Here is a 51,574-nt window from a genome sequence, read left to right on the forward strand (position 1 = left end):
TCTTATTAAAGTCACCTGGAAGAGGTATTTTGTCAAAATATAGCTTTTGTTACTAAATAATTATGTGTTTTGATGAGTACAATATGAATAATAGTTAACTAAGGTTCTAAACATTTAATTTCCATTTTATTAACAAATTTAAAGCCCGACCCGAGAGGGCGCAGTTCGTGAAGTCAATCGAGGCGCGAAATTTGAAGCACGACGGCTCGAAGTGTATGCTGCACAGCGTTAGAAAATACGTCGGACGGGCCACTTTGCAAACTGACCACATTTTCAGTTGTTTGGCTGCCTCCAGCAGCAATACACCTGGTCGACATTGCCGGAAAATGCAAGTAATAAACTTTTTTTCGAAACGTACAAACTCACGACTAGGACTTCATGTACTTGCACGTACGTGTGTTCGATGTTCGACTGACGTCACAAAAGGGGTATGCGGAGTCACCCCCAAACAACTTATCTGTTTTGTAAACATATAAAACGTTACAAAAAATTACTCAAACAATTATTTTATTGAGGGAAAAAAATTATATTTCCAGGTGACTTTAAGAATTTGGTTTTGGTGTTAAAGACACTGGACACTATTGCTATTATTGTCAAAGTCCAGTCTTACAACTTGGTGTATCTCAACAAATGCATTAAATAACAAACCTGTGAAAATTTGAGCTCAATTTGCCATCGGAGTTGCGAGATAACTATGAAAGAAAAACACCCTTGTCACACGAAGTTGTGTGCTTTCAGATGCTTGATTTCGAGACCTCAAAATGCTAAACTTGAGGTCTCGAAATCAAATTCGTGGAAAACTACTTCTTTCTCGAAGACTACGTCACTTCAGAGGGAGCCGTTTCTAATAATGTTTTATACTATCAACCTCAGCTCCCCATTACTAGTATGTTTAAAAGAAGAAGAAAAAAAAAGTCAGCTCCATTCCTGTGATACACAAACTAGCGAAACCAGGCAAAATAAACATGACCTAGCAACCTTTACATAATAACTCGTCAAATTTGAATAATATAATAGGAGGCCTATTCAACCAACACGCAAAACCCCAAATGTAGAATTCGGTGTATTCACCAAAACAGCTGGTATTCACCAAAACAGCTCGTGCACATTAAAACCCATTCAACCAACACAAACAGCTACATCAGTTTATAGATTATGGTTTTTCCACATTCGTCACATTCACATTCAACAGCTGTTAAGGTGTGTCACTCTACCATTAATAGTCCAACTATGGTTCAACTCAGAGCTTGATGACTGAATTTCTTTGGTGCAACGTTCAACACTATTTGATGCTGTTTTTCAAGCCATCACTATATAGTTTCTTCCAATTTAAGTAAGTTGGACTATTTACATTACAAAAAGGAAACCAGGAGTATAGGATTTGTTATGATATTTCAAAAGTAACATTGTATTTGTTCTGAGAGCCACAACCGGTAGTGGTATACAAATATTGACTGCTTCGAGTGCTATGGTTAAAACAATGACTCCCGAGGTGATCCCCGGAGCGTTCTTTTTTCCCGAGGCAAACCAAGGGAAAATAGAAAGCTCTGGGGATCACTGAGGGAGTCATAGTTTTAACCATTGCACGAGTAAAAGCAGTCAATATTTGTTTTATAACACCCCAAACATTTCTAAATACTATACTATTATTATTAAGTTACAGACCTGAATGCTACAATCCACGGACGACGCGAATACAAATTGCAAAAACTGTTACTGAGCTACATGTAGTGCCGTGCAATCCGAAATGGTTACAGACTAGTAATTTATCATCCTCGTACACTTAACGGACGTCTGGGTACTGCACGCCGTGTGCTAGTCTTCGGACTAGCGCACGGCAAACCGACGCACTATCACACGGCAGTCGTCTAGCAAAACTAAGACATGTCATGTGACGCGCTCTAAACCAATGAGCAGACAGAATACTTGTAAGGGTGTTATAATACTCTTTATTCAAAGTGTAGAATAACACACTGATAACTTAACCAAAATACTATCGTTCATGTATGATAAGCTTCCATGATGTTAAGGGATGCCCTTCCGGCAACTCTGTCTTTATACAGCAGTAGGCATACACAACAATTTAATTGTTAAAACAATTAAGTTGTTGATTATTGACTCCTACGTTTTCATATAAGCACAGCTGCCCACATGCTGACAAGTTAAAAACATTTTGACTATTATTTTAGACTCTATCCTATTATTTACAAAAACAATTGACAGTTAGTTATTTCAGATAATTTAAGAAACAGCAATAATGTATGTTTTGTTTAAAGGAATTCAGTGGGAAGTACACGCAAACTTTTTCATTGCAGGATTCTGATTTTAAAAAGAGTTACATTAAGGTTTTTTTTTCGTAGACAAATCGACATTATTGCGTTTACAAAACTATGTATGTCTCCCCTATTTTCTACTGCTGTTTTAAACGTTGAATATTGCTTTCACTTTGTGTTTGCTTCTTTCTGTGTTGTGATATTTTGTGCAATAAGGGGGAAACCAAACTAAGGGATAACCCAGCATGCCATTAGCACTCAAATTTTCCATTTAAAAAGATGGTCAAGAGAAGCAATTTATGGTTATAAAGTGCGCTACTCTACACTCCGAACTTGAGTCTGATGATGCCCTAGACCGCTTGGATTATTAAATTCCCTTTTTCACATTTCCTTGCATTTCCAGGTCAACAATTTAAGCTTTTTTACAAAGCAAACGAGATGGCTGAAAGAGTGACAGTTGAGTCAGTCTTAAAGAAGATCAGCCAGAGACATCTTGAATGTCACATCGGCATGGACCGCTTCAAGGAGCCCAAAATGCTGGAGTGTTCTCATTCATATTGTCTGGAATGCCTTCAACAACTTGCAGAAACAACCCCAACTAGTCGTAAGTTTATATTATGCCCAGTGTGCCGTGCTGAAACTTCATTGATTGGAAAAGAAGTTTCTGACTTACGTACCGATTTCAAGTTGACCTCTATGTTAGATGATATAGAACAGCATGAAACCGAACTACAAAAAGAAATTCAACCACCTGGTCAGGGGTCTGATTCTAAATGTAGCAATCATACTGGCAAGGATGTTATTATGTACTGTGACTCATGCAAAGAGTTGATATGCACAACTTGTATTGCAAAGGACCACAAAATGCATGATCATCTTGAACTGAATGAGGTTATTGACAACTGCAAGAAGAAAGCCAATGAGATACTAGCAGCAGTAGGAAAACATCACAATTATTTCAAGATTGCTATGAAAGACATCGGTACATCTCGCAAGACATTAGATTCTATGTTTGTTGCCACCAAAGCAAAGATCTCCAAGAAGGCAGATGAGGAGATTGCCAAGGAGTCTACAAGGATCAGAGAGGAAGAGAACAAACTGATTGAAGAATTAACCAAGACTTATAAAGACAAGGCCACAGAAATGGAAATTGCAGAAGCCACAAATAACAATGAAATGACAAAAGCACAGAACGGGAAAGTTTTGGTTAATCAACTCATGGTTAAGGTGAACTTTTTTGAGAATCTACGTCTCATAGAGAATCTCTTGCAAGACCTAAAAGACTACATAGAGATAAAACCTAAACAATTACCCAGTAACTTGACTTTTGACCTTGAAGATGATCAGAAATCATTCGGGAGACTGAGAATCAAAGAAAAACAGAAACAAAAAGAAGCAACTTTTGCTGCAGCTACAGCTTGCAAACCCCGGACAAAACTGACATGGACACTGAAAACAGAAATGACAAGATGTATAAACAGCGACCAACAAAAGCAAACAATCTGCGCATTGGATGCTGCTTCATATTGCAATAGCGATGTTGTTGTCTGTAACTACAACGGAACCTTGATCAAAGTATTTGCATCCAGCAATCAATCCAAGGTCATCCCAAAAGAGCTGTCAATTGCCGGTCTCAATAATCCAAGTAGAGTGACTGTGAACAAGAAGGATGAGCTCATTGTTGTAGATAACACTGCAGTTAGGATCTTCAATAGAAAGTATATTGGTCTCCATCAGTTCACACATATGCATCCATTCTTCCAGCCATCCTGTATAGCAGTCGATGACGACAATCTGATATCAGTTGGATATGAGTTTCAGGGTGAAATCAATCAACACAAATCAGATGGATCCCTCATCAGAACTCTGCCTGCTCCAGGGATTAATAATAACCTGACTGTCCACAAACGTCAACTCATATACACCAAGACCAAGAATGGCAAACAAATTGTATCAATTGACTACAATGGTGGCATTGTATTCTCAGTAGATATCAATCAGTCCACTTGGCCCTGTGGTTTATGCAGTGACAAAGATGGCAGCATCTTCGTGGCTGTATTTGACAAATCATCATCGAGTAAGATCCAGCATTACAGTCATGATGGCGAGTACATGGGCTGTATCATTAAAGGCTGCGCTCGTCCAAATGCTTTAACAATCACACCAGCTGGTGATCTAGTTGTGGCTTCAGGTGAATCAATTCAAGTCTACTGCCACGACAGACAGCCATGGAACTAACTCATAGTTCTCTACGTGCACGACAGTTGCCAACACCGTCAGTAAGAGAATATTGGATCGAAAAGGCCACATTTTAAGTACTTGAACCAACTATTGTCGATAATAGAAGAGTTTTGAAAGAGCAGTGGCAGCAGACTTACCAGGTAAAATGTCATTGTTTATGTAGTTCTGAGCATTGTGACATTGCAAGTCTGCTGCCACCAAGCGTCTCAAAAGTCCCCTATTGATCGTCTTGCTGTGGCACAACAATCTAGACAAATCAAATGAAGAGAAGGCAAAAACTTTTCTCTATTGCCCTGCTCAATCAACACCAACATGTTTTTAGAAGATTGTAATCCGTTTTAATTTTCAACTCGGAAGGCAGCATCAAGTCTTAGGATATCCTTTTTGTAATGCTATTACTGCGAATTAGAATAGTTTGTTTTTTGTTTTGTTTTTCCAGTTAGAGTTTGAAGATTTTCTAAACAATGACTGTAGTCTGCAAAATGTAAATACTTTATTTTTAAATTTTAACAATTTTATTGTGGTAAAAAATATGGGCAGTCAAAATGGGAAAAGATGGCCTTTCAAATTGTTTTGAACAAAAACAGATTGGGTACACAGCAGAAATTACATCTGAATAACCACTAGTTGTAAAAACACGGCCATTCCATTGAAAAACAGCTTAACTAAAATTACTTAAAAACATGCCTACAATAGTACACCTTTGGAACAGGCGCCCCCGTTTACATAGTAGTTTTCCCGTTTACATAGTAGTTTTCATTCCAAGTAAATGCCTGTGAACAGAACTCGGGAAAGTACTATGATCAAGTATACAGTTTTAAAACACATTGGCGTATAGGGTCAAAGCAAAAATTAGCAGGCCAACCCTCTTTTTCGGTTATGTGCTCATGCTCAGAACTACGTAAACAATGGAAGTTTATCTGGTAAGTCTGCTGCCACCCAGCGTTCCAAAGTTTATAGACCACACGGATTCTTGAAGCTGTTTAATTATTTTTTTTCCTCTCTATCCTTTGGTGTATTGTGTATGATGATGAAAAAATAATCGATAAAAAAGACGTCTGAATCATAGCATGAGTATAAAAAAGGCAAACAACTTGGAAATTGTCGCTTATAATGTGTCACAGTTATTATTTCTTATAATCGCGTTGTATTGAGTTATGCCAATTTTTTGTAGATTAGTAAAAAACAAATTATTGAGAATTACCACATCTGTATCAAAATAGCTGTGCGCAGTTGAAAACTTTCGAAGTAACTTGCGCACGCGCAAAACTATTATTCGAGGTTGATACGTCAGGCTTTTGAGAACCAAGACTAAAAAATAACATAATTACCTTCTTTGTTTCAAATTCTTAAATTTGAACATTGTATCAATGATTTCTTTGATGGAATTGTGATTTACATTAATATTGAAACGTCAGGCTTTTGAGGACGAACCTACTAAGTTAGCATTGTCTTCTTTGTTTCAAGTTCTTACATTTTGAACACCACGCGAATTTGTTGCAATTTACTGAGATTGGGCGGTGAGTGGACTAAGTCAGGTGAGTCGGTGCGGGCGCTGTTGGTGAATTGGCCGCGGTGTGCGTGAAAGGGAAAAGAGAAACGTCTTGCACCAAGACTAACCATGACGGCGCGGCGGGGGTAAGTTTTTGTTAAAGGAACACGTTGCCTTGGATCGGTCGAGTTGGTCTTTGAAAAGCGTTTGTAACCGTTTTTTATAAACTGCATAATATGGGTAGAAAGATGTTGTAAAAGTAGAATACAATGATCCACACAAACATGCCTCGAAATTGCGTGGTTTTCCTTTTACCTCGTCGACTAACACGCCATTTATGGGGGTCAACATTTTGACTCCCATAAATGGCCGACCATGTTAGTTCGCACAGTAGAAGGAAAACCACGCAATTTCGAGGCAAACTTGTGTGGATCATTGTACTCAACTTTTAAAACATCTTTCCAACCATTATGCATTTTATAAAAAACGGTTACAAACGCTTTGTTTTGACCAACTCGTCCGATCCAAGTTCCTTTAACCGGTGTACAAGGTTCCAGCGCAGGTACGAAACGGCCGCGTGTTCGTGAAAACAGTGACAGTTGTTTCGTAAAATACTCGTCGTAAATAATGTTTGAAGATGACAACAGAACTTTGAGAAGAGGGGAAACAAATATTATGTTGCCAAGGTATACCAAAACAATTGTTGCATGATGTGATTTCGGTCGATGGGTTTTGTACACCCTCGGGGAAAATGGCACCCTTGGCTTCCTGGTCCGGGGCGCCATACCCCTGGCAAAACGCCATGGACCGGCCCCGTCAACAGCGCAACAGGTTATTATTCATATTTTTGCCTGGTTCTGGGCACCATCAATTAGTTCCCTTGTTGGGAGCATTTCCTATGGCCAAGTTTCCTTTTACCTTTTTCAACGCTCTTGTTATGCCATAACCAAAACAATAATATTAAAGATAGCCCCATCAAAGTGTCGTTAGTTTTAGAAATCTCAGCACATCATCCCAGTTTAGCTCTTACCAGGGGCCAATTTCATAGAGCTGCTTAAGCAAAATATTTGCTTAAGCACGAAAATAGCTCGCTTATTTTACACATGTTACTGGCCAAAATTTCCTGCCATGTACATTGCTTTTGACTAGTATTAAGCTGTTGTTTATTTAGAATTGCAATTGAGTGGAGTCTTGGCCGGTAATCTGATTTTACTAAGCAATGAATTTTTTGCTTAAGCAAAAATTTTTGCTTAAGCAGCTCTATGAAATTGGGCCCAGCTGTAAAGGGATTACTCCATCAAGTATAAAGTATCAAGAAATACCAGCGTGTGGCATAGGGGCAGACTGGTAGGGGGCAGGCACATGTGACATAAATGTATACGAAAAGGAGCCCTAAATATATTTGGCACTTCATCTTCCCCAGATCGTTCGACCCCACATTAACTGTTGGGACTTCACAGACAGTTTTGCGGTCTTCTGCCAAGCCGAAAATCTGTCCCGTAGATTCTGTCCTCATACATGGGCTGGAAGAGGAGGCGCTGTCAGAAGATGTTTGTACACTGTTCGCCATAATAGATGGGATAAAATCTCCTGCCACGCCGGAGCTGAAAACGTGATTTCGAAAAGGGCCATCCACAAACTTGTCTGTGGGGCCATCCCTTTCCGAAGAGCGCCCCCAAGAGTTCGGCTGTTTGTAAACATTAGGCTGGTACTAAGATAAAAATGTATGCATCTGTTTTCATTGTGACTGTTCCAGGTACCAGACAACGATAAATGACTGCGTGTACTGTCTGAATCAGAAAACCCAGCATATGGAATCAGCGTATTGCAGACACCTGAGTGACATCAATCACACCCCCACCTAAAGTTCCAATAATGCAGGTATTGTTATCTTCATAACACCGCTCCTCCTCGGTTTCAGAATATAACGTTCACGGTTTTCTTTTTTTCGTGAGCTTCACACATTTTCAATCAACAAAGTCAAAAGTGTCACTGTGGTGGTTAGAATAGTTGCGATGATGATTGATGATGGTGTTTTTTTTTTGCAATTCCCCCAAAATGGAGTTGCATTGCCATTGGTTGGACAGCTATGACAGGATTTCTTTAAATTTAATTAATATAATAATAACACTAATGTTACTGAAACAACATTAGAGCGCTTAATATATTATGTTAAACATAAAACATATGTTTCTAATCTTAGGTTAGCGCTAGTGTAGTATATATATAACCAGATTGACAGAACGGATAGGTTTTATTGAATTAATGAGGTAATGATTAAAAATAAAAAAAGGGTCCAGTTGAACATGTTGAATTGACCTTTGAAGGTCACAGGTGTGGAATGCTTGTCATTGAAGAATATTGGGGAAGCTTGTTCCAAAGTTAGTATATTAAAATCGTTTGCAGTACACGCTGATAAAAGTTAGTAAAACATAGGATTTGATTTTTGAACTGCTACCGTCTACGAAGTTTTTATTACATATTTTTGCTCAAATTACAAATAAAATCTTTAATAAAGTTCATTCTGAAGAAAAAAAATTGCAATCCCCTGGATCCTCCTGGGGGTCGTCTGTCGTCAGTATTTCAATGGGAAGATCGAGGGTTACGAACCTCGGGACAGGAGAATCATGTTACGACTGTAGAGTTTGTAAAACTGGCCTCTGCTGAACAGGTGTAGTGTTGTGTAAAAAAATGTGCAATAGAGAACAACTTTTGGTATTGATAGAAAAAGCATTATTCCTCTTTTTCCTCCCTTTCTAAATCTATTTCTTCAGAAAACTGATGACCTAACTGCTCAGCAGATTGAAAACTTACCTATTGATATCAGCTCCAACAAGCTTCTTGGTAAGAAATTGCACGGGGTGTGTACAGAAATTGGTGGATGTCATGTGTGTATTTATTACTTCAATTGTACGTGTACAGGCCTGGTACTTCATGGAGGCAACAAAGGCGATGGCCTCCATGCCCCCTGGTCATTGCCTTGGTGCCCTTGAAGGCTCCAGTAGAAATGTCCTTATAAGGTGCCCTTTACCGAGGAGAAAATGCCTTGGTGCCCTTGCCCTTTCAAAATCAAAGCATACAGGCCTGAATGACATGTTTCACTCTAGAAGGGTTCTTGAGAAAAAAAAACAACAAGGGACCAAAATACAAGGTGTATAAGCAACACTAGAAGTTGATTTTTTTCCTGAATTTTTGGCACCTACATGTACAAATGTATATGTAAAAATACACAATATATACCGGCCTGTATGCTTCGTATTGAAAACAGAAAGGGCAAGGGGACCGAGGCATTTTCTCCTCGGTAAAGGGCACCCTATGAGGAAGTTGTCAATTTCTACTGACATCTACAAGTACATGTAGCATTTTTAGCATTTATTCAAGGGCACCAAGGCAATGTCCATGGTAGCAATTGCCTTCGTTGCCTCTGTGAAGGATCAGGCCTGCATTTTAGACTCACTATATGTTTTGTGCTAATATTGAAAAGGAAAAAGGAAAATGTTTCTTGACAATAAGCATTATCAACTGAATACAATCTGTGACCTGGTGACAGCATTTTATCAATGCTGAAATTGTTTACTGACATCATTTTGTTTCTCATATAATTTTGTTTTTAACAGATTGGCTGATAAATCGCAGACATGTTGATCCGAAGTGGCAGGCAGCGGCTCTAACCGTCAGAGAGAAGATCAATCTGGCAATTCAAGACATGCCGGAGGTGGATGAAATCAAGGAGCTTCTTGCAGGAACATGTGAGTTTGTTTGGAATGCAAGTTACTATTTGATCAGACGTGTTGACAAGTCGTTAGAAATGTTTGTTGCGGTGATAGCGATCCGACTCTCTCTGCAATTCTCATAACACTGCCATTATGTTTGTGAGACTACTGCACTCGCGACTGTGGTCTCATTTACAGGAAGCCAGGAGCCTGGAGCAGGATTAAGAGCAGTCTTTTGTTCCGACTGGGGGGGGGCAGAGGGGGAGATACTGAGTGTTACGCTTTTTAACATTCATAAATACCTCGGACAGTTTCGCCTATTCCTATTGGTGGAGATCGCATCACGTTGGGGTGTTTAAATGGTTGATAATGACCAGTTGGAGCTGTTTATGACACGTTGTTTTTGGATACGCTTGTGCAGGTTAGCCCACAACCTCGTTTCAAGGGGTGATAGATCTCGCCTTGCAATTTTAGCCCATGAATAGGAGGATGCATACTACGCGCACAAATGCAAACCCCAAAACTGTCTCAGTCATTAAAATGCAACACACATACAGAGCTCAAGGCTCGGGCCTTTATCGCACGGCCACAACCCGTCTGGTTTTAAACGGCAGTTTAAGAACTCGTCGCTACCCTTTTATTTCGGCATTTATTAAAGACTACAACTTGTCTTCACTATTTTTCCTTTAATTTTGTATCACTTTTCCTTAAAAAAACAGGGTATACTTGGCTGAAATTATTTACAAGAAATTGATTAATTATTGATATTTTCATAAAAACTCAAGGCTTAGCAAATTTTGTTTTCTTCTTCTCATTATTTCAGATATCAATTACTTCCACTGTGTGAGGATAGTTGAGCTTCTCAAGGTCTCAGAGTCTGGTTCCAAGAATATCTTTGGTTATTACTCATCACAGAGAATGAAGGTACTAGACGGTTATCTCTCGTAATTCTCACATTCAAATCAATGTTTTTCCCTGGTTAATCAAGGACCAGGCTTTATACTTCACTGAGGCAACAGAGACTCAATTGGTCATCGAAGTTGCAAGAGAAAAATAAAAGACAACTTGTTTGCATAAATTTGTGTGCTATCGGATGCATAATAAAGGGCTTCAGGTCTGAAGTCTTTTAATAATATTTGAGTGAGAATGTACCTCTTTCTCAAACACTACGTTACTTTAGAGGGAGCTGTTTCTCACAATGTTTTATACTATCAACAGCTCTCCATTGCTCTTTAACAAGTAAGATTTTACGCCAACAACAATTTTGAGTAATTACCAATAGTGTCCAGTGCCTTTAAAAGTGTGACCACTTAATCGCAAAAAACAAGGAATCTGTCAATCTTAAATTTATCTTATCCTTTGGAAGGACTGGCAAGAGATCATTAGCCTGTACGAGAAAGACAACATCTATCTGGCTGAGGTAGCTCAGATGTTAATTCGGAATGTCACTTACGAGATTCCAGCCCTGAAGAAACAGACGGCAAAATGTCAACAGATTCAAACGGTTAGTAAAATATATCAGTTGCATCCGTAACGGAGTGATCGTTTTAGCAACTTTTTCTGGTCTGTTTACTGGAACTTTATGGTGCTCCACAACTTTGAACTTCAAAGTTTTTGTGGGATCATCCTTTCTTGCAGTAAGGCAGGAGGGGCAACTAGACGTGGTGCAGTCGTTTGTCATTTGGATGTATAGTGCGCACACAGACCGGGTCCGTTTGTAGCACGTTCATTACATTCACAGACAGGCACAACTCATTACCAGAATTTAACTAACTGGGGTCACACTATAGACATTAGGCAGGGGAGTTTCGCATGCGAACGGATATGCATACACATCGATAACTAAAGGTATCTGTAACCTACTTACGTGTAGCGAGCAAGATATCAGTGTCGTCTGCTTGTATAGCGGATAGCGAGTAGTGTATGACTTAGGATGATTAGTCTCCAAAATGATTACCCTTGTCTTTCTTTAACTCATTAGGAATGCCAGAGGAAGGAGAAGGATTATCAAGACAGTGCGGGAGCAGCTAAAGCAGAGTACCATGCAGCCTGTAGGAAGCTTGGAATTAAGGTAATGTAGGTTCTTAATATCATTGACATGATTGATATAATTCTGGTGATGTAACAGAGGATGCCTCATAAATAAACTAAATAACAATAATAGTATAAAATGACGTCTTCTATAGCGCCGGTATCCACAAAAAGTGCTCATGGCGCTTGCTTCAATAAAAAGTTCCCTCTTGGTTGTCCTGCAGCGGTGCAAAGATCAAGAAAATGAAAACAAAATCCAATGGCTTTGGAATGTTACTTAAATGTAACTGTAGCTCGCAAGCCTGAGGAAACAAGTAAACAATGGTGCTTGCTACATGTACATGTACATGTATGTAACCAAGAAACGTCAGGTTTAACCCCTTCTCATCCTCCATAAGTGTAATGGGTTCTTTTATATGTGTACTACTAATCCTAATACACAGGACCTACGGCTTAATGTCCCATCCGAGAGACGAAACAATTAGGGTACAGCATCTTGCTAAAAGATACAAGTGTCATGACCGGGACTCAAAAAGTGCTTTACTGGCATCAGTGCTAGGGTCAAAGCAATAAAAACAATAGATAAAACATTCTTACTGTAATTTTTGGTTTTGTTAAAAGGGAGAGAAAGTCAAGAGAGAACTTCTGGAGAAAGTGAAGACTCTGCCCGAAACGTTCTCGGCAATCACAGAGAAGGTCGTTGACCTTTCTCATGTGGTGGAGTTCTACAATACGTTTGTGCAGTTTACGATAGGCAGGTAAGGGTTGAAGTATTATTCCATTCTAACATTTTAGATTCTTTGAGAGGAAAGCTGCTTTATAATCATACAGTTAAGTAAATACTATCTTTTTTTTAATGAGACATCGCCAAACTTACAAGGTGGGAGTCACTTGAGGGCTACACTTTACTGATTAAGGCTATCGACCCAAATCAACTGTCGCCAGGGACATGTTGTCACCTACATGTACTCCTGGGGCTGAAACAGGGTTACCCCCTTCACTGTCCAAAAGGATGTGGGCATGGGTATTATACACTATAGGAGCTTGGTGTTAGAGCAGAATGTACTACCTTCCCAATTCTTTAATACAAGGCAATTGTGGTTAAGGGCCTTACTCATAGGCATAAGTGTCATGAAATGGGATTCAAACCCACACTCTACTGTTGACAACACCAGAGCTTGGGCCCAGTGAACTAGACTGCTCGGCCATGACACGCCTCGATGCATGCCATAACTTCCCAGTTGTCATGATGAAGCTCTTAAAGGCAGTGGACACTATTGGTAATTACTCAAAATAATTGTTGCCATAAAACCTTTCTTGGTGACGAGTAATAGGGAGAGGTTGATGGTATAAAACATTGTGAGAAACGGCTTCCTCTGAAGTTGCATAGTTTTCGAGAAAGAAGTAATTTTCCATGAATTTGATTTCGAGACCTCGATCAGGTTTAGAACTTGAGGTCTCGAAATCAACCATCTAAACGCACACAACTTTGTGTGACAAGGGTGTTTTTTTCTTTCATTATTATCACGCAACCTCGATGACCGACTGAGCTCAAATTTTCACAGGTTATGCATTTGTTGAGATACACCAACTGTGAAGGCTTGTCTTTGACAATTACCAATAGTGTCCAGTGCCTTTAAGCACATCGCCTGAATGTGAAGCGCCTTGGGCGTCACGGAGTCATGGATAGGAGAGCTATATAAGAAGCCATTATTATTGTATTTTGCATTGACAGCTGTGATGAGAGTGGACAGTCCAAAATCGAAGTGCTTCCGATGCTTAAGTTCATTCTAGAGAACGGCAACTGCACCGTTTACCAATGGCAGACAGGAAAGAAACCAAAGTCTGTCGAGGAAGTCTCGCTGTCGTTTCTTGAGGAGGAGGAAGAGCAGAAGGAGGATGAGGTTTGTTTTTAAGTGTAGATTTAAATTAAGGGAAGATACTTTTGAATTAGAGTTGCTGTTACCAAATTATTCTTTATTTTCTTTATGAGAAATCATCTAATATCTCAAGGCCATGGACGGCCATTTCAAGGCGAGGGCTATGAGGGCTAGCTACACTTAACTGATTTGGGCTGTCGACCCAAATCTCCTGCCACCAGGGCCACATTGCCACTAGACTTGATTCCAGTCCCATTCTCGTGTGAGAGGTCCTTAAGCTATTACCTCAACTTACTATGAAACAACCCGTAGCATACAGTACAGTGCGCGCTCGCCGTCAAAATGTGGTCCCGAGAATGGGATTGACGAGGTCATTTCTTACTCTGCACGTTGTTATGGGAAAATCTCCCCAAATGGGGAGATGTACAAAACCAATGGGAGCGTGGAAGCGCTGCCCTGCCGGTAAAATGTTCATTATGCTCTGTGACATCACAGTAGAAGACGTTGTAAGGCACGCGTCTATACGCGGCACGCACGTGGGGTGTCAGTGTCATAAGTCGTTTTATTGCACTTCCCAAAATTCAAATTTTGCAAACAAAATCGACCCTAATGTATGTTACAGCGTATTACTTAAATTCAAATGAACATTTAGTGCTTTCTTTTTTATAATTAATTGGTTATTAAAAAATGTATTTCAATCATCAACTAAGTACTAACCCACAAGTGACAAATGAACTAGTCTTCTTTTTGGGTGCGTTTGATTGGTCAAAACGTATTACGTAACAATGTTACATACTCATAAGTGAATACATTTACATACCAGGCGACTGCGACATCGTCAAGTCCCTGTCCCGCATGCGGAACAGGTTTTGGAATGCAGAGCATCACAAAACAGTAGTTTCCTGGGGATGGCACGGGATTGGGACTTGAGTCAAGTCTACATTGCCACCTACTCCTAAGGCTAAAACAGGGTTACCCCCATCACAGTCCATAAGGATGTAGGCATCAGAATCATCTACTAGGAGCCTGGTCGGTAGAGCAGAATACTTTACCTTCCCTACTTTTTAGGAAGCGTTTATGGTTAAGTCCCATGCTCAAGGGTACAAGTGTCATGACAGGGATTCGAACCCACACTCTGCTTCTGACAACACCAGATTGTCTATTTATAGACTCTCATATAAGGAACATCTGAAACAAGTCTGTACAAAGGTGCAAACAAGGAATAATGTTCTCCTTTTTGCAGTGGTTCCGTCGCAGGTCAACCTGAGGGTGGTTTTACATGGCTTCTTCTCTGTGACCAAGACGGATAATAGTTTGATTTAATGAGTGAACCAAACAACATAATTACATTTCAAAATCTTGTAGATCATTTGTTGTCAAAGTTCAGTCACGTTCTCTGTTCTTCAAGGGGAAAGAAGCAGAAGAGCTGAAATCAAATAATATTGTTTTGTCCATCTCTGATTCAAAGCCAAATAATAATAATATTAATAATAATAAGCAGTTCTTGTATAGCGCATAATACAAAAGAGTCTCTATGCGATTCTCTAATTAAATTTGTTGTGGTTTTGGTTGGAAAGACACTATTTGATCATAGAGCTCCACGATTCGATTTAGGTTTCATTTTGTTGAATTTGTCTTAGATTTCTAAAGAGTGAACCAACAATGAAGTTGGACAGGAACAAAATAATTGTGAATAACATAGTTGACGTCAAAAAAAAAAAAATTATCTCGGCTCTTGTAAAATTCTTCAGACGGCTTATAATTGGAGATGAGGAAAAACAAGTATTTGAGTTAACATTTGTTTATTACTCAATTCACAATTATTTTGTTCCTGTCCAACTTCATTGTTGGTTCACTCTTTAGGAATCTAGGCAAATTTAATGGAATTAAGCCTAAAATAAATTATGGCGCACCATGATCAAATAATGTCTTTCCGATCAAAATCCCAACAAATTTAATAAGCTGTAATTTCTTCCCAGCGTGCCATCCAAAGAGTCAAGACTTAAAACACCTTCTCGATAAGGATGTCAAGTATTCAATTGTATATTAATGTTGTGTTGTTTTTCCACACATGGTATACTCTACGTGTTTAAATCAAATTTCTGGTTTGTTTGCCCTCAATTTAACTCTTTGGTCAGTGCCAAGGTGGTATAATGTATGCACATGTATGATCTATTTCATGTGTTCTAAAAGTGGCATATATAAGCCTTTTTGAGGTAAATTGTGGATGGGATAATAGTGTTGGTTTGGTTTGGGTGTATACACACAATTTTACCCAAACCTTATAGTGTTGTAGCATATTGTCCGCCATATCTATAAAAAAAAAGGCGTGTTATCGTTTATGTACCATCTTTTTCAAATTTGTACAGGCTTGTTATTTTATGCTTATGATGGGATACACCAAGTGAGAACACTGGTCTTTGACGGTTAGCAAATGTGTTCAATGCCTTTAAACGGTTAAACAGCCCCACCCCAATTTAAGTCGTTATGGCTCACACAATGTGTCCCAATGGCCCCTATTTTTCTCCTGTTTTACACAGATTGACTGGGGTGATATGGATGGCGGAGAGGCTGATGGGATTGATTTTGGAATCACGCTTGAGGAAGGAGGATCAGAGGTCATCAACTTTGACATAGAGGTCAGTTCCTTTTTTAGTGTTTTATGAAAGATTATTACCTTAAAGGTAGGGTCATGGATAAGTAAATAAATAGGGTAAATACTCCAAAACCAATTAATTACCATTCATAAATACCTCAGACAAACTCGCTATTCCTATTGGTGGAGAGCACATCACATGTGTTTAAACCTTTGATAATGACCAGTAACCGGTTGTGAGCGGATACTCTGCGCTAGTCTTGGTGCAAGACGTTTTTTGTTATGGGCGATGCGGGCGCTGTCGGTGAGTTGGCAGCGCTGTGTGTGAAAGGAAAACAAGAATACGTTGCACCAAGAACGGAACGAACGGAACCGGAAACTGTCGGAAATAGGCGTCTCATCAGTCATAACAATGCAACACACAGACGTCGTACATGTACATACAGAGCTCAAGCACGTCGGAAACGGATAAGTTTTACAGAGTTTCTTACTTTATTACGCCTTTTAACCAAAAAGGCATTTATGAATGGAAATAAAAGAGCAGTGACTCGTGCTTTAAAAACCATTTAAAACCTTGCAGGGGTGTTTTAATCGGCAGCAAAAGAACTCGTCGCTACCCTTTTATTCCCTTATTACAGCTTACTTTGTGAGAAGCTCTGCAGCTGTTTACAGTATTAGCTATATTTTCAAAGTAAAACAGTTTGAATCATTTTGTAAGTATTACCTCGTTGCACTATGATGATATTATTGTTATCATCATTATAATTTAGGTGGCTGATGAGACAGCGGATAACATCTCTCTTGCAAAGGATGATGGGATAGCAAGAGGCACGGACTCCTTCACACTCCTGGATCATCCACCGACAAGAAATAACTTCACTAATGATTTACTAGAGGCAAGTGATATTAATTTATGAAGTCTTATAAATTTTTATATGATGTAAAATTTGCTCCAATTTCACTTTTCCTGACGAGTAGAAAGAAAACTTAGGACGATCTTGGCACTTCATGTAATCGGGCCTTTAATACAAAAGCCTCTTCACACTATTATATTCCCCGGGAAGAAATAGCCACCCCTTGTTAGTCTTTCAGGATAAAGAGTAACAGATAACGATACACGAACAGCATTCTCCAGATATTTTGCTTTGATACTACCTTAAAACCTTTATTCATAAATACTCCAGACAGTTTCGCTACTCCTATTGGTGGAGAGCGCGTCACGTGAGGGTGTTTAATCGGTTGATAATGATCAGCTGAAGCTGTTTATAACAACTGGCTGCCTTCCGCGTGTTGGGCGCGCGCATACGCCAACTACACGTGAAGGCGTAATTCATAGCTTTTAGTAACAGCGGGTAATCTATTTCTAAGCGCGCGCGTAATCTATTTCTTAATGCGCGCATAATTTATTTCTAAGTGCGCGCGCAGACACACAACCCACGTGCATCAAACAGATTCCTCACAAAGATTTTGAAAAAAATACTTAAAACCTTAAATTTTCAATTGTCAAAGTGTCTTTAATTGTATTTTTTTACAAAAGGGCATTTATGAATGGGAATAAAAGAGTAGTAAAGAACTCGTCGCTAGCCTTTAACTCCCTTCGTAATAAACCACAAGGGAATAAAAAAAAGATTGACTAGAGCAGGACTTGAACCTGCGACCCCCAGATTGACGTCCTGGTGCTCTACCAACTGAGCTATCCAGCTGTTTTGTTTTAAATTAGATGATGGCTTGGTGTTTCGACCCTAGCAGTGTCTCAAAACCCCTTATATTGGCCGTTTCCTCTTTTTTTGTTATACCTTAGGAAAATATATGGTAACTACTTTTTCACTGTATCACTAGGTACACATGTATTTGTGAGTTAACAGGGGTAGAAATAAGCGTTTTTTCATGGTAGTCAGCAGGGCTAGTAACCAATAATTTTTAGTAGCCCTGATGAGATTTTGGTAGCCCGAAAGACACATTAAGTCTTGCATCACGGCTCAAACTCTACATTACACCATTGCACAGTTCTTTGTTGTTTGTAGTGATGATTTTTGCATTGTTTTTCCACTAGCCCGTCGGCCTATCAAACTGGGAAAAATCAGTAGCCCGGCTGTAAATCTGGTCGTCCCGGACTAGCGGGCTAGTGGCAATTTGGACCTCTGGAGTATTCTGGCATTAAACTGACAAAAGCCAAGCAGGAACCCACAGGCACCATCAAAAGTTTAATTTCAATGTTCACTCTGGTCCAGATATCATACGAAAGAAGGGGGAAGAGTCTAAACCAAGATTTGTTTCCCGCCTTTGTCACAGCTTGAAGCATTCCTGATGCAACGAATCAACGAAATGAAAGGAACCATGGACATCCTGTCTGCTAACCAATTCCAAAGTGCGCCCTCTATCCTCCAGATGAAGACTAGCGACGACGTGTCGGCCATGCTAGTCAAGGTTCGGAGTGTCCTGAAGTACCTGACAGATAGCACAACTCAGCATTTACTTCTTATCAAAAGCTCACCAAAGTAGGTTGTATTATTATTTTTGTTCTACCCATACACCGATGTGTGATGGGCACTCCATGTTTCCATGAGCCCTGTATCAAATTGCATACTAACTGGCACAGAAGAGACAAATTATGTTAGCCTCAGCTTTTGAGGGAAAATAATAACCAAAGTTCCTGAAAATTGTAATCCTTGTATCCCTTAGGCATGTCGGCAGGATGAAGTTTTTCTGATCAAACTTTATATTCCAATAAAGTCTGATAAAGGCAAAGTTTTTGGGATATAGCCAAAAAATCAGGAGCAAATATGTAAACCTTGGAAGAATAATCTGTAATAGGAATGAACAATCTGAGAAAGGTTACTGACAGTTATGCTTCTAGGATTCAAATTTTGGGGCACAAAGACTGATATCTTCTCGCATAACCACATAACTTTGAAGGGAAATGTTTTTTTTGTTAAACTGCTTTATACTATCGAGAGCTGCTGTAGGCTTCACTGAAAGCTTTTCTGCCATTACATGTAGCTTTCAAAGTAATTACCAAATAATGTATACCTTCCTTTAAATTGGCACAGAAACAAAAAAATGTTTTCAGCTTCTCAAGGCAAATATGACCCAACCCAAGTTCAACAAATTTTAATGTATGCATGTCGACAGGTTGACAGACACCCTGAAGCAGTAGTTTGTTGATCAAACTTGTCAAATGTTGCAAATTAGTCCGTTAAATTGGCACAGACAAGGCAAATAGCCTCAGCTCCTCAGAGATTTTAATCTCTGCATCTTTTTGTCGTCCTGTAGGTACGTCGACAGGCTGACAGAATCCCTGAAGCAGAAGTTTATTCTGGAGGAGAAGATGCTTGCCTCCAAAGAGGCGGTCCATCAGAAATCCCTTGAGTATCTGAAGGAGGAGCAACTCATACAGCCCAAGATTGATAAGCTGGTCGCTAACACCAGGACATTACAAAAACAGGTAAAGACATTAGGCATATAGCAGCAACCGATTTTCATTGTGTAGCACAGCAAAATGCAACACAAAATGTATCAGTTGCTACTAAAAACATCAACACTTGCTGCTCAATGTTCCTGTTCAGTATGCACAAAACTCATAGTCCAAATATTTTGATGTGCAAAGTTAATTGATGAAATTGTTCCCTGTAAAGTGTACAATGTCACAGCGCGAATCTTAGGGGAAATCCACAATACCACAGGGCACCATTTTTTACTAAACCAAAAATTGATGTGAATAATTTGAACATACATGTAAGTTCTTTTTGACTAAAGATGTTACACAGTGAAGTGAAATGATTCAACTGGAAAACACAAAAACCACCAAACTTGTTCGGTCACAAAGTGTACACTGTCCTGGCACTAAAACCCAGTGTTAGTTTCTAGCGCTGGTTATTTACGCATAAAGTGGTTCAAGCAATTGTCTGTTTAAATTATTTAAACATTTCTACACACGATTGACTTTATTTTACTTGTATCTATTTTCTTGTTTTTTGCAGATCGAGCGTGAAATTTCCACACGTTACAAGAATCGACCGGTGAATCTAATGGGATCAATCAATACGATATGAATGTCTCTTATTTTGCTCATTTTTAAACTGGAAGGTTATGTTTCCATTTCATTGTCGTATACAAATTATATTCCACTGTTATATTCATTCAACGTGCCCTGATGCCATCAAGTTCTAAGCAGACTGTTCTGAATAGGCTATTTGTAAACAATATTGTGGTATTCCACCAAGTTGATTTCTTTGATTTGGGGTTGAACAAAGTCAAATTGACAATAGGGGGATTTGAACCAACGACATCTTGAATAATGTGCCCAGCGCTCTACCACCTAAAGCTATCTAGCTTTATATTGGCAGTCTACCTATTTGGTCAATATCTTTAATTTGGGGTGCCCGTCAGAAGACATTGCAACCGTGTCCACTGCCTTTAATTGATATAAAAATAACATTGAGATAACTGCTACACAGTACATCACTGGTTTCCAAACTGTGTTCATAAAATGGACAAAAAACAAAATGTGTACCCATAATTTGGGCTGTGCACACAAGTAATTACTTACATGTACATGGGTTAGTTTTATACATATCATATTAATTGATACAAAACTGAAACTAAAATAGGATCAGAGACACGAGCATAGAATTGCTCTTCATTCATGGACAGTAGGTCTTTCACGCTAATCCTGAGGAAGTGTATTACTGAACCGTGGGAAAAAACCCTTCAGCACAGAAAGTTTACTGTTTTGTGAAAGCAAAAGCATTTCTAATACAGCAAATTAGTTAATATAGTTACATCAGCAAAGACCACTTTCGACAAAGAGTAACTCGATCTTTAGAGGCCTGATTTCAAAGAGGTAGTGTAGACAATTGACTCAGTGCCCCTTGAAATTATCGGGAAGAAATTTAACTTGCCCTCAAAGAGATATGCTATAAAGGGTTTGGGTACTTCTTGTATGACACAAAATACAAATGTCCACAGATTTACACTACACTTACACGGTTTAAAGATAATGATGGTAGAAAACTTGCCTTAAAATATTACTTGCTGAGGTGCTGTAGTTTTAGGGAATCGAGTATAAAATGTTCACAAAAACAAATTGTTGTCTCGGTGAGTTGAAAATTAGTTGAGCATGTACAACAAATTTACGTGACTTTTTCAAAAACATTGCTCCATTTTGTAACCTCAGCACCTGTCAATTTGTTTTTAGGATTTGGGCTACAGCAAGGCAACTTTTGGGGTTTAAAGTTATTTGTCTCAATCAAATTTATCGGAAAAATTCAATAACATCAAAATCTGTTTAGTTTCACTTGATATGTAATGTGGGTGAATGAAACTGAGAAAACGGGGTTTAGAGTCGAGTTGTTTATTAAACATACATAGCACATTTGAGGTCAAAATTTTAAACCCTTGTTATGTTATTTATCAAGAATGAAATTGGCAATAAAAAATAAACTATAATTTGGAATTTAAGTTCCCTAAAACAATATTGTGAAAAATGTAATCCCCGTTGGCCTGTTTTTGCGTGCTTCTCCGTTCTGATGTTTCCGACAAACTGCCCAATCAGCTTGACCCCATGTACAGTATTTCTTTTGGTAACAAAGACATCCCTGAACGGCTGATTACATGTATATAACCAAGAAATGCTAATGTAAAGTCATTAATATGGACAAATAAAACAATATTTATTTCAGAAATTAAATGTTTCAGTTTCAGTCTGTGTCATTTTGCTTTAAAGGCAGTGGACACTATTGGTAATTGTCAAAGACTAGCGTTCACAGTTGGTGTATCTCAACATATGCATAAAATAACAAACCTGTGAAAATTTGAGCTCAGTCGGTCATAGTGAAAGAAAAAAACACCCTTGTCACACGAAGGTGTGTGCGTTAAGATGGTTGATTTCAACAGCTCAAGTTCAAAATCTCAAGTTCTCAATGTTTTTTACAATCAACCTCGCCCCATTTCTCGTCACCAAGAAAGGTTTTATGCAAATAACTATTTTGAGTAATTACCAATAGTGTACACTGCCTTTAAGCCGTCATGCAGTTGGTGAAATGATAATCAGCAGTATGGAGTAATTCCAGTGAAACCAAACAAAAGGGGAAAACATGTACATTGAAATTTGGGAGAACTTGTAGTTTGGGAAAACATGTACATGTACATAGGTGGGGCTAGTGTTGTAGCTAGACCAATTTGAGTGGTGGGCTCTAATAAATCCAGCAAGGATGAGCAGTTCCACATAATTACTCATGTTTAGATAAGGGGCCATCTTTCCTGAAGTGCACTCTGGGGGAACGTCTGTGCTGGGTGGCACATTTTCCTCAAGAGCATTGGGCAAAATTCTGAAGTTCTGGGCAGGGCTCAATTTCATAGAGCTGCTGAGCACAAACATTTGCTCAGCATGAATTTTTGTGTGTGCATATTTGCACCAAATTTGATGCATATTGCTTGTTACTGGTATTCAGCTGATGTTTGCTTATCCTGAAAAGCATGTGGAAGTTTAGTTGGTAATCGTGTTATTACCGAGGCAAAACTTTCATGCTGAGCTATTTTTTGTGCTTAGCAACTCTGAAATTGGGCCCAGGCCCGGCACCCTCCCACCATGGCCACAATACTGCTGCTCTGGCCGTTTCTGGCATGAGCTGGAGGCAATTTGTCCCTAGTCCATGTACTCACTTTCCAGCCAACATCTAGGCAGGTGTTGTATTCTTGTTGGCCTAGCTCCTAAATCATTCACACCCTGCTTGCATGGTCTGATTGAGTGGCGCCAACAGTGCCATTTATGGTCCAGACATAGCACATTATAAATGTGTACAAGCAACCATATTTACAGGGTCTGTTGGTAATGGCTGAAATTTACTGGCATTAAAAACTTACATGGTAAGAAGTACAGCAGAAGCTTTGGATAGAAATACATAGGCCCCTAGATGTTAAATTTGAATCGGGATAAAGAATATTCATTGTTTTTTACCCATATACACCAATGTCTGTAAGCACTGTATACTCAGTATACTCAGTACTAACCCCGAGTTCTGTGGAAAAAAATATATCAGAGGCATATTACTCAGGTGGGATTCCAACCCACATGCTTTGGATAGTAAAATGCATTTTGAGAAACATTTCACTTTGAATGTAGCCTACATTTACATGTACTGCATGCATGCAGTTGTGGAAAAACTTTTATCTCAAAAAATGTGAGTATGCATGTAAGAATATTACAGCGCGCGATAGCACTTCTTAAATTGTATATTCCGGTAGAGATTATTCTTAGATATTATTCATAGATTATCTGGTAGAGATTATTCTTCTTGCGTTGACACGCTGGAGTTTCAGGGTTATCTCAAAGACCATCTTTGGAAATGACATTTTCACAGGTTAATTTTATTGTATAAGAGTACAGTTACATACATGTAGAAATCAATAAGATTAGGTTCTCAAAATTCAAACTTAGTTTTACTACATTGTACCTTGCACGAAAATACTGTGTGTAAAAGCACCTTAAGCGTCACTGAGTGACGAATTATGGGCGCAATAAAATAAGCCACAACTATATAGGATAAAACAATGAAACGATTCCAAAAACAAAAGGTATCAATGCCTTTAAAATACCAAATACATAAAGCTATAAGCTAAAACAATGGATGTTTACTTTCATTTAGTATGTTTATTTGTCTCTCACAGTGAAATAGTCAAAATGGTTATTTACATGGTACGTATAATTACACAGATATTCATAATATATTACATTTTATATAGCTCTGAACATTTCTAAATAAGCTTTGGACAAAAATGGGCAAGAAAGAAAGTGTACAAAATAGAAACGCTCGTTAACTACTCTACCACAACGATAAAGAGGAGTACAAAAAAAAAACAAGTACAATACCGAATAATAATATATAAACTACAAATAGTATTTGAAATATTTCACAATCATTGTCTAAAGTTCACTTTTGTTTTTGTTTAACACACATGAAACAACTCCTTCTGTGGCAAAATATATTTACATTTCTTTTGAGTTGATAATATCTTCCTTCTTTGCACTAAAAAAGTAGGCATGATAAAAAGGTTTTCATCTACAAAATGGTTCAGAGACGAGACTTCCTTGGAGCAGACTTCCTTATAAAGAAGACTTCCTTAGACTTCCTTATTTGTTTCCATAGTTTTTATGAATACATAGGCCGCTATTAAGTTCAGGGGAAAAAAAATAATCCAAAACAGAAAGCAGGGATTGGGGTTAAAGGCACTGGACATGTTTAGTAATTGTCAAAGACCAGTATTCTCACTTCGTGTATCTCAATATTTGCATAAAATAGCTAATCTGAAAGTTTTGGCTCAAATGGGGATCAAAGTTGGAAGAGAATAATGAAAGAAAAAACACCCTGGTTGCACAAATTTGTGTGCTCTCAGATGTTTAATAAAAGGCTTCAGGCCTCTCACTAGTTGCGTGAGAAAAACTATGCTTCTTCAGAGTTTTATACTACATGTATCAACAGCTCTTCATTGCTCGTTTCTAAGTGAATTTTTATGCTAACAATTATTTTTAGTAATTACCAAAAGTGTCCAGTGCCTTTAAAGGAACACGTTGCCTTGGATCGGACGAGTTGGTCTATAAAAAGCGTTTTGTAACCGTTTGTTATAAAATGCATATGATTGGAACGATGTTTTAAAAGTAGAATATAATGATCCACACAAATTTGCCTCGAAATTGCGTAGTTTTCCTTACTGTGCGAACTTACACGGTCGGCCATTTATGGGAGTCAAAAATTTGACTCCCGTAAATGGCCGACCGTGTTAGTCGACGAGGTAAAAGGAAAACCGTGCAATTTCGAGGCATGTTTGTGTGGATCATTGTATTCTACTTTCACAACATATCTTTCTACCCATGTGCATTTTATAACAAACGCTTTTCAAAGACCAACTCGACCGATCCAAGGCAACGTGTTCCTTTAACTCAGCGAGACCATTTCATTTGTGTTATAACACTTTTAAATACTGTCAAGTAGGCTACAACACACAACTTTATCAGTGTACATTGTGTAACGAGTGTACATTAGTGTACAAGCAAGTAGAGTATTTTAAGGTTGCATACATTTGTTATTGATAAGAACCGTCTTAATGCATAATTCTCAGGAGAACAACAACAAATATTAGTAACGTTTGCAATTCTAATAATATAGATGTAGGAAAGTTGATTATTTAAGGAAGAAAAAATGCTTATGATTAAGTTGTCTTCATGCTGACAATGTGTGCCCCCTTGCAATGTCTCAGTACATCGCTTTCCAAAGCATTTTACTACATGTACAGACACAATTAAAGGTGCTTTAAATATAGTATCTGGCCAGATAATACAGAACGGTAGGCCCTATACTGTGATAATTGTCTTTGGAATGGACATTGGCGTATGGGGACTCTCTGTTTATTGGGGCCAGAGAGGTTGATTGGCCTGAAAATTAACATAAAATTATATCAAAACATAAGTACCAATTTCTATGGTAACAAGTACTTTTTGCCTCCTCGTTCAAGTAAAGAAAGTACAAATCGTCCTTAGCAACACCCTCAGCAACATCCAACGCTGTAGCTGAAACCCCCACTTCGGATACGGCTTTACTCTTGATCAAAAATTTAGTTGGCAGGTAGAACTCATGAGAATAAAATCAATACTTTTTAGCTTACTTTTTGAAATTCCCAAGAAAAAGTTTATAACCATGTAATTGTACATCGTATGTACGTCTCCCGAAGTTATTGCACCATTGCCTGCATGATTTTCATTAGGAGGAAGGGGCACCTAAGCTTTCAACATTTTTACGGTCATATAAATATGTAAGTACATGTACAAAGAGTATGACAAGCGAGGGGCGAGAAAATAAATATGACTTTAATTGTCAAAGACCAGTCTTCCCACTTGGTGTATCTCAACATAATATGCAAACAAACCTGTGAAAATTTGAGCACAATTGGTCGTCGAATTCGAGATCATGATAAATAAAAAAAACACCCTTGCCACACGATGTGTGCTTTCAGATGCTTGATTTAGAGACCTCAAAATCTAATTCTGAGGTCTCGAAATCAAAAAAATACTTCTTTCTCAAAAACTACGTTACTTCAGAGGGAGGCGTTTGTCACAATGTTTTATACGTATGTACTATCAACCTCTCCCCATTACTCTTACCAAGTAAGGTTTTTATGCTTATAATTATTTTGAGTAATTACCAATAGTGTCCACTGCCTTTAAAGGAACACGTTGCCTTGGATCGGTCGAGTTGGTCTTCGAAAAGTGTTTGTAACCGTTTTTGATAAAATGCATATGGGTATTTTTGACTCCCATAAATGGCCGACCGTGTTAGTTCGCACGGTAAAAGGAAAACCACGCAATTTCGAGGCAAACTTGTGTGGATCATTGTATTCTACTTTTAAAACATCTTTCCAATCATATGCATTTTATTTAAAAAAACGGTTACAAACGCTTTTTATAGACCAACTCGTCCGATCCAAGGCAACGTGTTCCTTTAAAGAGTGTGTAAAATAGTTGTTAATGTGCACACTTTTGAAAGAGAACATGTTGAAAAGTACTACTTGGGGGGGGGGGGTCCTTTAAATGTAGTATTCTCTGCAGGACCTAAACAAAATGCTGAAAACTTTGTGAACATACATGTTAAATAATTATTTGGTCCAATAACAAAGAATACCTAGTCACAGAACAAGTGTCATGAGTAAATGCATAATCCAATATAAATACTACATGTAAGTTAAGATCACATTAAACACTATATAATCTACGCCTCTACTATTCTACTAAAACTACTGCCTCTATTAATTCAGAACCAATACATTGATCTTCATTTTACTTTAATATTAAATCTGATTCCTGAGATTAATCATTATTTAAACAATGTTAAATTATGAGGCAACTTTTTTTACCTCACCAGAAAGATTTTCTGCCCAATTCCCTCATGGAAAAATTATACATACATGTATTGGGTATACAGTGAGATTAACCCTGACACTAGAATGGAATCCACTTCCCCTTCAAAATCAAATTCTTCCTAAAATGTTAACTTGCAATTTATATATATTCATGTTATGTGTTTATCACAAGGCAAGTTTAGCATTTGAATCCATAAAATATGTATTTTAGGGGTTCTACTTGTAGCTCCATTAAACACCAATTGAAATAGTGTATAATTTTTCCATCAAAATATTATTATATTGTGGAAATATTGTTTCACCTTAGAGTAACACCACAGCAAGTGAGTTGTTAATTTTAAAGAGATGTTAAGTCATTGTGAATAACTTGGTGATTTCAACTGGGGTCGATTTCACACAGATATTCCTAACTTAATACTATTCCCAGGACTCTGTAGGCATTATTACAAGTTTTTAAAAGACTGGTCTCAAGTTAGGGCGAGTAACTCGTCTTAACTTGGTTAAAGAGTAGTTTTATCAAGAATTGATATGAGAAAATTAGTTGTTCAATGGTGTTGCAATCAATGTTAAGTAATCAACATTTGCACATTGCAATCAGGGAGATGTTTAGAATTACATTCAACATAATAGGGACAAAGTTTCCAAAACCAGAATTTTTTTTTCAATTTTTTTTTTCACCACATGGAAAGATTGTTTTCTTTTTAGAAATCAGGGAGAATTGACAACTCTGCCATGCAGAGTTCAAACTACATTGTTCATTCCCAATCATCTCACTTTGTTCTTCTTTTTTATGTGTCCATCTACATTTGTTCTGTTTTGTATTTTGGAATGTTTTTAGTACAATATTTTTAAATCCCATACGACAAGTATTTTTGTGTGTATAAGTTGTTGTACTTCAAAAGCCAAAGATATTTGAACATAAGATTCAGCCTTCTCATTGGGTTTCAAAACCGCATGAAACTCTCAATACATTGTAAATCGTTGATTTTCTTGAAAAAAACATAAATATTTTAACAAAAACCCCATTGTTTTTATTCAGTTACAATATGTGTACATGTAGGTCCTTATTTGTGTGCAAAATAATAAATAATTTAAACAAAATTCCCTCAACTTTTAGAAACTAAATGTTCCACTAGAATCAAATGTTGTATGTCTTATATTCACATAGACAATAACTACATTTGTGTACAAATCCAAAAAACTACAACTTTCCAATAAAACAAAATCTTCAAGTGAACATTATTATATTCAAAAACAGGAAATATTAAACCGAGTGCATAATAATAAAATGTGAACTTTGTGATAGCGAACACAGACACAGTATGCATCAAACTATGCTGACGTTGCTTAATTTTGCCGACTAATAATAATTACTGTACATTACATGTCATGCATGTAATAATTTCCCTCAGTTCTCTTAAAACATAAACAGTGAAACGGCTTAATTTAATAAAGCATTAAAGCCAATGTTAAGTAAAGCACACATGTAAATTTGAAAATAAAAATGCTAATCACTGGGACCCCCACCCCCCCCCCCCCACCCCCAACCCCCCCGCTGTCTCCGCTGTAAGTCCTACTGTAGGCTATATTGTTATTTGGTTTGCAATATCACCACATTTGTGTCTACATGTACTTGCCAGGTAGAGTTTGTTCTTTTGGAGAACTGCTACAGGTGTAATTATGTATTAAATGTACAGCAACAAAAGATGGTTAGGATTTTTCATCAGTTCTGAAAAGAACTGTCCTCGTATTCAACTACTACCTCGGCGGAGGGTAGAAAATTGGCTGGGACCCCTTCTTTAACTAATAGAAACCTTTATACACACTACCACAAAGGGAGTGGTCTCACTGTTTCTTAATTGGTCTCACTGTTTCGACTATACATGTACATTAGCTTGCTAGTCATCACACAAGGTCTGATAAATTATGTAAAATATGTATTGTGCCATGTCATACTGTCCATCACTGAGAAGGTATACGTGTTACTATTGTCAAAGGTTTTAATATCTGTAACCATGAACACATCACCATCTTAAAGCAACATCATTACACTTGAGTGAGCTCTTCAATAACAATTCCCCCTCCCCCCCCCCCCCCCCCCATCACCTAGGTCTATTGTACACGTAGATTATGAAAGGCAAATCAATCACCAGCTTCATATGGTTGCTCATTACATATTTTCGTGCATTATGAATCAAGAAATGAACTAGCAAAACATTAACACATGAAAGCGGGTTACATGGGGGGGAGAGTATGTCGTTGCTATGGTACCAGCAGTCTGGCATTTTGATTTTTTTGATCACCCTTTCTTGCTTTGTTCCCTCCTCCCATTATTATTACATTTTCCTCTCAACGATTAGGCATTGCACTGTTTGTAAACGTTGAAATAAAAGTGGCCAAAAGAAATGTTGATGCTATCATAATATGACACTCCGTGTCATAACTAGGGCATTATTAAGCATGCTAAGTAGAGCTGCTTAACCAGAAAGTATGCTCAAACATTTATTGCTAAGCAGGATACCAGTCACAATGGTTGTGACAGACAGGCCTGATACTTCACAGAGGAAACAAAGGTGATTGCCTCCGTGTCCCATGGTCATTGCCTTGGTGCCCTTGAAATGTAGAATTTTACAATTTCCTCTACAAGGTGCCCTTTACCATAAAGAATATGCCTCGGTGCCCTTGCCCTTTTAAAAATGAAGCGTACAGGCCTGGACATTACATACAAGTAATTGCCAAAATGCTGAACTTACAGAATTCAAAGCAGGCATCACATTTCAGACGCAATGGTTTTTAACCTTGAAAGTGTGCTGCCTTCTGGACTAAAAATTGCTCATTTGCAAACGATTGTCTCTCTTTGTGAGCCTAGCTTATGGTAAGCTCACAAACACTATTGCAGTCTGTCATCTTGTCATGTATGTTTAAATACATGTCAGTTTACCTTAATAATCATTGTATCACCTCTTGTTTCTCTCTTTAAAGAGCGGGTCAAAAGTCAAATTCAGTTCTGTGATCACTTATTCTTCAATAACAAAAGTGAAAGTGGGGGAATTCTTTAACCTCATGTTAAAATGGTGACAAAAATTACTGGATCAAAAAACAGAAAATTTACTAACATGTACATACATGTAGATAGGAGCCCCTCTTTCCTTTCAATCTACCATCATGGCAACCTTTGGCAATAAAATATACTCTCCTTTTACACTCTTACACCTAATATAGACTTGAAAGTGTTCCCTACTTCTTCCAATAAATAATATACCTCATAATGCACAATACCCATTGCCATTTAACACATATAAATCTCTATTAGCGTTACTATTCCTTACGCAAAAAAACTTTTGTCAAGCGAAGACAAAAAAAAATAATTGATACAAGTACATGTACGTACATACATATTGAATGCTGTTTTCCAATTGTAATGAAAGATAGTTTGTTTTTGCTTTCGCATATCCATGAACCTGCTTAACAAATAGTCATGATTTCCGAACCAAACCGCTCACGCCACAAAATTCCACAGGAGACTGCAGAGACCAAAGACACAGTACACAAGCCTTAGTGAGTGGCAAATCATGTTTTCCCTCATCACAGTGTAGTTCCTCAGTCAAGATACTGTACATGTACATGTACATGTAGTACTAACACAACTCAACTACAAATAAACTACACTAGGCTGAATTTTCAGAAGTCAAGAGTAAATTTCTGGACTCTGTTGTCTGTAGACGTTCGCACTCACAATATCAAAAGCGAAAACTGCTGAAGAAAAACAATTCTTGAGATTATCACGTGTACCTGCAGAGCACCCGAAAATTACTGCTTAAATTGTCTTGTTGGACTTTTTTTTTTTTCAAACAGTGCTTAGCCCGGTAACCTGTACACAGACAATACCACTAGACACTATCGGTAATTGTCAAAAACCAGTCTTCTCACATGGTGTATCTCAACATGCATAAAATAACAAACCTGGTTGTCGAAGTTGTGAGATAATAATGAAAGAAAAAACACCCTTGTCACACGAAGTTGCATGCTTTCAGATGCTTGATTTTGAGACCTGAAAAGCTAATTCTGAGGTCTCAAAATCAAATTTGTGGAAAATTACTTCTTTCTCGGAAAGTATGTTACTTCAGAGGGAGCCATTTCTCGCAATGTTTTATACTATCAACAGCTCCACATTACTCGTTACCAAGTAAGGTTTAATGCTAGTACTTATTTTGAGTAATTACCAGTAGTGTCCACTGCCTTTAACACTGTGAATTCCCTCTCTGCAATATGTACACTTCAAGAGCTGTACTTTGGAATGATATCATTCACATTATGTGATATGTACACCTTGTTCATTAATAATAATGCTATAAATGTCCAGATCATGGCCGTCTGTTGATCATGTTCACACTATCGTGGTGCAGTTTCCGCGAAAACTGGTCAACAACCGACGGTCACTTCCAGTAGCCCCCATTTCCCAACATGGAGATTGTTTCTTTTGAAAAACTAGCTTGTGGAGGAGACTAGTTCCAAAAGTGCACATTTGAAAGTGATCTGTGCTTATTCACACAAATAAGACTAGCAACAAATATCTTGCATACCTTGTCAGTAGCCTCCGCTAGGAGTCTAGACAATAGCAAGGTGTTTAGCCCTACAAACAAAAGAGCAAAATATGGCTGGAAAATCTCTGTAGATATTTGCCCGTCTTCATAGTGTCCAACTAATTGTTAGCACAACATCCAAGCTACAGAGTAAAGCCATTGTTATGGGTGAATTCAGGGATCAGAACTAACTGCTAGATCATGTAGCTTAAATCACAAAAGATTCCCCCATGTTTTAAGGTGGGTTTTTGTTGTCATCTTGTTAACAAAATTAACAAGGGGTCGTTTTAGTTTACCTCTTTCGTCACTGCATGATCGCTACAGCACTTCCGTCCGGCTGAATCTGCTGAACCGACACCACTGTCCCTTCAAGTTTTGTGTGCGCAGCCATTATGGCGGCATCCAGATGGGAGGGTAATGTCAAGAGTGTGAACCCCGATGAAGGTGTCGTCGGGGTGAGGGGGGTCAGTGGGGTGCCAGGCTCCACCGTTCCACTCCCCGTCGTATTGACCACAATCTTCTTAGGCTGCTCGATGAGATTGGCACTCTGTAGTGCCAGTCCCAGTTGATTCGCCGAGAGGATGGGCGTGGCGGTCGTCACCGCGGTCTGCTGCGGCTTGGGGGAGGCGCTGGGGGTGAGCGTCGTTGGTGGATGCTGAATGTTGACGTGTTGGCGGAGACCCTGCGCAGACTTATAGCTCTTCCCGCATCGGCATTTGTAACTCTTCTTCACCTAAAAGAGGTTTGCAAAGTGAAGTTTGCAGTTTTAGTTAAAGTTAATAACAATTTATGGGAGTCAAAATTTTGACTCCCATAAATGGCCGACCGTGATAGTTCGCGACGTAAAAGGAAAACCGCGCAATTTGGAGTGATACTTGTGTGGATCATTATATTCTACTTTTAAAACATCTTTCTAACCATATGCATTTCATAACAAACGGTTTCAAACGCTTTTTATGGACCAACTTGTCCGATCCAAGGCAACGTGTTCCTTTAATCAAGAGACATACTGTACATGAAGCACACTACTTTTGAATTTTATCTGTCTATCTCTCTACTTGCTTTGGAGTTCATTCACTCCTTACCTAAATCTTAACATCCTTCTACTTTAACAAATAATATTATAAAGGAAGCTTATGTTTGAATATCGTTGTACAATGGTACATTTTATATCCATTTTGCTAGCCTACTGTGTAGTTCATAACTCAGGGTCCTACGTTTGTTTTTGTTTGTGCATGGCTGTATGTTATTAGTTTACTTAAGCAACATGAGCATTTAGTCCTCTTTTTATAACCTACAGTTGTTAGTGTCATGGACACCTCTTTCATGGTCACAGACTCTATTGTTGTCATCTCTTATGTACACATATTTCTCATTATAGGCTTAATGCAATGCTTTATACATTTTATAGGGACCTTTATATGCCAGCTTTGATTCTTTCAATATGAATCCCTCCAACATTTACCTTGTTCCCACCTCTACATTTTTCATGCGCTTGAACTTTCCGTAATTCACTTTTTTGGTTTAATAATAGGCCTACTACTATGAAAGACAAAACCTAAAGCCTGAACCTGTCTACCCACACATTGACGATTAAATGCCACCTATTTTAAAGCTGGATGTAAAGAGCAACCAAGCTTTTATGCTTTAAAGTCTTGAAAAAAGTCAATATTTATTTTTTGGAACAGATCTAACAATAAATGATGCGCTTAAGATTAAGGGGTAGTCTTTATCTTTTGTAGAGAAAATATTTCAGGGATGTGAGTAACTATTCATAAAAAAAAGAGGAAAAGAGTAAAACCGGGCAAGAAAAAAAGAGGAAAAGATGATACTTTTGTACTCATGTAAAGTGAAGAGAAAATAAAAAAGAGGAAAATCAAAACCCAAAGAGAGGAAATCAGCTGAAAAGAGGAAGTCTCACATGCCTGATATTTGAAATGATTTATTGATTTTTTCTTTTTTGAGAAGAGAAGAGAGATTTTTACAGACAAAACAAACAACAGAGAAAAAAACAGAGAACATTTTTATAGATGAAACAAGCAGAGAAAAAACAGAGAACATTTTTACATATAAAAATATGCACAAAATATCCTATTAAAAAATTTGCATTCATGTTACAATGGAAAGAAAACAAAAAATACATTAGACATTGTAAATTGTATAATGTTCAAATGGACAAAAGAATATAGAATGAGTATGACAGTACATGTATCTGTGAATCAAAGGCAATTCAATAGAAAGTACTATCTCTCAAGAACTCTAAAAATGTTATCATTTAATGATAAAAAACAAGCTAAACCGTTTACATTGTATTATACAAAAAATGCATTAAGTCAATAATCAAAACAAATTTACAAAGATGTTTTACTGTGAACATTTTGGCATGAAAAAAACCAACATAGATATTCTGTAAATGTCAAGGACACACATGAAGGATGAGAGATGGCAATGTGAAAATTCCTGAAAACAATGGCGTGATATTCCATAGATATTAAATGTGCACCTGGGGTAAAGAATGTTATTTGGTTCTACCCATACACTACGGTTTAAAGCACTGTATACTCAGTTCATTCCCAAGTCCTGTGAAAACAAATGAACAGGCATATTACTCGCGTGGGAGTCGAACCCACGACCTTCGCCAACCAAGAGCAGATGTTACCAACTAGACCACCGAGATTGCCCGGTAGCTAGAGTCAGTTCGAATTCTATATTTAAGCAGCAGAAACTGCAACGACTAATAGATGTTAAATTTGAATCACGGATAAAGAATATTAATTGGTTTTACCAATACACACTGATGTATGTTAAAGGAACACGTTGCCTTAGATAGGTCGAGTTGGTCTTTGAAAAGCGTTTGTAACCGTTTGTTATACTAATGTATATGGTTAGAAAGATGTTTTAAAAGTAGAATACAATATCAACACAAATATGCCTCAAAATTGCGTGGTTTTCCTTTTTCTTTGCGAACTAACACGGTCGGCCATTTATGGGAGTCAAAGATTTGACTCACATAAATGGCCGACCGTGTAAGTCGACGAGGTAAAATGAAAACCACGCAATTTCGAGTGATACTTGTGTGGGAATCATTATATTCTATTTTTAAAATATCTTTCTACTCATATGCATTTTATAACAAACGGTTACAAATGCTTTTCAGAGACCAACTCGTCCTACATGTATCTAAGGCATCGTGTTCCTTTAAGCACTGTAATAAACGTTGCACTCAGTTCATTCCAGAGTCCTGTAAAAATAAAAATAAGCACATTAACCATCTGTTCAATCGTTGCAGTGCCAGCTGCTATAACTGCCTCTAGCATGCAATCTTAGTGGTCTAGTTGGTAAGACATTTGCTCTAGAATGTCAAAGGTTGTGGGTTCGAATCCCACCCAAGCAATAAACCTGTGGATTATTTTTCCCACATGACTGAGGAAAACTGTGTTACACACATCGGTGTATGGTATAACAAAATAAGAATCGTTGATAAATTAATGAATAGAAATATATTCACGACCAGTGTGGGCAGTGCTGGCAGGGCCCATTACTCACAATCTTTGCCAGCAATGATAGCCCAAACATTAAACACGAATACTTGTGTTGATCTGATTGCCCTTGGTGGCTTTGAACTTTTTTTAATTATTAGCCCACCACTAAAATGGTCTTGCCCTGATCACGACCAAAAACTAAAAATTTACATCCCTGTACCTTGTTCTCCTTGCGGTGACCGTTTTTCGCATGGTACTTGATTCCATTGACATTCTTGTAGCGCTTTTTACAACCCGGGACGGGGCAAAGGTAGGGTTTGTCGTCTCCGATCTGAGGATTCATCGTCCGGAGGATGACATCAGAAGTGTACTCCTCTTGCGTCGTCCATGAATTGTCGCTGTCGGACTCCGAGCCTAACTCGTCAAATTCATCATATTCACTCCCTTAAAAAAAATTAACCACGACATGATGAAGTCACTTTGTTAATCATGCCAATGTGCCCTGTGCTTTTTTGGGTGCCCTTTGCAAAAGGCCAAAACAAACTTAAATTTTTTCGCATAAAGTGTCTCTTCGAGACGAAGTTCAAGGCCTGTATCGCTGAATTTTATTAGTTTTTGTTTGTTTGCACATTGTCTGAAATAAGCGTGTATCGGGTTAGGGTGTATCGGCATGCACTGATTCCCTAGCTTAAGTGCATTTGGGAGAACCTTGGTATCGATGTTAGGTAAATTGGTTCAATTTCATGACTTATAAATGGCAACATATTGACTGGGCAGATCTAGTACCTGTACTCGGTGTTATACTTCTGATAGTAGCCACACTGGGCGCGCTGGGTTTGGGTCGTTTCTTAACCACTGGTGTTGTGTCATGGTGGACGTGCTTTGCAGCATCGGTCACAAACCTGTAATAATTTTTAAAATCAATTTTTTTAAATTAATTCAGCGCATCTATCGAGTTCAATTTACTAATAATATCCTGATTTGCAGATAATTTGATTAAAGATGGCAAACGACAAACAACAATAAACAAATATAGTAATGAAAGTCAGTTAATTAAATGTTTTATACAATCGCATTATCACCTAAGCTTAATTTTACCTCATTTTGTTTACCTTGCTCAATTAAGCATTTACCATATTTCACTTAATGCTAAATAGCCATTATTAGTAGTATGTATTTACAGAAAAACAACACATGTGGGCCTAATGACTTTTTTAAAAACATTATGCAAAAAACAAAAATCAATATTTGAGTTGGATGTTAACCGACACGGCAGTCAATATCAAAGGTTAGAATTTAATCATTAAATTAAATAATGCAAGTAAATGTTCCAGAATATGATAATGTAAAGAGATCACAGTTTTAACCCTTATAAGATGTAGCAGTGTTCCTGATCAATTTAAAATCCTCCAAATTCTGAACTGTGTAAACAAAACTGAACTATTTCATTTATAAGATTATTACACAAATTTTAAGTACACGATATTATGAGTTTTAAAATCACATGGTAAAACTTGGACTGCTCCGAGTGAAATTTTAAACATTTTAACTGAAATTTTAATTTTATCGGCCACATTTAGCGCAAATAACTCCTTGATATGCTAGATGAGCATGGTCAAACACTGCGAATATAACATAATAGAATTTCAAGTGATCATGAAACAGCCACTTTCCTTTTTAGCAATACGAATAATATGGGGAAGTCAGAACTCAATGGATTACATCTATATTAAATCATTGCGGTACCTGCTGCTAAATATAGGAGCTGCTTTGCCTCTAGCCACTGATCTATTAGTAAGACATCTGCTTTAGCATCTGCTCTAGCATGGCAAGGTATTGGGTTCAAATCCCACCCAAGTGATAACAGGCATGCAACTGTAACTTCACCAAAAAAGGAGGTTATGGGTTCAAATCCCACCCAAGTGATAACAGGCATGCAACTGTAACTTCACCCAAAAAACGAGGTTAATAATTACAAAACTTGATTTTGAAAAGTATTTTACAATTTTGAATGGTAAAACGGAGACTAAAAAAAAGAGGAAATCAGCTGATTATGGTGGATACACGTTCATTACATTTTAAACACTATTGGGTTTGGGTAAGTTTGTCTGTATACACCCAAACCAAACAGTGCACTCCTATAGTGTCCACAATACCTCAAATAGGCTTATATAACCTGTGGATTTTGTTTCAATTTTTTTTTAAATATACAATGCTATACAGAGGGGTACAAAACAAAAGTTAAAACGAATACCGGCCCGATACTTTACAGAGGCATCAAACGTGATGGCCTCCATGCCCCCTGGTTATGCCTTGCTTTGGTGCCCTTAAAATGCTATGTAGCCCAGTAGAACTTTACAATATTGATAATAATAATAATAATCAAAGTCTTGTATAACGCGGTATCCGCGAATGCAGGCGCTCATGGCACTTGCTCAAACAATCTGCACCCGAGTCAGCTGAGCTCCAGGTGTCCTTTAATACCAAGGAAAAATGCCCTGATGCCCTTGCCCTTTCAAAAATGAAGCATACAGGCATGACAGGCCTAGGAATACATAACAGAAGAAATTGGCACTTGTCAAAAAGTGAAACTTACTTGATGACGTAGCTCAAGGCCACAGCTGAGGGTTGTTGTCCTTCTTGTTCTTCAACAAAATGGGGATCAGAATCTATTGTAAATAAAAATAAAACAACAATAACACTGTTAAATGTCTATGCACGCCTGATACTTCATGGAGGAAACAAAGGAGATTGCCTCAATGCCCCCTGGTCATTGTTTTGGAGCCCTCGGAATGCTCCAGTAGAAATTTAGAAGTTCCTTAGGATAGGGTGCCCTTTACAAGGAGAAAATGCCTTGGTGCCCTTGCCCTTTCAAAGATTAATCATATGGGCCTGTCTATGGTCTATTTTGTTAATAAGCGGGCCATAATTCCAATAAAAGCAAGACCACTCTTCAACACACTTTGGCTCATATAATTAACACAGCCTTAGGCAGGATAGGCACTCTGCATTGAGCAAGGTTCTCTAGTTGTTCGTTTGTTTTATTTTCAAGAAAACTTACACGCACGAAACAAAACTACTATAGCCCCAGATAGAATTATCTTCTTTTTTTTTTAAATATATCAGGGCTAGAATTTGAAGAAAAAATCCACAAGACTGCAGGGCTTGAAGCTCAACACTTTTACTACCAGAATTTATTTTACAGTCTTGACCAAAATAAAAACGAACTGAACAAGCTCTCAGAGACGATGCATCTCATTTGAGTTTTGAATATTTCGATACTCTTGAAAGATAATTGAAAGTTAATTCTTCCACAAGGACATCACACACACAATACATTTTATTTAATTGAAAAACAAATTGGGTTTGTCCCTTTGTGTGTTAATTGGCCTCCACTAAAATAACAGTGGTCAAGTGTTAATTTTGAGCCCTGTATATTTGCTTGTGAATGTACCCTCGTTCGGTTGAACAAACAAATACTTAACACTGAACTACGGCTACTGCTGCACTACTGAGCACCAACACTCAGCAGGGTTTTAAACCCTTCAAAACAAATTCGTAATGGCATCACAACTCAGATGATTTGTGCCACATTTCACACTAAATTAGCAGGCACCTCATCATTAAAAAAAAAAAAATTGGGTAATTGGTAAATTTAATTTGGTAACAAAAAATGTATTGAAACAATTCTTTTTTATAATTGTTCTTCTCAATTTTCTTTAGGTAAATTTTCTAGTTCCTTACTCCGTGGTAAAAGCAACATCCCATAACCATGGCTTCCTTTAAAGCTATTGGACACTTTCGGGAAAAAAAGAAGAAAAAAAAAAGTTAACAGATTTACAAATAACTTACAGGGTTTATAAGATAATGGTGAAAGACTTAAATCTTGAAATATTATTCAATGAAATGCTTTACTTTTTGAGAAAACATTAAAACAATATCAATTCTGAGAATTACGGATTTATTTTAAACACATGTCATGACACGGCGAAACATGCGGAAACAAGGGTGGGTTTTCCCGTTATTTTCTCCCGACTCCGATGACCCATTGAGCCTAAGTTTTCACAGGTTTGTTATAAACAAATTGTGATACACGAAGTGTGGGCCTTGGACAATACTGTTAACCGAAAGTGTCCAATGGCTTTAAAGACACTGGACACTATTGGTAATTGTCAAAGACCAGTCTTCTCACTTAGCATGCTTAGTGTACCTCAAATGGCACATCCACCACAAGCCTCGGATTTTAGGATGATGCCTCCATGTGAATGATTGAACATGCATAAAACAACAAACCTTTGAAAATTTGAGCACAATTGGTCATCGAAAAAATAATGCGAGAAAATAATGAAAGACGAAGTTGTGTGCTTTCAGATGCTTGATTTCGAGAACTCAAATTCTAATTCTGAGGTCTGGAAATCAAATTCAAATATATTAGTAAGAAATTAAATTGCTTCTTTCTCAAAAACTACGTTACTTCAGAGGGAGCTGTTTCTCACAATGTTATTTACTATCAACAGCTCTCCGTTACTTGTTACGTACCTGTAAGATTTTATGCTAATAATTATTTCCATTAAGTTACCAATAGCGTCCAGTGCCTTTAACTCACAGACAAGGCTGGAGTGAACTCTTAAAGACAGTGGACACTATTGGTAATTGTCAAAGACTAGCCTTCACAGTTGGTGTATCTCATCATTATATGCATAAAATAACAAACCTGTGGAAATTTTAGCTCAATCGGTCATCGAACTTGCGAGATAATGAAAGAAAAAACACCCTTGTCACACGAAGTTGTGTGCGTTTAGATGGTTGATTTCGAGACCTCAAGTTCTAAACCTGAGGTCTCGAAATCAAATTCGTGGAAAATTACTTCTTTCTCAAAAACTATGGCACTTCAGAGGGAGCCGTTTCTCAGAATGTTTTATACCATCAACCTCTCCCCATTACTCGTCCCCAAGAAAGGTTTTATGCTCATAAATATTTTGAGTAATAGTGTCCACTGCCTTTAAATGTAACTCCACACCAAATTGTTTGGACTTTCAAAAAGATTGGAATGCCTGACCCACTGATAAGCACCTGTTGTTTTTACCTACTAGTTAGTGCCATGGAGCATCATGGCATGCATTGACGAATGTTAGTACTAGCCCAGTCCTGAATCATTGATCACTTCTGCAAATAATTCTACGGATTTGGGACTGTTGTGTCAGATGTTGGCAAACTTCAACATGACTTTTGACAAACAATCTCATTTGACAGCTTTTTATTTATTAAGCAACGCATTTTCAATGATTCGGGCTTACCCCTTAGGTCTAATGTTTAAAAAATATAATTAGTTGTTTGTAAACTGGTCTATCGGAGCTCGACTTATTTGATTACTTAATCAACTACATTGTAGTTATAGTCATTGTCACTCATCACATAAAACCATTGCTCAAGCCATACTTGTACTCTTCTTATATGTATGTCCATGGAGGAATGTCACTGTCAGTCCCTTTCTGTATGTTTCCATTCACATTATAAAAAAAAGCCAATCCGAAGCAGTTTCATCCATATTTTATCACTCCAAGATATGAAATGCAAAGTGTGGAGATAAATTATTTCCTTCACTCTTTTTAGCCAATCTTTAGTGTACTATAAGTAAAGATTCTTCCACAAAACTCAAACTTCGCCATCACCATGAATGATGATGCTGTAGTTAATTAATTAGTCCCCTGTTGGTGTTTGTTTGTAAAACAAAGAAATACATCATCCATCATTATACAAATGCTGCAAAAACATGTTTAACGTTTATTATGGTCATGAGTTGCACAAATCAAGAAATTGTAATTCAGTAACTAGACGACAATATTTATTCTAGTCATTGTATAATCAGCAGTTAACTGGGGGATTCGAACCCACAACCTTCCTTGTGTTGTGATTGCAAGTCCAGCAGTCTAACCACTTGACCACGGTGAGTTGTGCATGTTGTGGTTGTGTGTGTAGAGTCTGCTTATGCGATTGTTGCTTTGCTTTTGCCTTTGCACTATTTACAAACAACAACAACCTACTTTTGACTGACTTATCATTACAACAGTGTACATTAGATTTATAAATTATAGAATGATTACCGTAATAATAAAACAAAGCAAAAACACCAAAGCAAGAACTCAATGTATCATCATGCGACCAACTAAGCATCGTTCTGACATAAACAAACGGGTTTAGAGCTATCAGCTAAGGTAGGCTACGTACGGCTACGCTTCATCTCTCCATTTTAAACCATTTACATCCTTACCCGGCCCAGCAGTGACACTTGACTGTTTAGTGCATGCATGTGCTCAAACGACGTGCGTAATTCATGCTGCGATGATGAGCCATGCAATGACAATAGACAAAAACAAACCCCACACCCGGGCACCGAGCAATTGATACACAAACCTCACAATAAACATGTCGTATATCATCCCAAATTCTAACCTATATGTGTGTCTTCAATGTGCTCGATGAGTTGGCCTAGGGATGAGAATGTGAGAGTACAACCGCTGAACTTGCATGTATTCGTGAAGAAAACGGCCATCTCAGAGACAACGGGCGTTCAAGATGATGTTGACATTCTGCCGGCCCAAGGACGTACCGTCTGTTGTTAATTTGGCGCATGATCTCGCAATCGCACGCAGTAGTACTACGTATGTCTGTGTGCGTTTACACAGTACACACAAAACATGCCATCCACACAAGCAGTCAAGCACTACATTGTACATGTACATACCATGTATATTGACATACATGATTTTCCCGGGAATCGCCTCGGGATTAACGACGGCTGTTGACGGTTTTTGAAATGTCAAAAATTGATTCATAGAACAGTTAAAAGAATAAAGTCAACTCTCGCGAGAGGTATGCAGAATATATCACGTGATTCGGATGATTTGTGTATTAAAATTTATTGAGAGGAGGAACCGTTTTATATTGTCAGATAAACTAGAGTAAAGGATAATTCTACAGCAAAATTCAAACGGAAAAGTGAGAAAATGTTAGTATGTCGTTATTCTTAAGAAAAAATAATATCGTTTTGTACGAGAGACGTTCAGCAGGCGAACAGTCGGGTTACCGCCCTCTTACCGAACGTCGTTTTTGTACGTAGATTAGTCTGGAGTCGGAGAATTTTGCCGATATCCTGCGCGTGCGCTGTACAATCCTCCTGTATACCGGTTGCAATTTTGGTAAGTGGAAAGTCGCCGGATTCTATTGGAATCCAACAAAATTTAAAGTAATCCGTGACTGAAAATACATGATTTTGTAAACATTCAGTAGTATTAGTTTTAATTAATTATTCTGTAGCATCATTTCCATGTAGACAAGCGTACTTAATACCTTAAATCGTCCAGAGATATGTATGATTTTCATATACCGGCATCTATCTAATTCTTATGTCTTTGCAAACTTTCTTGAATTTCAGACGTCGTCGAGCGGTCAAATATCATCTAATTCAGCATGTATTGTGTAAAACTGTGCACCCCTGCCGCTCAGGCATTGGTATGTATTAAAGTAAAGAATTATTTAATAAAGTCAAAATGTAGGACAAGATTAAAGTGTTTTAGTTCAAAATGGCCGTACTCCGCGGCCGGCCCCCAGCCATTTCAATTCAATTGAGTGATAGGTATGTGTAAAAAATTGTTACACAATCAACCGAACCTGCTCCGTCTTCGGATTCATAATACCACAGACACACAGATGAATTGTTTTGCCCACTATCGCCAATGCTCATGATGGACCCTCTGTGTTTTGCCCAGTGCCGAAATTAATTAGTAAGCAGGTAAGGTCAAGGACAACGTAAAGTTAAAAAAAGGGTGAGGGGGGGGCGGGCGGGCGGGCGGCACGACCAACTATCTAAAATAAGTTCAGAAAGAATTCAAGGGCCCATCCAACAAGCATCGTTTGTACACAATTTTTTCTAGGGTGCACTTGGAAAAATTTCAGTATCCTGCCATCGCCACTTGGCATTCGCTAAGAAACTTAAGAAAAATGAGTAGGCAAAGGCCTATCTGTACCTAATTTTAATTTAACTCGCATACAAATGAGATATTCTTTTTGGGCACAACTATAGAATGCAGGTACACTTCGAAGCTTCCACTGAGCCTCCGCGGAGACGGAGTCGCGGTGACGTTCATACGTACACAGTACACTGGAGTTGAGGTCGCGCTATGTGGCTTAACTATAAATATTTGGCAACCTAGGGGGCACTCTGAAAGATGCACAACAGCGCCCTCATTAGGCTCGAAAATACACAACTGCGCTATAGCTAATGCGCAGCTGTGTTGTCAATTTATTTTATACGATAACTCACAAGACCATTAGATGATTATTTCAATAATTATGGGAACTCCGTACAAATAATTAATAACTATTAATATTGCCGTACTACATATTACCCCAAAAGAGGATTATTTCCAAAAGGGAAATAATTAAAGGCCGAATCCTAATACATTAGAGGATTATTTAAAAAGGGAAAGAAAGCCTGAATTCCATACAATTATTAATATTGCCCTCATACACTTGACCCCATTAGAGGATTATTTAAAAAAAGGGAAAGAAAGCCCGAATTCCGTACAATAATTAATATTGCCCTAATACACTTGACCTTATTAGAGGATTAAACAAAAGGGAAAGGGAAAGCTCGAATTCCGTACAATTATTATTATTGCCCCAATACACTTGACCCCATTAGAGGATTATTTAAAAAAGGGAAAGAAAGCCCGAATTCCGTACAATTATTAACATTGCCCTAATACACTTGACCCCATTAGAGGATTATTTAAAAAAGGGAAAGAAAGCCCGAATTCCGTACAATTATTAACATTGCCCTAATACACTTGACCCCAATAGAGGATTATTTAAAAAAGGGAAAGAAAGCCCGACCGCGCCTCCACCTTCCCCTTCTTCACGATTGCATCATATGCTCGTCTTCCTAAAGACGCCCTCTATCGGACATTGTCCACACCGCGCCTCCACCTTCCCCGTCTTCACGATTGCATCAAATGCCCGTCTTCCTAAAAACGCCCTCTATCGGCCATTGCCAACACCGCGCCTCCACCTTCCCCGTCTTCACGATTGCATCATATGCTCGTCTTCCTAAAGACGCCCTCTATCGGACATTGTCCACACCGCGCCTCCACCTTCCCCGTCTTCACGATTGCATCAAATGCCCGTCTTCCTAAAAACGCCCTCTATCGGCCATTGCCAACACCGCGCCTCCACCTTCCCCGTCTTCACGATTGCATCATATGCTCGTCTTCCTAAAGACGCCCTCTATCGGCCATTGTCAACACCGCGACTCCACGCCTCCAGCTTCCCCGTCTTCACGATTGCATCAAATGCACGTCTTCCTAAAACGCCCTCTATCGCCTGCTTCACCTACCTCACCACTCACGTCACACTTTGACTCCCTACGACCCTAACATTTTATCTGTTGTATTCATCAATCGCACTCAATACAATCAAGTAGTATAGTACGACCAGCTATTTTCTTCCTCCATGCTACGACCAAGTTACTTAAAACGTACGTGACCGCGACTCCGCCTCCGCGGAGGCACAGATAGAGCTCCGAGTGTACCTGTATTCTATAGTTACTCCTCTTTTTGCATACTTAGGCTAGTTGTGATAACGAAACCCTCCTCCTGATGGCGGAGCTGGAGGGTTACAAGCTAAATTTGAACCGTACAGGGCGAAATGGTCAAACATGTACAACTTCAACAGCTAGTCAACAGATTTGCTCTAATTTTGACTTCTCAATACGACTTTCGAAAATCATATGATATTTTGCACTTGTGTATCATCACATGTTTTTGACTTCTCAATACGTTCAACGCTTAATATTTTTGAAGTATTGTCATGGAGAATGTTGGTCACTTCATACCCAATTCACTTCATACCCAAGTCGCTTCGTATCCAAGTCAATTCATACAAATATGAATTGGGTACGGTTGAAACCACCCTTCAGGTTTTTTGTTTTTTTTATCATTTCAAACCAAAGTTAGGGAATCATTTTTTTAACGAAAAACATTCCCTTTCTTAGAAAAGTTTGTAGAACAGCAAACGTAGTTAACGGAGGAAACGCTTGTGTACATTTTAAAAACGGAGCCCATATGAGTAAATCGCGCCAAAGTGAAGAACATTATTAATTCAGCAATAATAATAACTGCATACCTTTTCTACAAAGGATAGTGGTGAACTTTTATTCTGATCTTCCTGCAAGTCATTTTTAGTTACTATGAAATGGTGTCGATGTCCACATGAAAGAAAATAATGAAGGCCGGCCACATCAGTCAAGAGTCGGACAATTGAGATACCTGGGTACGACAATTTGGGTACGCAGTGACTTGGGTGCGTAGTGACCGACATCGGTCATGGACATCTTCCTACCAGGGGACAGAGGGAGTCCAGTCACAGTTCTGTTTCGGTCGCTCCTTTTTGAGGGGTAGGGGCAAAACCAATGCAAGTAATTAATCAAATTTATCGTTCATACCAGTTGAACAGGATTAAAGAATGCATTTCATGTCTGCTAGTTTGACTGGACAGTGAATAATTTAAGAAGCTGTAAATTTACATTTTACCACCCAGCTTGGTCTTGGGCCAAGACTTTTCTTTTCTGTTGGAATCACAATCAAACCTTGCCATGAAGCGCTACCAACTGAGGGCAATATAACTACACAAACCGCTCCTCGACTAGTCGTGTCTATTTGTGAAACATGGGCACGTAATGCAAAACATAAAAAAAGCACAGCAACATAAATAACCTTGTCTGGTCTGGTCTGGTCTGGTCTGGTCTGGTCTGGTCTGGTCTGGTCTGGTCTGGTCTATGGCTGTCTAATTGGAACCTTTGCATGGGTTGCATAATTCCTTGGAGTTGGGCACCAAGCAGGGACACAACATGTATGTGTCATGCCACCCAATTGCGGAATTTCATCATGGTTCAAAACCTGTCATATAAATATTATCCTCATCTGAATTAAAGAATATCAGTAGTGATGAATCAGAAATAGTAGCCTACTTGATGTGACCCCTTTAATATTGTACCATGATCTTTAAGTTTTGTTTTTTTAGTATGCACATGGTTGATATAGAAAAGTGTTTGGAGAAGAGCTGTCCCAGAGAAATTTGAGTGTTCCAGCCAGTGGTATTTCGTCTCAAAACCTTGAATCTTACAGATTGACTGTGAACAATTGTGCAAAGGATTTTGTAATAACATTCAAATCCTCTAAAGGAAGATGACCCAGAGCTGCAGTTAGAGCATCTAAGCCAAACATTAAATTGTGGTGCTTTTGTATCTTGGAATAGGGTATCAACTGCTGAGCTCTCAACTCAATTAAACTTACCATTGATTTTGTCTTTTTCCCCCTTAGTTGGCCAGAAGTTCAAGAGCTCTGGTCAGGCCTCTAGGATCGATCACCAGTCAAGATAAGTCAACCAGGTGAGAAGAGACACAGACATAATTTTTACATTTAGGTCTTTGTTACTTGTTAAAGGAACCAAGGTTTTAGCCTGGATTTGGTAAAAGGGTGTGAAAATTTCCTGGAAATTTAAAAACTGGGTGTCCCAATGGGAGACTTTGAAATGCTTGGTGGCAGCAGACTTACCAGGTAAATTTCCATTGTTAACGTAGTTCTGAGCATGCGCACATTACCGAGAACAATGGATTTTACCTCGTTAGTCTGCTGCCACCAAGCCTCCCAAAAGTCGCCCATTGTTCACTTACAATACATACATGTAATGACACATATAACTTGGTGTCAGTATTTAAAACAGGGAAAAGACGCTCAAATACCCCCAGAAGGGCACCAAGGCATTTTTCTCCTACTTTACAATTTCCTCATAGGATGACCGTTGGTGATCCTATGAGGAATATGTGAAGTCTAATGGAGCATTTCAAGGGCACCAAGGCAATGACTAGAGGGCAAGGAGGCAATCGCCTTCATTGCCTCCGTGAAAAGTCGGGCCTGTTCCCCTCTGGCTAACACTATGTGAGGAACTGGATCTTCTTAATACACCTTATACATCAAAAAGTTATTTTTTATTGTCTGACCTTGCTGACCTTGCTGACTACTTAATTTCCTAACAAGCTACATCCTGCTGGACAGGGCATTTTGCCAAAGTTCCCCAACTGCATTTATTCCTGTGTATTCTTTAAAGAGAGGACTCCCAAATGGGATTACTATAGAGACTATGAGTGATTTTGTATTGCAATTTTAGTTTTTAGTTGACTTTATGATATCTGTCTAGTGTCTATAGCAGGTCTATAGTGACTGAAATTTTGTTGTTTTTCTTCATATAGTACACCAAGGCGTACCTTGGCAACATATAGCGGTCTAGCTGGACTTAACACCACTATCACTGCTACAAAGACAGCAAATGTAACGGCGCTAGTTAATCAGGTAAGATGGTCTCCCTTTCTTCTCCATCAACACAATATTTACCTACTCCAAAAGATAATCAAATAATGTGTTAACAGGGTGTCTTCTCAAACCTGTGATTCACTTTAAAATTGTTTTATTTGTATTCAGTATATTTCAGCTTTTGTGTATTTATTTTTTGTATGGTGTGTATGCAAAGAAATTTTCCTCCATGGTAGGATCGGACTGGATAAATTGAATTGACATGAAATGAGTTGATTTATATTGAATTGAATTGAATTGAATTGAATTGAATTGAATTGAAAACTTGTTGTTTTTGTGTAAAACAAAATTCTGAAGGTTTGTAGTTGTATTTGAAACAAGTATCAGTAGAGCAAGCGTTCTTGTGTTTTCCCTCTGCTTAACCGTTTTATTTTGTGTACATGGCCCAATTTCATAGAGCTACATAAGCACTAAAAGTTGACCAACATAAGGTTACCAGCTTAACTACCTTCAACATGTTAGCTGCATGTTACGATTGTAACTGGTATCCTGCTAAGTTTTGCTTAGCTGGACAATTTTAAGTAATATGTTCTGCTTAAAGCAGCTCTATGAATTTGTTTTCCTAACTTCAAGAGACAAGCATGCTGTACTTTCTACTTAAAGCTGATTTCCGATTTTAGTTTTTCCCCTTGAGAAAAATCTGAAACAATTAAGATTAAATGGCCTGAAAAGTCTATTAAAGCCTCCGCCATGTGTACATGTTGGTCAGCCCTTGTACTTGGTAAAATGTTAATACTGTTATTAATATCATGCATGAAAATAGTTGAATAATGTCCAGAATAATAAGCTGTCAATTATAACCTTAACTCAAAAGTTTTAACCTGACAATTGTTCTGTATTGATATTTATTTATTTACACTTTTCCTTCTTTAATTAAAATGTATGTTTTCTGTCATTAGGATCAACACGATGATAATTTTAATTGTTTTTAATTCAGTGTAATTTTAAATGTTTAATTTAAAACCTTGCATATCGTTCATGCAAAATGAATCTAAAAGCTTTAGAAACATATTTTTCTGAGCTGCTAAATGACCCAAAGTAAACTCTCTTTCCTGCAGGTCCTAAACCGTGGTATCCAAACCTCTGCCGTGCAAAAGGATGTTGAAGCCGCCGCCAAGTTCATCGGCGCCGGTGCCGCCACCGTGGGTATGGCCGGCTCCGGAGCTGGTATCGGAACGGTGTTCGGCAGCTTCATCATCGGTTACGCCCGAAACCCCTCATTGAAGCAACAGCTCTTCACCTATGCCATTCTGGGATTTGCGTTATCCGAAGCTATGGGGCTCTTTTGTCTTATGGTAGCTTTCTTGATTCTGTTTGCTCTGTAGATTAATAGGATTCCTCTAATGGCGTGTTTTATTTTGTTTTTTGGAAGAATGGTTGGTGCATGTTAGCCGCACGTACGCGAGAGAGGGGAGGGAGGTACGATGTTGTTCTTGGAACCTTACTCAGGAGGAAACCCGGGTATCTAGGGATTGCATTTTAAATCCACCCCCGATATTTACGTGGTTTATATTGAGAGTTATTAATATTCAAACCAAGAAAAAAACAAATGTGTAAAGATTGAAAACGGTATCCAGTATGATTCCCACGGTTTTAGAATGAAATGGTTTTTCCCATGTGATTCGGTAGATCAGCAGACCAAATTAAAATTTGAAAGGGGGTCGAACGGAGATCTCCAAAACACATGAGTTACAATCCTGTTTTGCATAGTGTACATGATTTTGATTAAGTGTAGTTTCACAGTTAATTGGGAAGATTTGTCATTTCTACACGTATTCAAATTTATCCCCAATGCTGGCTTCTTTGCGGTTTGGACACTTTCTATTGAGTACATGTAGCCAGCCCTGCTATAGCAAAACACACTCATCTTTATTTCAGTATCATTTAAACTTTAATTGATTTGATCTCTATTGATGTTTTTCCTTTTTATTTTACAGAAAAAAAAACACATTTTGTTTTATTTGTCTGTGACAACAAAGGATTAACAAGAGTTGAAATCATTCTTTTGCCATACTTTGAAACATAATTTCAAATTTGCACCATTTTATAAGAACTTCCTTCTGGTAACACATTAATGGAAACTTACCACTTAAACAGAGCACAATAATATGTTCAGCAGAACAAAATGGCCCTTGAATGTTTAGTTTGTTATAAATTGATCCATAGCTTTATTGTATTAAGTTTTAATTTTGGAAGTTATAAAATTTCTAACTCCATAGTTTATGGACGGCCCTCCCATCAGGTGGGACCTCCCAAATATTGTTTTCATGTTATGGCGAAATTAAATATTGTGTGATTGATCTTCCCACGAACATTTCTTGTTGGAATTGGAGTTACTTTGGTGTCGTAGGGTTTGAAAGAGGACTACTGTACTGACAATATGTTGACAAAGTCGGTCAGTTTGCTTTGTCCTGTAGTTGGTTGAACTACAACCCCATTGGCATATTATTTCTTTAGAGAAGGAAGCTTTTATTTTTTTGCAGACCTGCCAAATCTGTTCATGTTGTGGGGAACAACTTTGAAAATCTCCCTGATTGTGGAAATGCTTTTCCCCTATTAGGTTGAATGTAATTCTAAATTATCTCCCTGGTTGCTATGCATGTTCACGATACGACCCCCCCCCCCCCCCCCCCCTGACTGTAAAATGCTAATTACATGTACATGTATACTGATTTGAGAACCGGCCCATAACTGTGGTAACAGTAGTAGCATTTGGGGCACATGCCATGTACCTTGATGATGAGGAGAGTAGAACCATTACCCATGGTGCTTGGATTGTAAAGGACACGGTTTGACTGGGCGGTGTGGCATGCATAGTTCGGGAGATTTTGTGTCAAAACGTTCGTTCGCGTATAAAATGCTTGTGAAGAAGGGTTTATACAATACATTTTAATATGGGTGCGAAATTGCAAGACAACTTTGACCTCTAACTAATGACTATGTGATAATGTCACCCTTGATGGGGTTCAGCAGTTGATGCAACGGCGCAAAAGTTATGTGAACCACACTTGCAACCGAGCACTTCATTTCGAGGAGGGGGGGGGGGGGGGCATCGGGATCCAACCGACGCACCTACGAGGGTAGATCTGCTTTGGGGAGGCCGTGCTCTTCGTCTTGGGAACCACGATGATTCTCAAATATTATGTGATGTAGTCTGACTCAAAGAATTGTCGCCACAAATGGAAAGAAAATGTTATCTTTTGCATGCTGTAATGAGGCAGTTCTGATGATTTTAACAATCATGTTCCCACAAAATGCGCTGAAGAAAGTTTAAGTTTAATGCAAAAGAGGGCGCTGTCTGATGAAATGAAAAATGCCTAAAAAGAATGTGATTTATATAGACCTAGACCTACTCTGTAAAAACTTCAAAGAAGGGGGCCTGACCGTATTCTCGGCATGGTTTGGACAACAATGATTGTGTTTGTTTTATTTTATCTGAAAGACCGGGGGTACGCCACTTCGCCATGTAGGAAATCACTTTAACTAATTAAAAAGGGCCCTTTTAGTTACCCTGCTCCGAATGCCCCACTGCGATTCATTGTGCAAAACATGGTTAAGAAAGTGAAATCACGAGGCGAAAGTAATTTGCTGTGAATGAAAGTATAAACACGTAATAGATCAGACCTTGAGCTTGTTTTCCTAAATACAGGTACTTTTTCCCTTTTGTATATTCAATGACCTATAAATGGTTTACGGACAGAGGCCCGTTTCATAGGCATAATAATAACAACTGTTTGTTGGCGATGGACGACTTTTAAGTCAATGTCATTTCCATACAGATTACATAGAATACAATATTTGCACCACCGGGTCGGACCGGCTTCTGAACTTGGGACATTGTCTCCAAACACTGCGTTCATAACCACAGTTTATGTTTTGGCTTCGTCGGCTTCTGCTTATAAGTTATACTCTGCTCGTACAGTTTCGGTACAGATAGACATTGT

At 38.3% G+C, this 51,574-nt stretch overlaps 4 protein-coding genes and 1 non-coding gene across 5 annotated transcripts; 3 read left to right on the forward strand and 2 right to left on the reverse strand.

Annotated features, from left to right (window-relative positions):
- The first annotated feature begins 2,711 nt into the window (after window positions 1-2,711).
- LOC139937693 (uncharacterized) lies at window positions 2,712-4,862 on the forward strand. The gene has a single exon (XM_071932963.1). The coding sequence runs from the start codon at window positions 2,712-2,714 to the stop codon at window positions 4,509-4,511; it is 1,800 nt and encodes a 599-aa protein (XP_071789064.1). The 3' UTR covers window positions 4,512-4,862.
- A 2,905-nt stretch (window positions 4,863-7,767) lies between these two features.
- LOC139937734 (CDK5 regulatory subunit-associated protein 3-like) lies at window positions 7,768-20,833 on the forward strand. Its single transcript, XM_071933023.1, has 13 exons — window positions 7,768-7,887; window positions 8,781-8,850; window positions 9,624-9,755; window positions 10,543-10,643; window positions 11,086-11,223; window positions 11,701-11,790; window positions 12,372-12,508; window positions 13,486-13,654; window positions 16,171-16,269; window positions 16,997-17,122; window positions 18,519-18,724; window positions 19,500-19,671; window positions 20,207-20,833. The coding sequence occupies exons 1-13, from the start codon at window positions 7,882-7,884 to the stop codon at window positions 20,276-20,278; spliced, it is 1,518 nt and encodes a 505-aa protein (XP_071789124.1). The 5' UTR covers window positions 7,768-7,881; the 3' UTR covers window positions 20,279-20,833.
- Window positions 17,857-17,929, reverse strand: Trnad-guc (transfer RNA aspartic acid (anticodon GUC)). The gene has a single exon. It is a non-coding gene; the product is annotated as a tRNA-Asp (tRNA).
- Window positions 20,834-29,238: 8,405 nt separating the features above from the next.
- LOC139937165 (juxtaposed with another zinc finger protein 1-like) lies at window positions 29,239-41,855 on the reverse strand. Its single transcript, XM_071932210.1, has 5 exons — window positions 41,656-41,855; window positions 37,799-37,871; window positions 35,989-36,104; window positions 35,423-35,646; window positions 29,239-32,453 (listed from the first exon to the last, which is right to left on the reverse strand). The coding sequence occupies exons 1-5, from the start codon at window positions 41,753-41,755 to the stop codon at window positions 32,025-32,027; spliced, it is 942 nt and encodes a 313-aa protein (XP_071788311.1). The 5' UTR covers window positions 41,756-41,855; the 3' UTR covers window positions 29,239-32,024.
- A 415-nt stretch (window positions 41,856-42,270) lies between these two features.
- LOC139937625 (ATP synthase lipid-binding protein, mitochondrial-like) lies at window positions 42,271-49,942 on the forward strand. The gene is made up of 5 exons (XM_071932867.1): window positions 42,271-42,401; window positions 42,638-42,714; window positions 46,581-46,648; window positions 47,510-47,609; window positions 48,689-49,942. The coding sequence occupies exons 2-5, from the start codon at window positions 42,673-42,675 to the stop codon at window positions 48,953-48,955; spliced, it is 477 nt and encodes a 158-aa protein (XP_071788968.1). The 5' UTR covers window positions 42,271-42,401; window positions 42,638-42,672; the 3' UTR covers window positions 48,956-49,942.
- Window positions 49,943-51,574: the final 1,632 nt, after the last annotated feature.

The sequence above is a fragment of the Asterias amurensis genome, chromosome 5 (genome assembly GCF_032118995.1).
Source record: "Asterias amurensis chromosome 5, ASM3211899v1".
Taxonomy (NCBI): Eukaryota; Metazoa; Echinodermata; class Asteroidea; order Forcipulatida; family Asteriidae; genus Asterias; species Asterias amurensis.

What these genes read in the sequence shown, in the direction of transcription:
- LOC139937693 (XM_071932963.1), top strand. Translation starts at nt 2,712, where the DNA reads ATGGCTGAAAGAGTGACAGTTGAGTCAGTCTTAAAGAAGATCAGCCAG.
- LOC139937734 (XM_071933023.1), top strand. An exon ending in GTAGGAAGCTTGGAATTAAG is followed by an intron (nt 11,791 to 12,371) that starts GTAATGTAGGTT and finishes TTTTGTTAAAAG; the next exon opens with GGAGAGAAAGTCAAGAGAGA. An exon ending in TCATCAACTTTGACATAGAG is followed by an intron (nt 16,270 to 16,996) that starts GTCAGTTCCTTT and finishes ATTATAATTTAG; the next exon opens with GTGGCTGATGAGACAGCGGA.
- LOC139937165 (XM_071932210.1), bottom strand. Translation starts at nt 41,755, where the DNA reads ATGGCCGTTTTCTTCACGAATACATGCAAGTTCAGCGGTTGTACTCTC. An exon ending in CATTGAAGACACACATATAG is followed by an intron (nt 37,872 to 41,655) that starts GTTAGAATTTGG and finishes TATTTACAATAG; the next exon opens with ATTCTGATCCCCATTTTGTT. An exon ending in GTCACCGCAAGGAGAACAAG is followed by an intron (nt 32,454 to 35,422) that starts GTACAGGGATGT and finishes AACCTCTTTTAG; the next exon opens with GTGAAGAAGAGTTACAAATG.
- LOC139937625 (XM_071932867.1), top strand. Translation starts at nt 42,673, where the DNA reads ATGTATTGTGTAAAACTGTGCACCCCTGCCGCTCAGGCATTG. An exon ending in CCCCTGCCGCTCAGGCATTG is followed by an intron (nt 42,715 to 46,580) that starts GTATGTATTAAA and finishes TTTCCCCCTTAG; the next exon opens with TTGGCCAGAAGTTCAAGAGC. An exon ending in AGTCAAGATAAGTCAACCAG is followed by an intron (nt 46,649 to 47,509) that starts GTGAGAAGAGAC and finishes TTCTTCATATAG; the next exon opens with TACACCAAGGCGTACCTTGG.